The sequence below is a fragment of the Lontra canadensis genome, unplaced genomic scaffold, assembly GCF_010015895.1.
Source record: "Lontra canadensis isolate GAN:19392208 unplaced genomic scaffold, GSC_riverotter_1.0 scaffold22, whole genome shotgun sequence".
Taxonomy (NCBI): Eukaryota; Metazoa; Chordata; class Mammalia; order Carnivora; family Mustelidae; genus Lontra; species Lontra canadensis.
Window position 1 is genome coordinate 21,813,143 of NW_022631016.1, and position 72,089 is coordinate 21,885,231.

Here is a 72,089-nt window from a genome sequence, read left to right on the forward strand (position 1 = left end):
ACAAAGAATCCAATTTTAAAAATGGGCAAAGGAGCTAAACAGATATTTTTCCAGAGAAGACATCCAAAAAACTAACCAACAAATGAAAAGTTGCTCAAGATTCATCATTCAATCTGAAACAGTTCTTCAATGTACAAATCTTTCACTCCTTGGTTAATTTTATTCTTTTTGATGTAACTGTAACTTTTTCTTTGTGGGAGGCCGCAATAAGGCTTGAGACGAGGACCAAACCAGGCCCTGACTTGTGCCTCTTTTAAAGTCTGAATAACCTAACCAAAGGTTTAGGATGGGAAAAGTTGAGTAGCACCGAGAAAGGGTCTGTGCTATGTGTTGTGCGCTCGCCTACGTGACTTCCCACATGCTTGCTAAACGAATGAGAACAATTCGGTTGGGGTCAAAAGTTCGTTGCTGGTCCTTGCTGCCCTAATACTGCTCATAAATTACTTTCAGGTTTGCTGTATCAATATAGAGCAATTGTACTAGCGTCAGATGTTTGGCGTCACGAGGTCTGCTTATAGTTAAATTTTAAACTTATTATGGGAACTTGTGGTTGTTTAACTAGACACAGGTGTATTGCTTCTATTATCACTATATATATGGCCTTAGTGCTTTGAATAAACTTAGCACTGTTGGACATCCTCCTCAGTGCTCCTCCTGCCCCCATCTCTTTGTCTCTTAACTTCTTTTCTTTATCCTCTTACCCTCACGTTCCTGGTTGATTTGTCGCGCCGGCTGCGACATTTCTTAATTTCTCTTTTTATAGTTTTTATTAGTGTATAGAAACACAGCTGATCTTTGAATACTGATTTTGTATCCTGCAATTTTATTGAAATTATATACTACTTCTAACAATTTTTGGTTAAGCCTTACAGATTTTATATATACAATAGCTTGTCATCTGCAAACAAAGACATTTTTTACTTTTTCCTTTCTGATTTGGATCTTTTTATTCATTTTTCTTGCCCAATTTCTGGCTAGGACTTCCAGTAGTGTATTAAATAAAATTGGCAAAAGTGGGCATCCTTGTCTTGTTCCTGATCATGGAGGGATAGCTTTCAGCTTTTCACTATTGAGTGTGATGTTAGCTGTGAGCTTGTCATATATGACCTTTATTATGTTGAGGTATGATCCCTCCATATCCATTTTGTTCAGAGTTTTTATCATAAATGGATATTGAATTTTGTCAAGTGCTTTTTAGCTGCATTTACTGAGATGATCATATGATTGTATCCTCCATTTTATTAATGTGGTGAATCAAATTGGCTGATTTGCAGATGTCAATCTAACCTTGCATCTCAGATACAAACTCCACTTGTTCATGATATATGAACCCTTTAATGTATTAATGAATATGACTTGATAATATTTTATTGAGGATTTCTGCATGTATGTTCATTAGGGATCGAGAACCGTAATGTTCTTTTCTTTTAATGTCTTTGTCTTTGGTATCAGATAACTCTAATCTTCTAAAATGAGTCTGGAAGTATTCTCTCTTCATGTATGTTTTGGAAGTGTTTGGGAAGGATTGGTATTCTTCTTATAATGTTTGATTGAATTCAAAAGTGAAGTCATCTAGTCCTATGAACAAGGTAGGGAATCTGAAAGAAATGAAACACTTATTATGTCCTAAGTAGAAAAAAAAAAAAAAAAAAGCAGAACGTCAAACTGAAGAATCTTATGGTTGGAAGAGGTCTTGGTTTCTGTGGCAGTAAATTACTCTTAGTTTCAGGACAACTCCTCACATGCCACTAGGTTCTAAGTAAGCATGACTTTAGGATGTCAAGTGATTGTGAGACCACAGCTGCCCATCATCAACTGGACATTATCAGATTGCTGAGCCAAAAAGTCAAGTAGGAACAGTATAAGTTGACTGTATAATAAAAATAGTGCATTCAAGATTAGGCCAAACAGCTATGAAAGGTATGTGCAAATTACACATAAAATCACGCAGATTTCCCAGTCACCTACAAGTATGAACTGTTGCTTTTTCACTAAGTGTCTTGCTTTGAGTTATTCAAGAATTGTGGTTGCCTGGCTTCCTCATTTGGAAGAGCATGAGACTCTTGATCTTGGGGTCATGAGTTTGAGCCCCATGTTGGGTGTAGAGATAACTTAAATAAATAAAACTTAAAAAAAAAATGTGGGTGGATACTACCTTTAAGGAGTATCTGTGACAGACAGTACTCATACCTCCAAGAAGTATTGGCAATTTTTCTCCCAACAATGTAGGACTCATTTGTAACGCAAGACCTAGAACTATTGAAAGAAAAAAAAAATAATGTTATAAATGGTAGACTGTTGCTCTCTATTTTATTTTCTCTCATTCCAGGTGCTATTGAAGGGACTTGGTAATATAAAGAATATTGCCTCAGTCCACATCATGTGGCTTTTGTTTTCACCATGTCTCTTCTCTGTTGACACTAAGGCATAGGATAAGATATAACTAAGATGACCAGACCAACTAACTCTAGTATTCACTAACCTTTCCTCTGTTTAGCACTAAAAGTCTCTCAGGAACCCCTCAGTCCCAGGAAAATCAGTGGAGATAACTATCCTAAGTATAACCTGGTTGCCTTATATTTACAAAGTGAAGGGGAATTAATGCATTATGGAGTAAATCTTTAAAAATATATGGAATGGTTGCTGATGGACCGATGGATTATTCTTTGGTCCCCTGGTTGAGACATACTTCAAGCCATTTCCATGGTCCCTGGGATCATGCAATCAATAGTCCATAGTTTTGGAAATAATATCTCTTTAATTTGTCCCTCCCTCTAGTTTTGTTTTTCTCTTACTGTTATTCACCATTGTTCCCTGAGATCACCTGCCCAATGATGTATTCACATGTATTTTTATTTAAGTTGCACTTTCTTAGGAAGTAATTATAAGAAGTATGGTTTATTAATAAAATATATTTTTACCTGGATTTGATGTATAAAAGAAGCTGAAGTAATCCTGAAAGTCACAGTGAATATCAGGCACAAATTTATATTATTCAGATTCAACTATTTTCTTAAACATTCCTCTAAAGTTAAAAGAAAGTAGATTATGAAAGAAAAAAAAAAACTTAGAACTTGGAACATTATCTTTTTTTAATATAAAAAGCTATGTAATTTGAATTAGGATTGAATCCTTCTTTGAAAGATCAGAGAATTAGCTCACCTAAATTTCCTCCCACATTTCCACCCATTATCCTCCAATTTTCATCATTTCTGTTAAATTTTTCTGCTGCAACTTTAATTTCCACAGTTATTTAATATAAATTATATTTTAAAATAGATTTAGAAAGTCCTTTCACCATATAAAGCCAAATAGAGACTGCTTCAGGATCTACATTACTTCATCCATACCTGTTTGAAAATTATTCCCAGGTTTATAAGAAAATGCCAGAATATTTCTGATACTTCCCATTACTTTTTTAGTTTTCCTTAGTAGTGCAGATTTGACCTTTCACAATAATTCAGTACATCTATCAGTCTCTGCTAAAGTTTCTCTTGTCACAAATTTTTTTTTCACATTCATTTCTTAGTTCATTGGATTTAATTGTCTAAATTGTTTGTTGTTTTGTTTTATTTATAATATTTGTGAAGGCATAGGTGTCTGGATGGCTCATTCACTTACCTGTTCAACTCTTGGTTCCAGCTCAAGTCATGACATCAGGGTGGTGAGATCGAGACCGACAATGGGCTCTAAGCTCAGTGGGGAGCCTGCTTGAGATTCTCTCTCTCCTTCTCCCTAACCCCTTCCCTCTCACTCTCTCCCTGAAATAAATAAAAATTTTTAAAAAAAATTGTGAAAGCAGTTTACAGGTGTTTCTGCATGAGTTTTTGCATGTTTGGGAATGCTTGAGTGTTTGTTGCCTTTATTCAGTTAAAAAGAAAAAAAGACTAGGTTGAAAATTTTTATTTCACACTTTGTCTTAGAACTTTTCAGACATGACCCTTTCGTCTTCTATGAAGAAATCTTACTGTCTTTCGCATGCTTCTCTGTAAGTATTTTGTTTGGCTGGATTTTGTCAGCACAAAAAAAACAATGGGTATTAGATTTTGTTTTTCAACTTTCAGGTTTGACAACGTATGTATTCTGTTTTTATAGCTGAACAACACCTTAGTTTAAAATGGGGTCAGATTTTATTTATCTGAGAAATGTGCTGATGGCTCATTTATCTTCTGGCACTGATTGGCACTCACAAGAGATCTGGACCCAGCTTGAATTTCACCCACAAAAGTGATTTTTTTTTTTTTCCTTCTGACTGGTTGCTTAAATTCTTTTTTTATCTGATGTTCTGCAACTTAAAATGGATATGTTTCAGTGTCAATTATCTGTATCACTGCCCAGTGTGCTCTTGCAGGCTTCAAATTCAGTTATTCCTTCTTTTATGAATTTCCTTTCAGAAATATGTTATTTTAAAATCTTTTCTTTCTCACTGTTAAGGTGTCTAGAAATACCAATTATCTTTAAATGGGATGATTTTTTTTATCCTCATTATTTGTTACCCTATTTCTAATTTCTTTAAACTATGTCATTTTGGAAGTTTTTAGTTTTCTTTTTGTTAGTGAGCCCATTTTCATTTTCAGCTGCATCAATTAATTTCCTTGCATGTCTAATCATTTATCAGTTCTGTGTGAGGTCTTCTTTCTTCCTTATGGGCTTTTATAATTTTTCTTTTCAACTCTGAGTTCCTGTTTACTAAGTATTTTATTAATAAATCTCTATAGGGAACTTCTACTGTACCTTGAATTAGGTTTTCTTCATAATTTGGTTCTTTTCTGTCTTTTTCATGTTAGTTTTCTAAAAAAAAAAAAAAAAAGTATTTTTCTATTGTTGTCTGGCAATTTCTTTTCTCCTTGGACACACTTGTGGAGAGATCTGCCCATATGTTCCATTTGTTATCATATTACCATTAATTTTCCCTGACTCCCCTTTCTGCATTAACTGAGATTTGTTTTTTGCTCTGTCATTCCATCTTTTATGATACTGTTAACTCTAGCATTGTGAGTGAATTTAATTCATGGCTTATTAAATCTCCTGTATTGTGGGGTGCCTGGGTGGCTCACTGGGTTAAGCCTCTGCCTTCGGCTCGGGTCATGATCCCAGGGTCCTGGGATCGAGCCCCACATCAAGCTCTCAGCTCTGTGGGGAGCCTGCTTCCTCCTCTCTCTCTGCCTCCCTCTCTGCCTACTTGTGAGCTCTGTCTGTCAAATAAGTAAATAAATCTTAAAAAAAAAATCTCCTGTATTGTGGAGGCATGGGGCCCCCAAGGTTCATGCCTCTATATCAGACATCCTTCTAGTGGCCTAGTCAAACTCTCCTGATCATAATCACCAAGGCCACACCCATTTGCACTCCTCACCCATACAGGTGACTGATGGCAAAGAGATCTACGGGTAAAGCAAACTTTTTAATCAACCACAGAGGAAATGGGGAATTTTGTCATTCTCCTCATGCCTCTATCCACACACAATGTCCTTTCTGCTCAGAGGATCCCTTTAGATAGCAATGATCTCACTGTCTCCCTTCCTTTACTCCAAGCCCAGAAAAAAATCATGATGGTGTACCCTCATCTTTTTATGTGAAGGCTTAATTTGTTAGTATTCTCTAGTTGCTTGTACTTCTCTAAACCTTGAGAAATAATATATGTTAAGCTTAGCTTCTTAAGCTTATTCTTAGAATATTTGAGTAACTGAGTATCAATTAACTAAAAAATTATAAATTAGAAATATTTTAATGTAGCCAGTCTATATGTAAATGAAGTAAAGTTCACCAGACCCAAATATTCTGTGTTGAAAACTCATAAAAAAATGTCTAATTTATTATGATATATAGAGAAACATTGATAATAGCATGAGGCAAAAATGGTCACTTGAGTATCAAAGGGCACTCGTTTTAAACACTGACTGATAACACAGTATGAACAAATAAACATTAGCCAAATAACAAAAGTCTTTATGAATGAGTGGTTTGATGAATTAATAGATTCTATTTTTTGGTCCAGAAAGGACCAGTGCTTACATATGCCATCTCATTTAAGCCTGCATTACCTCTCAGACACATTTTACAGATAAAGAAACTTAGTGGGAGACAAGTAAGCAATTTGGCCAAGGGCATCCAAGTAATTAAGACACCAAGCTTCCAACTAGGCAGATTAACTCCAGAGTCCGCACTCAGCCTTGCACCCTCCCTTCAGTAATGGATGTTTCATCCCCAGCCTGTAGCTCCATGCCTTCCCTCATTATTCTTTTCCTCAGACATTAATGTAATTATACAAAATCATTGCCATATAACCTTGCCTTATATACCTGCAAGTTAATGCTTCATATTTCAAACTTCAGATAATTATTGAGCCAATATCAAAATAGGTTAGTAAATGCTTTATCCGTTGTCTTATTGAGAACTATATAGCTCAGGAGACATTCTTTCAGATTGCTCTGAAGAACTGTTCCAAAGCTGTTAGCTTTGTATGAATATCTCAATAAAGCTATTATTTAAAACAAACAAAAATGACCAGTCTTTTCCCGGGTGCTGGCATTATATATGTATATAACACATATTTACTTCCTGAAATGTGACCACTCTCCTCTCTAATCAAACATAGAAGTATACTTCTCTTTTTGAGTATAATTATAATAAAAATTTAGAAGTATTTCAAAACAATTTATGGCAACACATTAATTTTGCTAATCTGTAACTAATCTTAAAATTAATCCTATAACATTAAATTTTCACATAGGTTTTTTTCATTCTGTTTCCTCATCTATGAAATGGGGGCATTTATGTTGTGATGAATAAATATATCTAAAGCAAAGAGAATGTTTCCTAGTGCCTAAGAGGTGCTTTGGAAGTACTTATTATTTTTATTGGACAGAGCATATTCATTTTTTTCAAAACAATGTTTTTATTCTTAACCAAATAAGTTTCAAATTTCCCATTAAATTTTTTCAATTTTTTTCTTCACAAACTGTCAATTCTTCGAAAAACATAAGATCTTTAAACACCCATTTTCAACTCAATTAGTCTATAATATGTTTGTGTAATCACAAAACTTCAATATATTTTTTTTTCAGAAATCATAGGTCTTTTTAGGAAATAGGAAAATCCATTTTAAAATGAAAACAAATAAATTTATAGTTAAAAGAATACAATTCAGGGGCTCCTGGGTGACTCACTTGGTTGAGCATACAACTCTTGATATCATCTTGGATCATGATCTTGGGATCATGACATCAGGCCCCACATGGGGCTCCACACTGGGCATGAAGCCTGCTTACAATTATCTCTTCTCCCTCTCCCCCACCCCACATGCCCATTCCACACTCTCTCTCTAAAAAAAAAAAAAAAAAAGGAAGAAAGAAAGAAAGGATATAATTCAACTGAATTCTAAGCTCCAATTTACCATGCCCCCATCTACAATCTCACTATTAATCTAATTCCTCATGCTCAATTTACAAATGCATAATTTATTATACATCTTCATATAAAATTTGGTGCTTACTCAATTGTAACTGTGAATGAATGAATGTAGCAACCCCAGCCAGAGAAAGGAGTGATAACAAGGTTACCAAGGTCTCAATGCCTTTAGAAATTTAGGTTTGCACCACAACAGGGCTAGTTTCATGGGAATTTGACCTATGAAGTCCTTAAGGGTCCTGTACATAGAAAGACCTCATGCTTGATTTATTTCTCTGCTGTGAATGTCTTGTAATTCTTAGTAATTTTTGAACAAGGAATACTACATTTCATTTTGTACTATTATGTGGCTGGTTCGATATCATGAAGCCAAATAACCTATCAAGTCTTATGGTAATAGTTAAGGATAGGGAGGAAATCAGTATTGGTAGCTGAAGAGGGAGATGATAAATATAAGAAGTACTCCAAAGCCAATTGCAGCAATGGTGACCATACCTCTGCCCATTAACTTCTTATAAGTTTGCCCTCTAAAAAAGAGACCCACGAGAACAATGGAGGAGACGTTTTTCAAATACAGTTGGAGAAGATCGATGTGAAGCAAAGAGATGGATGGGAAGCATCCTCCTTTTATTTCCATTCAAGGGAAACTTCTGTGGGAAAGATGGCTGGTTGACAGCCTCTAGTTACTCTAAGATTGGCCAATGTGTTCATGCCAGATTATGCTTCCCCACTGAGACTTTGATGTGTTAGAATCAAGATATTCCTTCCTATTGCTAGATTCCCATAATTCCTGTAATGATAGACTTTGCTCAGGAAGTCTTAGGTGGTCAGCTAGCTGACTCACACACATAAACTCTCTCTATCAAATACATACATACATACATACATACATACACATAATTGCTACTGGGATCATGAATAATTTTGGTTTCTTTCACCCTGTTTTGCTTGTGTGTATATTATTTTTTTCTACCAATATGTTATTCAATGATTTAAAATATTACTGGAAATCATTGAAGATAACACATATTGTGATCTTAATGGGAGTAAGTGATTTGAACCACTCACATTTACTAACTACTCTTAAAATGCACAGCTTTTAGTCTTACCTGAACAGTATCATCAGGAAAATGATTCCAGTTTTGGTACAAACATATACTTCCATCACTCTTTCAACAGGAAAATCATAAATGCATTCCATAATAGGTTTTTGCATGAATTACCACTGCTACAAATCACTAGGCAAGGTATGTGGGCAAAACTCCATTATTTCTTTGTTTTCTTTTTCTAGTTAGATTATACTAATTGTATATTTACATTTCATAATGGCTTTTAGAATTAACTACATCTTTTTATTTCTTATTTAATATTACAAAATATTTTGAAATATTCAAACATAAGAAAGGTTTACTAAAGGAAATACACTATAATTAACATTTCCCATGGTACTAACACCATGATTACAGGAAAAGTAAAGTTATGCTATTGAGTGTAGAAGGGAAAATAGAAGTAAGCATAATTTATAGGCAAACTTCATTAGGAAATATTTAGGTGAATTCTGAAAATCTAACTATAAATAACATTTTTTCATCTTAATCCATAGTTATTACAAGTATATATGATGAACGAAGTTTCAGTGGCCAGCAGATTGGTGTGGTTCTTGACTCTTTCTGTTCCTACCCTCCATTTTAAATCAATCAGAAAGTCTTGCCAACTATATGTCTTAAATCTTTTTTGAAGCTCTCTCCTCCACTCAATTTCCACTGGCATTGGGCTAATACTGGTGCTCATTATCTTTTCGTTTACATACTCAAATTCTGGCCTCCCTTTGTGACTGTCCTCTACATTGTAGCCAATGTGATTATTCTGAAATGTTAATATGGTCATTCCTCTGCAATTTACATCTGTCATTGGCTTCCCTCAGTCTAGTTTTAAATAAAATACTTTTTGGCAACGTATCTTATTCCTGCTTGCTTCTCAGACTCATCCCTTGTCACTACTCTGTACAAAATCTCTCTGTTCTGACTCTACTGAACTACAATCTTATTCCTGCTTGCTTCTCAGACTCATCCCTTGTCACTACTATGTACAAAACTTCTCTGTTCTGACTCTACTGAACTGCCTCTCTTTGTTCAAAGACTCCATGAGTTTTCACAGCCCTGAAAATTGCATCTTCAGTTGCTACTGCCTAAAACATATTCCCCCTGTTCAATAACAAAAAATACAATTCACTTCTCTTTTAGCACTTACATCTTTCTAAAGTTCATAATTAACATGGATACATCGTCATTAGAAAGAAAAGTAGGTGGGGGATGGGTTAAATGGGTGGTGGATGTTAAGGAGGGCACTTGTCCTGATGAGCCCTGGGTGTTATGTAAGTGATGAATCACTAAACTCTACTTCTGAAACCAATATTACACTATATGTTAACTAACTAGAATTTAAGTAAGAACTTAAAACAATATTCAATAAATACTAAAATGCCTCAAAATTTTTTTAAAAATTAAAATTAAAAAATCCTCAATTCAAAAACATTTAATTTGCTCAACATAAAAAATTAATATATCTATATTAAATATTTCATTTCCCATATCAGAATAATTAAACAATAATACCACATGACATTTCCCTTAAGCCAATTTCACTGATTTTTCTCCCTGGCAAGCAAGTGAACAAAGTAACAAATAACTTACCTTGATTTAAGCACTTCCTCTTCTACCTTTTGCCGGATGCTGAATAAATTTCCAATAGGCAGCTTCAGGTACTATACCTGCAAAACACTCTAATGTGTCCGGGAAATTCTTAAATTTAAAGACTCTGTCTGCTCATTCCCATATCCTAAAACTCTTGAACAATGCTTGCTGCATGGGAAGGGCTCATGTAATATTTGTTTAGAGAATGGAAGATGTCAAGTAATTAGGAATTAAACATAATTTTGACTTTTCAGTGTTATTTTGAAAATTTCATCAAAATGTCAAAACATAGCTATTCAGATATGCAAATATCCTTGGCCATGTTCTTGCTTAAATTTTATAAATATTACGATACAGTTCATTCCAACAGCATTTTTATTTGCCTATGAATTAGGTACTTTGTTAGTTTCTTGAGGAGCTCAGATGAATAAAGCACTAAATCTTTTTTCAATGTTTTCAGAGTATGAGTAGGTGATGAAATGATGACTGGTACTATTAACTATATTCTGTATTATTACTATTTAATCACCTACTAAGATATTTAGAGGTGAAATTTAATAATCATGCTGTAGTCTTAATTTATGTGTGTGTGTAAAACAATTTGATACGTGCAAAATATGCACTGTGTTATGGCAATATAGGTAAATTTATGCATAAAAATCATAGGGCATAGTGGTTACTTAGTTAATAATTTTGGATTGATTGAACATATCACTACTATAAATATTCATAAAGTATAAGCCTTTCATTTCAATTGCACACTACATTTAAAAAAAAATGAGAACAGCACTTCAACACAACAAAAAAGAGTGAATAGATGGGATTATGTAGACTTGACCAAATTTCCTTTTTTTTTTTTTGAAGTAGCCTCAGCATCCAACGTGGGGGCTTGAACTCATGACCCTGAAATGAAGTCACTTGGTCTACTAAATGAGCCAGCCAGGTGTTCCCCCCAACATGTACTTCTCCATTTTAGGTACTTAAAAATATGTAACTATAAATTCCCTATATGCCCCATTAAACATTACAATTCAAATCTGAGACTTACAACAATATAAAATGTTAGTAAAATCAGTTTTGTCAAAGTGATATTAATTTATGTAAGATTTCTTAAGAAATTGGGACACCTGGGTGGTTCAGTCCGTTAAGTGTCTGCCTTTGGCTCAGGTCATCATCCCAGGGTCCTAGGATCAAGTTCCCTTAGGGCTCCCTGTTCAGCGGGGAGTCTGCTTCTACCTCTCCTTCTGTCCCTCCACCCCCCCATTCATGCACTCTTTCTCTCCCTCCCTCTCTCAAATAAATAAAATCTTCTAAAATAATTCTTAAGAAATTGACTAATGCAAAAACTATAAAGTAATGTAGGTCCATGGCATTTATTTTTCATACTTCAGATGGGGAAACCCACCCAATGGGGACCATCTACAGTGCCACACAGTGCCTACTCTGATTGCATCTCATGACCCTTATTTTCCCTTTCTCCATTAAAACACTTAGTTCCTAGTAGTAATTTTTCAGAGTTCTGATGGCTGACCTCTGCATTATAATTTGATGGAAATAATTTTTGAAAGGCTAGTATTTCAGGATATTTTTGTAAATTCCCTAAACAGGTTCTCTTATATTACCATGATTATTAGTTTCATAATGTTGCCATAAATTAACACAAATTTAGGGGTTTAAAACAATACAGGCATGATTTCACAGTTCTGTAGATCTGATGTTTAGTTGGTCTGGGTCTCAGAAAGCCAACATCAAGTGTTCCCAGGGCTGTGTTCATTTCTGCAGGCTCAAGCAGAAAATCCACTGTCAAGCTTATGCACATTTTTTCTAGGATTCATTTCCTTGTGGTTGCAAGCTAAGATCCCTGTTTCCTTTTTGGCTATTGGCTAGAAATTAGGGATCCTTCTTAGCCTCCAGAGGTCTCCTTGACAGTTGGTCCCATTCCTTTATATTCAAATCAGCAAGAGTGGGTCAGGTTACTTTCATTCCTCAAATATCACCAGCCTCATGTCTTTGACGAACTATTCTGTCTTCTTCTTTGACTTTTAAGGACTCGTGTGATTATATCGGGCCCAATCATATAATCCAGAATTATCTCCCTAATATCAATCAAGGGGTTAGTAATTTTAATTCCATGTGCAAAGTCTCTTTTCAGCATTAGTTATAATAGCGCCTCACCAAATAATCAAGAATAGAAAAGGTTGGGGAGACATTTTTATAATCCTGTCATTGATGACTTTTTTTTTCTCCTTATGGAAAACATATTGAATAAATTAGTTATAAATAATGAATATTTTTGGAACGTATTATTCTATGATGGTGCACTATCTTAAAGAAAGACTGCAAACAAAGAAGGAAAACATTAAAGAAATTCTTCATTACAAGTCTCTCTCATACTTGACCTTTCTCTTAGGCATTTTTTTTTTTTACTATATTGTTATAAATCGCTATTAAAAATATAGCTCCTGACCAATGCCATCAAAGGTCCAATTGCATTCTATTTTCCTGCTCTGCCATGATTATTTAGCATGTGGGTTCTATTCTCCTATTCATAGAATGGCTGATGAGCTTTGGACAATCTGCCTTTATTCCAAGCATAAATAAGGGAAAAGACTAGGAAAAAAAAAGATAAAGTGCCTAAGTCCAAAAGCATAAGTGCATGCCTGTGGAACCTGGTCATTCCTTAAAATATTCCCAACAACTCCACTCAGTCACTTATTTTCATTTCATTATTGGAACCATACTACATTGCTTTCCCTAGATAAAAAATTACTCAGAAAATAGTGGGGTTGAATAGACTGGTAATATGTCACTGGGTCTGACATATTATGATCAGACAGAAAACACATAGTTTACATCTGAGTATTTTTTGTCTCCCACTTAATAGAGAAAATAATGGAAATTGAATTTATTTGACTGAACTGTTCCTTGGTGTCCTGAAATTTTCATTTTGTTTGGATCAAAGGAATCAACAGTCACTAATCTTGAGATGGGGAATTCAGTTTTAATTTGTAAATTCTAAATCATATATCAATAGCTCATGTTTTAAATTGTTAAGCATTCTGAAAAATTATTGAAATTTTTAATGTTAGCTTTTTGTGATTTAGCCAAATGTCTCAAAAGTGTTGAGCTTTTAGGCTTTACATATTATGAAATGTAGAATGGTAAGAATGCACAATCTTTTGTTTTATTTTAAATCATACTTTTGAATATCTCAAATCAATCTTTTAACTTGACTTCCTGTTTCTGTTATGTTCAATATCTTTCCTAAAATTAGGATTAAGTTAAATTTGAACTAAAATATCATAATCTATTTAATATTTACACATTTAACTTTTGTGGCTTGTGACTATTATTCAAAAATAGCAATTCTATAACAGGCACCATCTAAAAACAACATTTAAAAGCACAGTATTTTCTACTTTTGATGCTCTTAGTCCTTGAATTAAAAAAAAAAAAAAAAAAAAAAAACAAGCCCATATCAATGAATGTTAATAAGAAGACTTTGTAATGTGACCAGAAAATCAACAATGTGTTTTTACTTCATTGTTCTCTGTCTGGATGGCATAGTGTAGATGATGGGTAATAAAAAAAAAATGAGATTCAAAGCAATTATTTCCCAAACTGTTTGGTACTGGAATTATTGTAGTCTTTGGTCTGAACCAAATGAACTTACTATTATATAAAATAGGAAAGTCAAAATACATTACAGTAATCCTTGAATCTCAAGGGTAAATCACTTAGCTATAGTAATTTAAAGTCCTTGAGTATTTATTATAAAGTATACTGCACAATATGAATATACAACTAGCTATATATCCCCCAATAACACATTGATATCCAGCTATTTCAGTAATGAAATAGATCTCAGCATAGGACTGTACTATGATAGAAGCAATCATTCTTAGTGAGGTATGTATTTAAGTTGGCATACCAACTTGTGAGAAACTTACTAAGTACTTCGGTTTTAAAACTTCGCTGTTTAATACGTTAAAACATTGTTTGCAGTATACCAAGGGCATTTTATTCTAAAGGCTTTTCATCATAAAATATTTTCAGTGAAACATTTGCTATCATGCAAAAGTACTAGCAGTTAATACACTTAAGAATTTAAAAATTTGTCAGAGTCAGATGTGAAATTGTCTTAGAAAGGGACATCTAAGAGTAGACTAATGTTCCAAATAATGCAATAATACTTTTATATACAGATATAACACCGTTTTTAAAACAACTTAAAACAAAACAACAGGACATTGGTAAGAAGAATTTAGCTAGTATAGATTTCAAATTTAAGAAGGATGATTATAGGCTGACAGCACCAAGTGAAACATTTGTACACTAAAGAAATTGGAGGAGTTTTCCTGCTCTGGAAATTTCCTTCTTCAGAAACCCCAATGGCCTCTCACAACAACAGGTTTAGAAGGTCACCAGGACATACCCATTCTAATGCAGACTAGGGGAAGGAAACAATAGCCATGTAGGAAGTATCTCCACTCAGATTGTTAGTTAGTAAACTCCTGGATGCTCCTGGGCTGTAATCTGAAACGGGCCCCTTAAAGCAGTGGCCAGGGAGAGACTGAAGAAAGTTGGAGGCCACTCCAGGTCAGTAGGTGGCAGTTTTAAGAAGCACAGAGAGCTTACACATGAGACTTGTCTTGGGTGGCAAGATTCACAGATCCCAGGCCCTCCTCCCTTCCACTAAACCTTAAAAGTTTATATAGAGGTCATAACTGAGTTCAGTAACATATACCATGAAGGTGTTCTCAACACCATATCTATCTCAAAGCTTTATTCTTGGAGCAGCCTCTGGGTACAGAAAAAGCAAGGAGAACCCCCATTCCAAGGACCAGAAAAGGGGTAGGGAGCTTGACTGCCCCACATCCAGCTCATAGTTCAGCAGGCAGCCATATCTCAATGATGTCCTTCAACATAGATCCTCCTCCTTTATCTCCACCACAAAACAGAAGCCTAAATATGAATGAATAATAACACTGCTGGACTTAAGACATTTGAAGGCCAGTTTTAAGGTCCTCATATAATAGGTGAAGCTCTATGTCATTTGAAGGTAGAACCTCACTGATTAAATATATAAAACTGTATATTTTAAATCCTAAGGAAATTACTAAAAATACATGAAAGATGTATAAGTAATAAGTCAATGGAGGAGGTAAAATGATATAATAGGTAATGTTCATTTAAGACCAAAAAAGGAAGAGCAAGAGTATGCAAAGATTAGATAAAATGATTAGAAAGCAGCTAGCAATTTGGTATATTTTTAATCCAACTACATTCTTAGGCACATTAACTATGAATATCTTAAATACAACTTTCTTAGGACTGCAATTATCAGATTGGATCAAATAAAATCCAGTTCTATATTGTCTATAAGAAATACAGTTTATATATGATAAAGTTAAGTTAAAAGTAAAAAAGGATAGAGAAAACATACTGTGCAAACGCTAACCCAGAAGAAGTTGGAGTAGCTATATTAATATCAGAAAAAGCAAGCTTCACAGTCAAATATATATATAATCAGGATTAAAAGATGCAACATTACATCATGATTAAATGTCAGTTCCTGAAGAAGACATCATAACCCTAAATGTCTATGTGCTTAATAACAGAGCATCAAAATAAAGAAGCAAGAATGGATGTTAGAATAATGAACAGGACAATATAAATTTAAAATTGGAGACTCCAACAATCTTTTCTCAGCTATTGATAGAACAAATAGAAAAACCAATAAGAGTTTAGAAAATTTGAATATTACCAACCAAATAGACCTAGCTGACATTTATACAATAGCCCACCCAACAAGAACAGAACATTCTTTTCAAAGACATATTGAACATCCATCAGGATATACCACATAATAGGCCATTAAAACAAACACTCACCCACGTTAAAAGAATAGAAATCATGGAAACTATATTCTAATAGCATTATGAAACTCTAATAACATTATGGAATTTAATAATAAATCAAAAATATATCTGAAAAGTCCTCAAATAATTGGAAATTAAATATCTCAATTTTTAAATTTTTGAATTCAATACAAGTAAAAATACAACATATAATAATATGTGGGATATAGATACAGTAGAGCTTTCAGGATAATTTATCATTAAATATTTATAGTAGAAAAGAAAAAGGGGCATCTGGGTGGCTTGGTCTATTAAGCTTCCAACACAGGTCATGAGCTCAGCATTGTGAGATTCAGCCCTGCTTTGAGCTCCGTGCTGGGCGTGGAGTCAGAAAGTTCCAGATCAATAATCTAATGTTCTATTTTAAGAAATTTGAAGAAAAATAAGCAAATTAAATCCAAAGCAAGTAGAAACAAAGAAAGAATAAAGGCTAGAGAAGAAATTAAAGAAATTGAAAGCAGAAAAAAAATAGACAATATCAATGCAAGTAAAAGGTTACTTTTTGAAAAGTTCAATAAAATCGATAAACTTAAAATTACAGTATTTATAATTACAATTACAGTACAACAACAACAACAACAAAAGAATTTCCAGTAAAAAGAATGAAATGTTGCCAATATCAAGAATGGGAAATAAAAGGACAACAGTACCAACAACATTGGCTCTAAGCTGAATCCATCATCTTCCAGGAATCTGCCCTACGGACAGCCTGTGATCTCAGTGCCATCACAGAGATGGATTTCAGAGTGATGGATTTGAAGCCTTCAAACAAGCCCATTCCTGGGAGTTGGAGGTAAGTGAAGAAAATCCTCCTGGCCACATCTTCAAAAGTCTCCATGTTAGATAAGCAAAAGGAGGATGGGCCTGTTCTAGAGTAGAGGAGATAAGAAAAACATAACTACCAAATCCAATCTGTGGTGTTTTATCAGATCTGGGATCAAATACTAGCAAGTGCAAATATTTATGAAAGATACCCAGTTGGATATTTGGGGCAAATTGGTATACTGACTACATGACATACATAATAAAGAACATCTTTGTATATCAAAGTTAAATTTCCTGAGTGTAATCATTTTACTGCAGTGGGATTGAATGTCTTTTATAAAAAGAAAATGCCTGCTAAAATATTTAAGCATGAAGTATCAGAAACTTAGTCCCAAATAATAAGTATATAATTCAAAATGTGTATTGTTGTATGTGGATATGTTTAGGTAGATAGAGATAAAGGATATATATAGCAAATAATGAAACTTGGACACTCTAGGTAAAAGATAGAAGAGTGTAAACTTTCAATTTCTGAAAGTCCTATATTTTTATACTAAAATTTGACTTAAAAATAAAGTTGTATACAATAATTTCTTATAGGCCACAGTTTAAGAAAAAAAAATTCAACCTACTTCAGAATCCTTTTAATTATTTTTGGTTGTTGTAGTGCTTGAGTGCTTTAGCCACTCTGTATCTCAAATCTTCACCTTCCGTCTGCATCTCATCCAAATTACAGGTGAAAGTCTTAGTAATTTTGATACTACCTGATGGACTTATTGCATTTAGTTGGGGGTAAAATCCAGTTCCAAAATTCTACCCTGAATATTAGTATTCCTAATATCAACTGGTAGCATAGTCTTTCTAGAAAGCTGAGCCTGAGCCTCAGAAAGTAGCATTCAATTCTAGGAAGAAGTGAGGGGCAAAGTGGGGGAAGGCAGAGAAGAAGGGAAAGCCAATACAAATGTGGATTATTGAAAATCAGCAGAATACAATGATTATTCTCAAAAATCCATACTGACTTGGTTTCTGTTCCTTCTATTAGAAGGGAGAAATAAGAATGAATTTACCACAATTTACTGAATCCTATTGTTAAGGTTTACTTCATGGAGACTTACCACACACTTCCAGGTTGTATAAGCTCCCTTATACCAGCTTGAATAGAGAAATCTCATGAGGGAGGGGGAGCACAACACGGGTATTTTACAAAGCACTGACAGACTGAGCACACATCAAGATTCTTGTGGTCAATCAGAGTTGATGGTCACCCTAGAAACAGAAAGGAGAGATACCAAGGTGGAGAAGATCTGAATGACTGAGGGTGCACATGTGTATGGGGAATCTGGAGGTGGTGGGGAGTGGAATTACAGAGCCCTTTTTAGCAGGCAGAATATAGCGGAAGGGGTGGGATGTTTCCAAGATTAGGCTGTAAAAAGACTGGTTTCCATTTTGGATGCTCTTTTTCACACTCTCTTGTATTTGCTCGCCATATTGTGACATGTTATGGGGCAGCCCTGTAGGAAGTGACTGAAGGGAGGGGAAAGGACTGAAACCTGTCAACAACCATCTGAATGGGCTAACAAGTGGATTCACCCCAGCTTTTCCCCCTGAGTCTTTAACCATGACCATAGCCCCAGCTGGCCAATGGCTTGACTTGAGATAGAGGTATTCAACGAAGTCACACTCTGATTTCTGACTCTTAAAAACTGTTAGAAAACACATAGTTCTCATGTGAGGCCATTAAGTTTGAGGATAATTTCTTCCATAGCAACAGATAGTACACTCTTCTATCTCATCCTTCTTTGTGGGCTGTGCCATGTTTTCCCTCATGTCTGGAGCTTGCAGATAGTACTGCCTGTATGAAGTTCTCTTCTTTTATGCTTATTCTAGCAACTGTAGCTCCACCCTACAATATAAACTGTGAATCATATCACCCTTACAATACGTTGTCAAAACTTCCTATGTATTTTCTTAACTTAGCACAGTTTGGAATTATATTTTTCTATGATTTTTTGACAAATGTCTGAGAATTCCTTTAAATAATAAGCTTCATGAGGCTGAGTTTTGTTTTGCTCTGTTTTTCACTCCAGCCTTGGTCATAGTGCCAGACACAGTTTTTGATTAGCGTGTATCCAAATAATATATGATTATATGAGAAACATCACTACTAGACAAATATGCAAATGTTTCAAAGTTTACAGGTGCTTCACCTTGAAAATTCTAGTAATAGATAACAGAAATAAAAATAAGAAGAAATTTCATAGATCATCTGGAGATTTAATTTCATACCAAAAAATACTTTTCCTAATGAGAACTAGTAGTAAGATAAGAAATATAATAATGAAAAAAAAAAAAGAATCTCTGTTTTAGTAGAACAAAAAGAAAATATTTAGAGATATCAGAAATTTTTAGATATTCAACAGATAAAGCATTATTGAAAGTCTTAAAAGGAAACTAAAATAAATGAAAGTAAATACCTTGTTCTTTCATAGGAAAAATCAAGGTATCTATTAGTCAGGTGATACACTAACATGATACGGAGTAATTATATGAAATGTACATATGTTTTTAATTTTCACTATTAAAATTAATTATGATTTTAGATATAACTATCTAGTAGGAAGGAGTAGGAGAGAAATCTGGTGTCAGAGAGCATTACCACTTGCTACCTACAGGACATCAAACAATAGGTTCCTCTTTCTTAGACTAAAAGTCTATCAGGAATGTGAATTTAATTAGTAGAAACTTTGATTTTTTTTAAAGTAAAGATTAGGAGAAGTCATTAAAGTTTGTATGTACCAGATCCCCTGATAACTATAAAACAATTAATTTGCACTTCCTTTTGTTATTGTTATTATTACTATTACTGTTAGTATAGTTAGTAATTCTACATCATTATCAAATCTGATTATTTCTGCTGAGTCTTTGAGTGGTAAAATGAGTACATACTGTCTTTGAATAGAGTCTCTTATCAGAATACACTTGGGGATCTTTTTTTTTTTTTTAAGATTTTATTTATTTATTTAACAGAGAGAGATCACAAGTAGGCAGAGAGGCAAGCAGAGAAAGAGAGAAGAGGAAGCAGGCTCCCTGCTGAGCAGACAGCCCGATGTGGGACTTGATCCCAGGACCCTGAGATCATGACCTGAGCCAAAGGCAGAAGCTTAACCCACTGAGCCACCCAGGCACCCCCCCACCTGGGGATTCTTGTTAGAAACTTCGTTTTTGGGGCACCACTTCAGCACGTTGTGGTACAGGGACCTGGAATACATATTTTAAAAAGAAACCCAAATAATTTTTCATTCACTCTCAAGTTATAAATTGTAAAAACTGGCATGTTAGCTTATGAATTAAAGTTACATTTTCTACAGGATTTGTATTCTACATTCAATTTAAATTCTAGGAAATACCTAGTTGCAATTTATTGGAAACCAATTGACTTTGTTTACTAGTAAAGTCCACATTTAATTTATTACTGTTTTTTTTTTTTTGCTTAATTTTTTAAAAGCACTTTTAATGTGAATACATTAATCATATCTTTGATTCAGTTACTGGAAAGCTGGATTTCAGAAAACTGGTATGTAATTTTATTAAAATTAATCATAATAAAGTTTAAAATAATCACATTTAAAATGTGCAACCCATAGGGATTGAATTTCAATGGCTATTTACATAAATGCAAATATAATTCAGAGAACTGTAGTCATACTGTAAACCCTGACTGCTATTAACTGTTTCTTTTGACCCTCATTGTGATATTATATAAAAGGGACGTAAGATTTTGGGGGCTTAGAGTGGCTAATGAAGTGTTAATTTCTTCTTTCTGAAATCACATTTAACTTACAGAATGACCACAAAATAAAGTAAGTAACCAAGAGGATTCCTTTGGAAGAATAAACTATTGAGATATTTCTGGAGGCTATAAAACCGACAAGATCAAACTGACTTTACAGGATAAACCTAATCTGAACCTTCTACAACTCAATATAGAAAAAATGAAGAAACTTCAAAACAGTGAGATTTCAAATCTTTCCAATTGTCTCAATCAAAAAACATGTTCTAGGACACTAGAGGAGGGTGTTTTATAGTCAAGTATGAATATAATTAATATCATGTCAGTTACCTTTTATCGTTTTCTGTAACTACAGTGTTTATCTCACAATAAATTAGCAAAGGTAACTCTCCTTGCTAGGAAGATGGAGGACAGTAGTTTCTCAGAGAAGGTTTTGCATCTGGAGAGAGAAGCTGAGAGGTGCCCAGGATGAATTCTGACCATTACTGGAGGAAGATCTCTTCCTTCCCATTCAGCAGGAAAGCTGCACCTGAATCAAATGCATAAATATAACTACAGCTAGAAATCAGCAAACTAAAAGTGCATTCATTATTTGACAAAGAAAGACTTTTAATGTTGCAGTGAGGGATTAAAAAAAAAAGCCAGTTAAACTATTCATATTGATCTATCTTAACTACTATTAAGAATTTATACAGAAAATCCATAATGACCTAATATTTGAGGGGGAAATAAGGAACACCAGCTGAAATAAATGAAAGAATCCACTAAGAAAGAAAATTAATGCAAAGAAGAAATACAATTAGCTTAATAAATATCTTCATTAAAGCTTGGGAAGATAGCATTCCCGCAAAATATAAATATGAAACTTATTAACGAACTTGAGAATACAAAATAAATGCAAACACAGGCTTAACAAAATAGACCCTAGAGAAGAATATAGAGAAAATATAAAAGAAAAATAATTCTGATAAATAAATAGAATATTTTACTGAATTAAAAAAAAAACTCTTTAGATTGATGGTGCCTTCATTAGAAACATTTGGAAGAAATTAGCAACCAAAATAATAATAAAATCCTACAAACTTCTAGATAGAAGGAATATTTATAGTTTAAAAAGATCACATTTACCTTATTATATGATGAGGTGATAAAAAAATACTGATGGATAGTTCTACTCTCCAAAAACCATAGCAACTTGGTAACTGTTATAAAAAAATATTGTAAAACCAATTCTATACATACTTATAATTATAAAAACCAAAATGATAACATTGAAGAAAATTTTAAAAAAGACTACATACATTTTTTTTAAAGAATTTATTTATTTATTTGACAGACAGATCTCAAGTATGCGAAGAGGCAGGCAGAGGGAGAGAGAGAGAGAGAGAAGAGGAAGCAGGCTTCCCACCAAGCCAAGAGCCCAATGTGGGGCTCGATCCCAGGACCCTGGGACCATGACCTGAGCCAAAGGCAGAGGCCCCAACCCACTGAGCCACCCAGGTGTCCCAGACTACATTTTTTTTGGTAGTTTCATGCTTTTATTGAAAATCCAGGTAGTTTCATGCTTTTATTGAAAATCCAGTTAGTTAATATATACTGTAATACTAGTTTTAAGAGTAGAACGTAGTGATTCATCTCTTATATAACCCAGTGCTCATCACAAGTACCCTTTTTAATACCCGTTTTTTAAAAAAAAGACAATTGATCATATAGATACTCCCAGTAAAACTGAAAATGAATTCACATAGGGCAACAAAAACAGACACACAGAATAAGTTTTTTTAAAAATAGCAAGACACACTTCATGTTACATTGTGACAGTTAATTTTATGTGTCAGTTTGACTGGGTAAGAGATGCCTGGATAGCTGGTAAAACATTATTTCTGTGTCTGTGAGGGTGTTTCAGGAAGAGACTAGCATTTGAATCAGTAGACAAGTAAAGAAGACTGCCTTCACTACTGTGGATGGGCATTATCTAATGCACCGAGGGCATGAATGGAATAAAAATGTGGAGGAAGACTAAATTTACTCTCTGCTTGACTTGGGAAATAACTTAATTCAACCAGAGAAAATAAAATGTTTTCTAGTTTCTTCAAGCAACAAACATTAATTGTCCATTTTGTAATTTACTATGGCTTTCCTTATGAATTTAAAAAGATAACCATGCACCCATACAAAAATATACACTTTTACACCTATGTAGATGGGTCTGTTGTTTCTATGAAAGCTGGCATCAAAGGATGCCCAGGACTCTCAGACTTGCTTTTCTCACTTAAACAACCATGGATATCATGCTAGGAAGAACATACAAATCACATCTAAAACTTGTGTAATATTTCTTTATTATTTCTTTATGTATATGTATTATATTTAGCATTTTTACCACTTAATAGCTTTCAGGTTGCCTGAAATATTTGTTTGTATATGTATGAGTTCACAGACAAGAAGAGATATTTTATTATATTTTATTCATTTGAAATAGAAGCTTTTTTTTTTGTTCCTTTTGGTTTTTTTAATATAAAATTTTATAGGAGAAGAGGGAGGAACAGATTCCTGGCTGAACTGAGCAGGGAGCCTGAGCCCAAGATGGGAGAGGGGTGATCCCAGGACCCCGAGATCATGACCAGAGCTGAAGCAGCTGCTTTACCGACTGAACCCCAGGTGCCCCAAGAAGAGATATTTTAGATGATATGACAGATCCTTGGGTTTAGAGCTATGGTGGAGTGCCCGGGGGGAGGAGTAGTGGAAAGGGAGGGCTCAATCTTATTACCCTGATATCATGAACTGAGCCAAAATCAAGGGTTGGTTGCTCAACCGACTGAGACACCCAGGTACCCCTAAAGTTGTTTTAGACTTAGATATGGTTACTTAAATTAGATCCATAATTTGGAAAAAAAGACATTTTTAAGAACTAGGGAAACAGGAATCATAAATATGAAACATACTTCTAAAAAAAGTTTTTATAAGATGGGAAAGAGGAAAATGCAGAGGCAGGAAAAAGACAAACAAGAATTTAAATGAAAATCAGACATAAGACCAATATTATTGATTATAATAATTGTGATTTGATTTAATATTTGTATTAAATGACAAATTTTCTTTGATGATTTATAAGTATACTATTATAATACTTATAATAGACACACCAAAAACATTTTAATAAACATTTAAAAAATAATGTGATCTCCAGATACAGATCCAGAAACTTGAAGGGAGATTAAAGCAGTATCTTCAATGTGAACTTTAGTCAAAATATGATTTATGGTAAAAATAAAACATCAAGGGTGTGGTCTATCTCCCAATCAGATGGGGCCCCTGAATGTGGGGAGATGGTGGTAGCGCTAGTGTGGGGGGCAAAAAAATTCACCTGAGGCTAAACAAAGGCAATAGAAGTTTACTGAATCCAACTCAAGGGATAGCAAGACATAAGAGGAGAGGTTGTCTTTAAGGAGGCAGTGCATGGGGCCTATTTTGTTTTGTTTTTTGAGGATTTTATTTATTTGCAAGAGAGAGCACGAATGAGGGGAAGGGCAGAAGGACAGGAAAGGGGAGAACAGACTCTTTGCTGAGCAGGGAACATGACCCAGGGCTTGATCCCAGGACTCCATCATGACCTGAGCAGATGCCTAACTGCCTGAGCCAAGGTGCCCCATGGTGGGACTGTTTTTGAAAGGGGAAGATGAGAAAGTATGGCAATATATGGAATCTTCCTTTTTTTGGTAACTGTGCCTGGTTGTAAGTAGCCCATTGGTCAGTTAAGGCCTATGGATATTTTGAGGTGGGTGGCCTGATGGGCCTGTGTCCAGCCAGGGGGTGGGGGTAACTTTGGGCCCTTTTGCCTTGAACAGGTTTCCACTGGTCAAGCCTGTACATCAGAAATGTATATACAAAATAATATAACACACAAATGCGTAAGGAAAGTATTTTAAAAAGTGGAAGAAGAAATAGAAAATAAACAATTTCAAACTTGGAAACAATTTTGTCCAAACAGCAAAACAAACAAACAACTAATATGAAAAAAACAAGGAGATATTGTTTCAAAATAAAACTTGATTTTACTTGATGTTAAAAATTACCAGGGTGGCTCAGTCAGTTTAGTGTCAGACTCTTGATTTCAGCTCAGGTCTCAGGGTTGTGGGACTGAGTCCCTCATCTGGCTTTGGGCTGAGTGTGAAACCTGTTTGGGATTCTCTCTTTCTTTCTCCCAATGCCCCTCCTTTCTCTCCCTTCTTCTCTCTCTGTCTCTCTCTCTCAAAAGGAAAAATAAATACCAATATCTCTTCTGTATTTTAATCTATAATATATGTGCCCAATATGAATAACAATCTATTTAAACATCCATAATATCTTACACACAGAGTAAGAGCACTAAGAAAAATCTCAGTGAACTCAGATAAATGGAAATCATACAGACTATGATCCAATGAATATATAATATGATAAAAACAGTTCCCAGGCACCCATGTCTAAAGAAGTAACTACAACTAAGAAATAAATGAGCTATGCATTCAAACAAGAAGATAATACAAGAATAATTCTTTTCCGAGTTTTGGATGGTAATCATTCATTCTTTGTTATTATTATCACACATTGTCTACCAAGATTTAAATGCACATATAGTTTCTTAAATACAAATCTCTGTAGAACTACGCCAAAATAATATGCACAAATAATAAACACAATAATAAATTGTTTACTACAGCATGATATATGGCAAGAAGAAACTTACAGGACATTGATATCTAAAATAGGAACTGTGTAGCTAAGTCATTTTAAAAACAAATAATAAGCCACAACTTGTAAAGGATGTTTTATAAATATATTTTATAAAATGATATTTTGTTATAGAAATATGAAATAATGTGGTGTAGAAGTTATTATTTCAAAGTAAATAAAATTCTATAATATGTTCATTAATAGGTATGGATAGATAGCAAGGAGTTTTCTAAGTATAAGTTTCAAATTAGGAGATTGCTAAGTGGTGGTTCTTAGCTATTATTTCATTTCTCCCTATGTTATTTATTGGTTGACTTAAACACATTGTATTTTGTATAAAAACAGTACATATCAGAAGAATAAAGAGAAAGTAATTAAAACAATAAAATGAGTTGGGGGTCATAAAAGGAAGAATCAACCAGTTACCAAAAGGCATATGTATAAAAAATTATACAAGTTATTGGCAAATTCTATCAACTGAAAAGATGTAACATAAATACATGATATTACTAAAAAAGAGAGGCTATAATATCAACCCAAAAGAAATTATAATGTTAACCTGGGAAAATTATTAAAATTTATACCAAATTATTTCAAAAATTAAAGTTAAGATTATTTTAAATAGAAATATAATTTCTCAAGATTGTTTCTAGAAAAAGAAACCTTAAGTATACTAATATTCATTAAAAATGAATACATAATCAATAATATGCATTCACAGAGAGCAGGTACACATGGTTCTTCCTACCGGTTAATTATAATAAATCTTCAAAAATTGTTAAGTTTCAAGTATTTCAGAACCTAAAAATAGAACAGACCATTGCTTTGTTCTTTGACTTGCTGTAGAGCATAGAAGTAGCTAAAAATGGCAGTATTCATTCTTTGAGTCTATAATAAGCCTTATAACAAAACCAAAAGATGATTACAGAAAAAAAAGGAATATTATAGATAAAACTCACTTATGCATTAGTAAGTTGAAGGAGGAAGTATATTTTATTTTATTTTTTTAATTTTTAAAATTTTTTGAAAAATTTTATTTATTTGACAGAGAGAGACACAGCGAGGGAGGGAACACAAGCAGCAGGAGTGGGAGAGGTAGAAGTAGGCTTCCCACTGAGCAGGGAGATCCACGGGCCTGGATCCCAAGATCCTTGAATCATAACCTGAGCCAAAGTCAACCACTTTACAACAGAGCCACCCAGTTGCCTCAGCAGAAGTATATTTTTAAAAACACCACTACTGCATATGTTTTAAATCAGAATACTTCATGGGAAAAGAAAGCATTATTACAGCATTCACATGTTGAAGTACTAACCCCAGTAACTTAGGATGTGACTGTATTTGAAGATACAACCTGTAAGTATGTAATTAAGTTAAAACGAAGTCCTGAGTCTGGATCCTGTCTGACCAGCGTCCTTATAAGAATAAGGCTGGGACATAGAAAACAAAACAAAACAAAACAAAACAAAAACAACAACACTAAGGACATACTCACAGAGAAAAGAAGGGCACATCAAGTATCTGGCCATTTACAAGGCAATGAACAAGGCCACAGGAGAAATCAAATGTGGGCCACCTTGATCTTGACTTCTACCTTCCATAACTATAAGAAAATAAATTTCTATTGTTTAAACCACCCAATCTGTAGTATTTTGTTATGGCAGCCCTAACAAACTAATAGGCATTATTATTTATTTATTTATATTTATTTTTATTTTTTATAGATATTATTTACTTATTTGAGAGAGAGAGCATGAGCGGAGTGAGGGGCAGAGGAGAAGCCGACTCTCCACTGAGCAGGGAGCTCAATCTAGGGCCCCATCCTGGGACTCCGGGATCATGACCTGAGTCTAAGGCACATGCTTAACCAACTGAACCACCCAGATACCCCTGCATTATTTTTTTAACATATGTGATAGTTTGATGCATTAACTTGGCTAGGCTATACACATCAGTTGTTCAAACACTACTCTGTGAAGTATTTTGTAGATGTGATTTTTTTTAAAGTTTATTTATTATTATTTTTTTTAGGAATCTCTACACTCAGTGTGGGGCTCAAACTCCGAGCCCCCAGATCAAGAATCACATGCTCTGCTGACTGAGCCAGCCAGGCACCCCGATGACTCTTAATTAAGAATAATATTCTTTAATCAGTTGACTTTAAGGGTATTATCCTAGACAATCTGTGTGGGTCAGATTCAATTAACAGAAAAGCCTTAAGAGCCTTGAGGTTTCTTGGAAGGAAGAAGACATGCATAGTGTAGACTGCGGCTATAGCTTGTGCCCCAGAGCTCCAGCTTGCCCTTCCAGACAGCCTACCCTAGGGACTTTAGACTTGTCTAGCTGGCCCCCAACTGCTGAATAAGCCTAATAAGCCTATAGCTTGCAATAAAGGTACTTTTCTGCATTTTCCCGTCTCTCTCATTCTCTCTCTCTCTGTATAGCTATTCCTCTCTTTCTCTTTCCATCTCTATCCTCATCTTTATATACATATACTTAAGAGTGAAATATCTGGATACTTGAATAGGTGTATATATATTATATATTAATAGACCATGCCAGTTTTCCAAAGCGTGTTTATACCAGTATGTGTGTGTGTGTGTGTGTGTGTGTGTGTGTGTGTGTGTGTGTATGTGTGTACATATCTTCTACTGGTTCTGTTTCTGTGGTAGGAATAACTGGATTTTTTGGGGAGGGGGGTGGAAGGAAGAATAGTTTTTAAATAAGTATTAGTTCCCTTAGTTTCCTGGGGCTGCTGCAACAATTTACCAGAAACTTGGCTTAAAACAACCAAAATATACTCTCTCATAGTTCTGGAGGCCAGAAGTTCAAAATATTGCCTCACTTAAGCAGAATCACAGCAGGAGTAGGGCCACACTTCCTCCAGAGTTCTAGACAAGAATCTGTTCCTTGAATTTTCCTGTTTCTTTTCTTTTTTTTTTTTTTTTAAGATTTTATTTATTTATTTGACAGACAGAGATCACAAGTAGGCAGAGAGGCAGGCAGAGAGAGAGGGGGAAGCAGGCTCCCCGCTGAGCAGAGAGATCGATGCAGGGCTCGATCCCAGGACCCCGAGATCATGACCCCAGCCGAAGGCAGAGGCCTAACACACTAAGCCACCCAGGTGCCCCGGATTTTCCTGTTTCTGAGGCTACAGGCATCCCTTGCATCTAGTGCCATCACTCCAGTCTTCAAGGGTAGCATCTTTAAGTCTCTCCGCCCTGTCTTCACAGAGCTTTCCCATGAGGTGTGTAAAATCTGTGCCTTGGTGCCTCTCTTACAGATATAATGTGATAGCATTCAGGGCACTCCAGTATAATGCAGGAAAGCCTCCCCTCTTAAGATACTTAATTTAATCCACATCTAAAATGCTTGTGTTTTTTTGTTTTTGTTTTTTTGTAATTGTTAGGTCATATTCACAGGTTACAGTGATTAGGATGTGGATATCTTTTAGGAAGTCATTTTTCATCCTACTACAAAACAATTTTAATTTAATAGATAGGCAGAGAAATAATGCTTTTACTTTAACTGGTATTGGAAAATAATTAATATAAATAATATTTACATTCAAAACATTTCTAATCAAGATCCGAAATGATTAGAGAGAAGTTTCCTCCAGTTGAGAATGTGTATTTATAGGAACTATAGCCATCACTCTTAATGAATATACTGTGAAAAATAGATAATGCAAATGAAGTCTTTATAAATCAATGTATAAATAATAATTGTTAAAAATTTACTGATTCTGTGGAGCTTCAAGAATGTCAGTGTCTCATTATTATGAAATTGTCATAACAAATTGACAGACTAGGAAGGCCATTATTGAGTATAGCAGTAAATAAAGAATAATCTTTTATTTTTCAGAATTAGCTATGAAAATGAACAAAACTCAGTGTTATTAGTAACTAAAGAAAACTAGAAAAATATCATTTTGCTGGTCATATTTTAAAGTCTATAAGTTACTCTCAATCAGGCCTGGGGAACTGGAGTTCACCGGTTATAGAACAGATTCCCATAGGATAGTGGTAAGTAAATAGATAGATAGATAGATTATTATCATTTTTTCAAATAGGAAACTAAGCTTTCACGCTATTCATTAATCTTATTGAACTAGCACCTGATCCTCAGAGAAATGGTCTCACTCTCATTAAGTCGAGGCATCTACCATTCCAGAGAAAATAAGCAGAGAGGAAAAAAATATTCTATTTATAGGAGTGTTTTAAAAAGAATGTCCATCAGAAACTCTGTGGCTCGAACATGTACAAAAATACATCTATTACATTTAACTGCAACGGGGCAGAGTGAATCAGTTTCCCTGTTCTGAAATGTTAAAGGGCAGACATTTCATTTTATTTCTTCCTGGCTTCTCTACATTAAAAAATGATTCCGTTTTTGACAGACTGCGGCTGTAGATGGCCTTGTTACGGTGCACGGCCATCCTGGTGAATGACTCTGATTACTCTAGATCCTGATGCTGTGAAAATCATGTAAAAAATATAAGAATGGTTTCTTTTCCTTAAAAAAGGAAAATGCCAGGAAGTTCTCTCTTAAAAGAATAAAAAACGTCCTTCTATGGAAAGTATCCTTATTTTATTAGTAAAGGCTTTAATAAGGAGCCGATAATTGTGTTATTTCTCTCTCTCTCTTTTGCTAAAATTTACCTGAAATTGTATGTAAAGTACATAATTTATTTTTAATTCTTCAGAATCTTTAAGAAGTTGACTTAGAAACTTTGAAGTAGGAGACCAAAAATCAGTAAGATATATGATGTTGATTCTTTTTTTTTTTTTCGATTTGTGTCTTTTAAAAAAAAAAATTTATTAACATATAATGTATTACTTGTTTCAGGGATACAGGTCTGTAAATCTCAGTCTTACACAACTCACAGCACTTTCTTTTTTGAATGGGCAGGTGGATAGGGTCAACTCACTTTAAACTCCAAGCTGTGTTAGAATGTGTTAATCCAAGCAAATTCAGGGGGTTACCAACTAGTAAAGAGTCAAATAATATCAGTGAACTAATCTAATGTGATATTGATTAACTTCTTTACTCCTTATAAAGATGACAAATTATAATTTAGGCCAATTCTCACCTAAGCAAAATTATACACACACACACACACACATATGCACACACACATATGTATGTATAATATATACTTTAATATTGTGGTTGAATGCTAGTGAGAAAAATAAATTTTGAAATATTTCAGAACTATTTGTAAATACATAGGAAAAGTACTATCTTTTCTTTTTTAATATTTTATTTATTTATTTGACAGAGAGAGAGAGCACAAGTAGGGGGAGTGGCAGGCAGAGGGAGAGGGAAAGGGTGAAGCAGGCTTCCCACATCATCAGGGAGCCCCCTACTTGGGGCTAGATCCTGGGACCTTAGGATCATGACCTGAGATGAAGGCAGAGGCTTAACAGACCGAGTCACCCAGGTATACCCAGAATACTATGGTTTCTTAAAGCTATAATTAGAAAAGAGCAAGGACATATGATTATTTAAATATCCACAAATGAAAATATTAAGAAAATTCCTGAATTTGAATGTCTAAAATATATTATGTAATTGTATCTGCTTATGTAAGGTATTATTAAGATATGCTGAATATGCTAAAACCATTGGTTTTATAATTTAAAAATTATCTGTGAAGCTATATAGAAAAAGCTCCCACCATACATGTGATGAGGAATGATTCAATCCAAAGTAGAAAGACAGGCTACTTAAGGTCTAGACGAGCAGAATGAAATATTGGCTACAATGGATGAGATAATGACTATGGGACTTAAGACAAAAGATATTAATTAGTATCAGAAGATTTAGTAAGGCTCTTGTGTGAGAAAGGAAGCATCTGAAATGGAATTTGAGGGGGACAACATCAGCAGACAGGTATTTGGGTAAAGTAGGACAATCACTTGTAGAATACAGATTAGTCAAAAAAAGAATTACATATATGCAGAAAGCATGTTGGAAAAGTTAAAATAACTGTGAAGAGAACTTTTTTTTTTTTCTTGTGGATTCTACTTGTTATAAAATGTCCCTGGGAAATTACATGTTAAATTAAAATTTTTATCACTGGATAGGAATGCAGACTAATAATGACCACCAACATACCCTGCTTTAATGTCAGCTACACCACATTCTAAGTGTTGCTTATGCATTAATTTATTTAATCCTGACAGCAAATATAGAGGTATTACCTCCATTTTATAGTTGAAGAATAAAGACCTACCAGGGTAAATAACTTCTCAAGGAAATACAGCCAGTAACAGGCAGAGCTATTAATTTAACCCAAATAGCCTGGTCCCTAATTTGTGTTATTAATAATTACACTACCAACTGCTTCTCCAGTTTTTAAGTGTGATGTCCTAGAACAAAATGACATCACTCTAAATTCTCATTTTTCACAGAAGAGTAAGATTCAAGCTACATAATTTAAATATAAAAAAAAAATTTCCAAACATATCAAGGTTACCAGAAATCTTATAAATATGCTTAAATACTTATTCTTGATACTTTTCCTCTGTTATTTTCTTAACCCTGGATATGTAATATAAGTGGAAAACAGCAAACTCCTTTTTTGAAGAGTAGGAAACACGTATACAAGTAAGCTCTTTAAAAAAAATATTCATCATTCCTTCTCCAATTATATAGAAGATGTTTATTGATAAAGAGCAGAGTGGTTGCTGCTCAAACCTGTGAAAGAACACAAAACAAAGTCTATGAATAAGAATAAGCAACCTGAGATATATATATGATGCATGCCATATACTAAGGAATATATGGATTTGATTCAAATCACACCATTCTTTCTTTTCTGATCATGGATTGGAATACTTTTGTTCATTTATATTTAAATCTACTTTACAAAAATATATTATTCCATGAAAAAGCACTTGAATCTACTCAGCAGTCAAATTCAGAAAACTCTGCAAAATGTGCATACAGTGATTTAAAAAAAAAAAAAAATTACCCAAGACTTCTTTGAACGCAGTCACAACAAATGTTTGGGTTCTGAGTACATCTTTGGTAATTGTTTACTCTGGTCATCCTGAGATCACCGACTTTTAACTATCTTCTGAAATCTGGTGATTATTTGTCAACTGCCCAACTTGTTCTGAAAATGTTAGCTCTCAGGGGAAATCGTTGTTCAGACCTCTCTCTTTCTCACATTAGACTCTAGCTGTCAATGCCACAGTATGTGTATTCCTGAGAGATGACACAAGGATTCTAAGACTTCTCCTAATTAGATAGAAAGGAATATCAGAGGGGGAGAGAGAGTGAGAGTGAGTATTTTTTTGACAGTTAAAAGGGCTTATCCTCTTAACCGGTACAAAATTGTTCAATGCTTGAGATAATTTCTGGGTTTTAGGCAATCATTTTTCAAGTATGACTTTACTTTTATTATTTAATTATTTATTTCTGGTTTGTTTTTTATCGTTATTATTCCCTTGGAAAATATAAGTTAACATTTGCTTGCTGCGCTTGCCCTCGTGTTCATTTTCTTCATTTCACCCGATTTACTTTGTCTCCTATGTAAAAATATCCAAATGCATACTCGTAATCTTTTGTGAATCTTCACCTTAATTATTGCAACATGTAAAGAATCTAAGTGACAATATTTAATAAATGGAAGCAGGAGTCTCTTCGACAAAGGTCCATTTTTTGTTGCTTTAATCATGTAACACATAATTTATTGTGAAGATTCCCAATGGTCTACTATTTCCCAGGAACCATATGAAGTTAATTTTCAATGTAATGCTCTTTCACAGTGATAGAAGAAATGGCAGACCTTCAAATACAATTGTTTTCTGGGATGAAGTCATGTCTGTCAAGAACACTAGTAATTTAGAATTGTTATTGGATAAGAAAGGAAAGCAGTAATACAGTAATACACATCGCCATTGATTAATTAACTCATTCCTGTCATATCCAAGATTATTTGAGGTCCTAATCAACCTTCCCCCTCACATCTGTCTTAGAAATCCATCCATATGATTTACATGACTTTGCTTTTCATTTGTGTTTATAAATTTTTTAAAAATGTAATTCATAATATGCTATTTTTTTTATTTAACTATTGGAATCATGAAAGAGAAATGTAGAGGGCTTTTCCCCCAAAGTGTTATATTAAATAATAATAATATCAAAACCAAAATAAATTAGCAACTTAAAAAGCTTGTCTTCACCACTTTTATCAGATCAACTTTTCAGAAATCAGTATAATCAATATACCTGGGTACAGTTAATATGGACTCTCAAAAAGCAGAGACTTCACATATTACTCTACCCTGCCTAATGTATACACAATATCATTTAAACATTTGACTTGTATATCTCTAATACTTTCACAAGCTTGGAAGAGATACTGTAGTGGTTCAAGTCCAAGCTCCTGGTGCCACTCCTGACTGTCACTTCCTAATTTTGCGGCCTTAAACAATTCACTTCAACTCTCTGTGCCTTGATTATCTCATCATGGTATGGAAATAATGATAAGACTGAACACACTAATTCACATGAAACAGTCTGTCAGTATAGATATTATGAAGTAAAAAAAGTAGCTCCATCTTACTCATATTTTTTTAGCATGTTTGCTTATTTGGCACTGCCTGTCATCTTACACTTACCTGTCATTGATAAATGGAAAGAAAGCATTTTCCATTTGTCAGAAAACACACATTCTCATTAAAGTTAGAAATAACATATAGGTAAGGTTCAAGTTGTGTTCTGAGGGTAAGTTTCAAACTTTATTTTTGTTTTCTTTTGTTTCATAATTGTAATTAAACTTAACACATTAAGGGAATGTTTTCAACTTGACTGTACCTACTGTTTTCATTTTTCTTTGCCGTTCATTTGATATATATTTTTTTTTCCCCTAGAAAACACAGTAAGCATTTACATTTAAATAGCCAAATACACCATTCATCTTGTCAGGCATGTCTGGGAACTAAAGATGATTGTGCCTATTGGCTCCTCTTCTGTTAGCAGCTGGTAAAAGACTCCTGTTGGTATAAGACTCCTGGTATAAGATTCAAGCTTGAAGTTACAGCTTGAAACAGGGAACTGCATGGGATCAAAAGAAATAGGAACCAACAAAGAGGGTTAAGTGTCTTTAATGGCATATTCTGTTCAAGTGAGAGTTGGCCTAAATTACATTTTGCCATCTTTATAAGGAGTAAAGATGTTAACATCACGTTGAATTCATCAACTAATGTTATCTGATTCCTTACTGGTTGGTAACCCCCCAAAGTTGCTTGGTTCCCCTATATCCTTAACACATTCTAACACTGCCTAGAGTTCAAAGTGAGTTGCCCCTACCCACCTGTCCCTTCGGAAAATAATCAACACCATGCATCTCACTGACTTTAGGTCTCCTACTTCAAAGTTTCTGAGTCAACTTCTTAAAAATTCTCTGACTCACCAGTTAAAAGATCTATGAATAGACTCCTATAGGCTTTAAGGTATCCTTGTGGGTTAGAACACAGCTTTTATTTGAAGTTTCACTCTAACAGACTGAGAGCAGAAGGATATAAGTACCCACCACCTCACCACCCATTTGCTCTACTTTCCAGAGATACCTGGCTACTTGATGAAGAACTCAGAGTCTTAGACATGGAGCTGTATAAAAGAGGGAAAGTGGCTCAAATACGTGGCTTTGGAGCCTCTGTCCTTGTCAAAGAAGTTGAGGGAAACAGGTCTGGAGACTTGTTGCAGGAACAGAGGCATCCATTTGGGGTATTATACATAATAGAGGCCTTCCCTTAAAGGAGAAATCACCTCAGTGATCCCTTGTTAAAACATTAACAGGAGTCTCTAATACACATCTCTTCTTTAAACATAAAAGGGAATCTGTTGTGCCCCTTTTCCATTAGTATTGGTACATAAACTTCAATGTAATATAGAATTGTCTTTAAATACACACTTTTCACATATTCATGTATTTCTCATTATGCTAGTCTCTTCAAACTCATTCTAACATTGGGATAAAATTAGTTCAATGTTGCTGAATATGGTGCAAAAAAAAAAAAAAAACAAACTAGTTATGCAGCCTAGGGCAGCAAGATTCTCATACACGTTTCTTTTCTGGATATGAAAAATAATTAATTGTTCCATAAAACTCTTATATTCCTGGAATATGACTGCCCTGAACAACCCTGTATTTTTCTGCTTCTTATTTTATCCAATCTTGTGGGGGACTTTTGAAATACAATTTATGTGCAGCCACACTTTATTGCATTTTCACCATTATGAGATTAAAAGGCCAATATCATTTTAAAGGTCGTAACTGACAGGTTGTTTGCAATACTTTTATAGCTCTGCAAGGAAAAAAATTAATTTGTTGCATCTGTTCACACTAGAAAAAAATTGTCTTTGGAAAACATACTTGTTAAAGTCTTTCTTGTAATAAGGACTCCTAGTTTTATTTTTTGTTTTGTTTTTTTTTTTTGTTTTCAGCATTGCCTACAGTCCCAATAATACTATGAGGGTTAAAATGTGTTTAATTAATGTAAGACAAAAATTCTATGCCTCATATAATCATAAGGTTGTGAAATGTTTAAGTTATTTTCTACTCTACCCTCAACCTTATCTCATCTAACTGTCTCAGAAACATGTTTTAGACTTAGCTTCCTAAAAAAGAGGGTATGAGGTGAGTGTTAACATGCTCAATGTTTATTGCAGGAATTCAAATGCAAGCATGTGTGGAAAAAGTGGAATAGGAGATAAAATGTGTTTTATCAAACTGAACATAATTTCAAAGAAAGCAAAGATAATTGCTCAGTTATGGGACATCTCCATGAGATTACTCAGAACCGCTGCTCTCAGATCAGTTCTTTGATGGAAGAAGTGAGACATTTCTCTGCTATTGTTTGCCATCTTCTGTCTCTTATGAATGAAAATATTTGTAAGGCATTAGGTCGGCTGGGGCACCTGGGTGGCTTAGTGGGTTAAGCCTCTGCCTTTGGCTCAGGTCATGATCCCAGGGTCCTGGGATCCAGCCAGCATCAGGCTCTCTACTCAACAGGGAGCCTGCTTCCTCCTCTCTCTCTGCCTGCTTCTCTGCTGACTTGTGATCTCCATCTGTCAAATAAATAAATAAAATCTTAAAAAAAAAAAAAAAGACATTAGGTCACTTGAACTGGGCTGCTAGGAAGGCAGAAATTTCCAGGTGAACCCAAGTGCAGTTCAGTTGAACTGGATGCTAAAGTTGCTGCAGTTCATGCTTTGGAGGGTACAATAGCAGCCATACCTAGTAACCATCCCTGGTCCCATGGCTACCCTGAGACTACTTGTGGTGCTCAGAGATGAGACACAGTCACTTTAGCCAGGGCTTTGCAATCATTCCCTCCACTCTGGAACCCAGAGGAATGAATGAGACCCAAGTAACTATGAGTGGTGCATTAACTCAATTTGTAACAATTTACCCTTCATGCCAATTAAATAGCATGTATACTAATCTGTTACTACGAAAAGAGGCCCTTACTTCTTTTTCAAGAAAAGAACAAATACAATCCTTCAAAGTAGAGATGAATTTGAGCATCTTTGATATAGTCCTTGATGCTACAGGAAATCCCAAAATCAAAATCAATATTTATCTTCTATTTCCTTCACCACTCATCTCAGATTTCGCTCACCTTTGTCTAGCACTCTGGTTCTCACTTGTCTGTCTGATGGAGTGACAACTCCATCCTTTTGAGAAGTACCACTCTTTTCATTTTGTTTGTTTTGTTTTGTTTTTTTGTTGTTGTTGTTTTTTGAGGAGTACTGCTGTTGGTAAGGGCTTCCCCTACTCGTTCTCAAATCTTTAACTGTCTTGTCACAGTAGTATGCTAACTTTGTTGCTCTCTGTTTTAACATAGTTCACAAAGACCTTGACCATCTTGATATTCCACAAAACAACATTTTGATCCACTGTATTAATGATGTCATGCTAATCAAAGCAAGGAAGCAGTAAATAGGATGTACTCTTATATAATAAGGCATAGGCAAACCAGAGAGTGAGAGAGAGAATTTTCAAAAACTCACTTATCTGACATATTCGTGATGTTTATGTGGGTCTAGTGGTCTGTGACATTCCAGAAAATTCTCCTAATAAAACATTTTGTTATACCTTGAGCTCCCAACCACTATAAACATGAAGTGAATTATAAAGGATTCCCTATAACCAGAGGTTGTACAGAGATAGATGAAAAAGATTCATGACTGTTTAAAAGTTTTATATAGTGTGTTGTCAGTATGGAAAATGGACTGCTATCTCATGACGGCGTCTACCTCTCCCCCTGGGCTGACCCTGAAGGGTAGTGGTGGTGAGAAATAATACTATGAGGCAGAGAGAACAAGCAATACACTTGGTCATTCAATATGTATGAAAAGAAAGGTGACCTGAAGTGTGGAAATACTCTTGTCTTCTGTATTGTGGTGGAACACTTGACAGAAGGTCAAGAGCCTGAAAAGAATAATGGTAGAACTTTGAGGTTGAGTAGTTCAAGGAAACTACCAATAGCTTCTTTAGAACTCCTTAGTAAGGTCTAGATTAGAGGCTATGGTAAGAGTAAGTCATGTTTTGTCTATCTACTATGGGAGAAAAAAGCCATGAGGATAGGTGGCTATTCTTACTAGTTCAAGCACCCAGTATCAATAGAGAAAGAAAGAACCTTTCATTCTGAGCAATTCTGAATACCCCCCAACATTGAGTAAGCTATATCCACAACCTAAATATCATTTCTATATTGAAGACACCCAAATTGAGGATTTAGAATCATTGGAGAGGAGGTGATACTTGCTTAGAAGATAGAGTTGGAGCAGCCATGGATGTAGGACTTTGAGACAAGAGTACAAATGTGAAGACACTCAAGAGATGTAAGTATGTTAAAAGGGAAAGAGAGTTCATTCAGTTATATTATCTGTTGTTGCTAGATCAAATAAAAACAGGTATCAGATTTTCACAAAGCAATGATACTGGAGTGTAAAGAGCAAAACACAGATGGAGATGGCTTGAAGAATGAGTAAATGTGCAGTAAGGCATCCTGAATTTACTAACAATCTTCACAAACAACTTCCCATTTCCTAGTACCTTTTTAGTATATTTTATACCTTGACATCAGGTATAATTGCTACATATTCTAAATTGTGAATGCTAATCAACTTAATTTTTGTTTTGCTAAAATCGTTTATTCTGTCAGCTCCTTCACATCACTTCACTTACTATGTTTGATCTAAAAAAGTAAAAATCATGTCATGTGTCTTGACCCTTAATATTTTCCTACTCTATCAACCTCTCTACTTTTTTATCATGTCATTAGAGATCCACTAACTCATCACAAAAAAATGAGTAACTAATATTTATTGAGATAGCATATCTATTATTTTACTGATAGGATTTCATTATATCTCCATAGCAATCTTACAGGTGTATAAATTATTTTTACTCTCATTTTACAGATGAATAATCTGAAACTCAGTCACAAAATATATAAGTGGTTGAAGTGGGTTTGAAACCCATTCATTCTGATTCCACCCTTGTTTTTTAATCACGGCTCTCTATTAAATTCTCATCAATCATCTCAACAACCTGCCATTCAAATTCCTCACACTTTAAAGCTTCCCATGATTTAGCTATTGCAAAATGTCATCACTGTGAAGTAACCACTATGTCGCTGTTATCCTCCTTTCTCAGCTGTTACCCTTGCCTTATACTTCATTAGAACTATCGAGGTCAGAAGACACAACATTCCCAGACATTCTCTTTGTCAACCACATTGTACTATTTATTTAAAAACTCAACTACATGTATCTTTTTCCTCATTTCCAAAGAATGGGTGCTCATTTCTTGTGTAAAGCTATATCAACTGTCTCTGCATTGGATTCCATCCCCTCCTGCATGTTTCAGTATTGACATGCTGCCTTATGGTTAGGACTTTCCCCCTCCTACAATTTTAGTTCTCCTAATAGTCAATTTTGTCTCTGTATATATAAAAATGGGCATTTCCCATAGTAAGTGAAAAATAAGTTAGCAACAACAAAGCCATTCTCAAATCTATGTATTCTTGTGATGACTGCAAGACATTTTAATTATTAATGTTTGTCATAAACCAACAATCTCATGATCCCCATGTAGCTCAGTCAGTTAAGACTCTGCCTTCTGCTCAGAATTGAGCCCTGCATCAGGCTCCCTGCTCTGTGGGGAGTCTGCTTTTCCTTCTCCCTCTGCCCCTCCCCCTGCTTGTGCTCTCTCTCAAATAAATAAATAAATAAACAAAAACTTTTTTAAAAAGTCTCTATATTCTGCCTCCTTTTATTCAAACACCACTCATTCAGGCTTCAATCCTGTGCATTTTTCTTTATTGAGCACCTTTAAACAAGGTTGCTAATAATTGCCAAATGTACTGGAAACTTTGCAATTTTTGTTTTATCTGATGTTCATTTAACCTGGTATTTAAATAATTTTCACATTCTCCATACCCTTTCCTCTAGTGAATTTTTATCACGGTGCACCATGTGTCACTAAGAAATGTCCCTTTCTATATCTTTATGCATTCAAAAATTCTGTTAAACCTTAAAAATAGAGCTGTCTTCATCCTGCAATGCTAGATTTGATTAGTTATAGGCTAGTTACACAATGAAATATTATATGCAATGTGAATGAACTACCTAAAATTATTTATACTATGGATAAATTTCTCAAACAGTGTTGACTGAATGAACTTAGACTCAATAGAATACATAGTGCATGATTTTCTTTCTTGATCTGGGTGTTAAGTAAATGGGCATGTTTATTTGTGAATAAGTTCTCTGCATGTGTCCATCTATCTATCTTTCTATCTATCTCACTTTGAGCTATCTCAAATATCTCAATATCTCACTTTGAGCAATCCCTTACACAACTCTGGCTTTTGCTATTAGCTGAGAATTCTCTCCAGATTCCCATATCTGTTATGGTACTGATACCCATATCCATATGCTTTACTTACTACCCACTCCATGTTACCACCAGTTAATATATCACATGTCTTCAAACAAATCATTTGCAAAATTAAACTAGCTAGTTTCCTTCCCAACTAGATTTACTCCCAAATATTCACTGACAAGCCAAATGTGTCTTCCTTATCACTACACTTCAAAAGTTAATAAAACTTGTTTCCATTAACCATCACAGCTATTAGTGCTTTAGTTCAGAACCTCAGCCCTCACAGTGAAAATGTCATGGAACCCATAGGTAGTATACTTTCTTCTTTTTTTCCATTCAATCTTTTATATGGAAATCAAGTGATTGTCTAAAACCAAAATGTTCATCTCATACCATTATTAAAACATTTTTCAAGTATCTTTAGTGTAAAGGCCAAATCCCTTACCAAACCAAAAATACCTCAGTTTTGTTTCTCAATATAACCTTCACCCACATTGTCTTCTTTGCTCTGACCCCTCACAGCCTATGCCTCCATATGTTTGTTTATATTATGGCATTCCTGTCGCAAATACACACCTGCTCATCATTCAAGCTCACAAATGTTGTCTCTTATATAAAGTTTTCTAGTTATATGCCTCAAGGATAAATGATACTTTCTTCTGTATCCACATAATAAATAGAGAATACACATTGAATTAAATAGAAAGCTCTTAGCTGTTAGGAATTATGTCTGTGGATATTTACATAGTAGGTTTTTCTAGGTCATCATTATCTCTTTATTTTACATATTGTGTCTATTTTCATTCTCAATTATAGATGTCTCATTATATGTCCTCTCATTTATTTTTTCTGGGTCACTTCTCACTCTATGCTAGGATATATGAGGGCTATTTTCTGTTTTGTTCCTTGCCATGTACTTAGCTTTTAGCCTGATACACAGTAACTACATTAACCATGTGACTTTGGCTACCATCAAAAAAACTAATATCCTCCACAGGAAACTTCAGGTCACTTTATCCATTCCAGAACCTTTTTTTTTTTTTTTCCTTTATAAATGGTATTTTGGGTCCTGACATATTCATATATCCATTTGTTAGTCACTTTACATGTTTTCATTTATATCTCACAAGTGCCAACATACCAAACTGAATAGTCTCTTTTCTACTAGAAATTCCTTTGCTTTGACTCAAGTCAGATCTTCTTAAAATGCAAATTTTGTGTTATTCTCTTACATCAAGCTTTTAGTAAATGACCTCTAGTCTGAAATAAGGTTCACTGGATTAGTGAAAATAAGGCTTTTTAATTTGTCTCAACACACCTAATTGTATCATTAATCATTACTGCTCTCCAAATATATAAGCAACTGAAAAAAATAAAAACATTACCAATAAACAAACAAGGAAACAAACAAATGAAAATGAAAACAAGGCACTTTAAGACATACCAGTTTAGTGAAAAGCATAGAAGTTAAAAAAAAAAAAAAAAAAAAAAAAGGTGGAGTAGCAGTATACTTCCAGTGCTGAGGTGGTGGGAAAGTACTGTGTGAAAATATCCCTTAAATCCAAAAGGTCTGTTTCCCAACCTGACTTTTTTTAAGTTTTTATTTAAATTCCAGTTAGTTAACACAGAGTGTAATACTAGCTTCAGATGTACAATATGGTGATTCAACACTTCATATAACACTTGTTACTCATCACAAGTGCATCCTTAATCCCCATCACCTATTTCATCCATCCCTTCCACCCACCTCCCCTCTGATAGCCATCAGTTTCTTCTCTATAGTTAAGAATCTGTTTTGTGCCAACCTTCCTTCTTAAACATTTTACATAAAAATTATTAGCAAATAGCTATTCTAGAAAAAAGAGCACTCTGACAATTATTAGAAGGCATGGTCATAGGTATTTATAAAATATAATTAAAAAAACCCAAAATAATAAAAAGAATAGATCTCCCCCAAATACAGAAACAAATGCACACTAGTAATATTGAATCAGAAATTAGAATAATCTAATACTTATTCATTTTTAATGCTATAAAAGAGATTAAAGAAAACAGTTTTCTTTGAAAGACCTAACCTAATAAGAGATATGATATATTTAAGAAGTGATTAGACAATAGAGCCTATAAAAATGTTCTTACTACAGTCAGGAATGAAAAAAAAAAAAAAGGAAAGGAAAAAATAGTCAGTAAACTGTAATTTGGAAGCTGCAAAAAAATGGACTGCAGACAGAGGAATAACTTGAGGAAAACACTAACAAAGGGAGGAGGGAAATAAAGATTACATATTATTAGGAAACAAATGATTGCTATAGCAAAAAAAGAGAGCTAACATGCATAACATCTATTGCTGAGAAAAGAGAATAACAAATGAAAAATAGAAACACTTCAAAGAAAAATATAAGAACTACTGAAATAAGGAAATATCCAAAGCTGCAGAGTTAATGTAAAAATAATCAGCACCAAGATATATCCAATGTGAAACTACTGAGCTTCTTGAATAAAGAGTCTTAGAGTCCTCAAGGCAAAATAATAGTAATAATAATACTAATGATAAATTTATCAAAAAGAAGGGAAAAATCATTTTTAGACTTTGAACAATTGTGTGTAGACCTAGTTCATTCCTTATCGTTCTATTGTTTGACTCTAAATCAATTTGTGTATCTCTTTATTGTTGATGGGCATTTGAGTTCTTTTTTTTGTTGTTGTTATTATATGCAATGTTGATACCCATATTTTTGTGCATGTTTTCAGGTAGGTATAAATATAGGTATTTCTATATATAGGCCTACTTGTCCAAGAGTGGAATTGGGTTAATTGGGTTAATTAACACTATGCTCAGTTGGTCCATATAGTTGCCAAAAATGCTATTGTTTGTCTTCTCATTTTAGTAATTCTAGTGAGTGTGAAAGATTTCTTAAATTCAGAAACCATTAACCATAGATCAAAAAAGAAATACAAGTGTACATAAAAGAAAGACTTTCTACTTATCAAAAGATACCACTGAGAACCTTAAAAGAAAAGCCTCAACATGGAAAATATATTTCCAATACATATATTTATAAGATACGTATGAAAATGTATTAAGAAATTCAAGAAATTAGTAAAATCAGATAATCTGGAGAAAATGAATAAAAGTCTTGAATAAGCCTTTTAAAGACAAAGATATCCACGTAAAAAATACATATATGAGAAAGTTCTTAACCTCATTAGATGTCAGGGCAAAGGCAAATTCACACTATTTTCTACCCATCAGAAAGACTAGCTTGAGAGATTTTGTTTTGTTTCTGCTGAGATTCTGAAGTAATACCAATTAACATTTCTGAACATGTATGAAACTGTCAACTTCTGCTAAGTGATTTACATATAATATCTCATTGAATTTCTACAATAATCTTCTGTGCCAAGAAGTGCCATTATATTCCCTCTTTTATAGGTAAAGAAACAAATAAAACCATTTGATTAGGAAACCTACTTGTAAATGGTCAAGGAAAACTTCAAACTCCATCTGTCTGATAACTAATCTCTCTCTCTATAATAAAATCCAAAATTAAGAATGCTTTGTTTTTCTCGATATGATTTTTCTACCCTTTAAGCTCATTCCATAGCATTCTCTTCCTCTCCCATTATATTCTATTCATGTTGAATTTTCATTTTTAGGTACCCTCTAAACTCTTCAAGCTTAACTAGCTCTAGAACTTAGTTTGGAACTTGGAACATCTTCTTTCTTCCTAATGTACCTCACCCTACATTGTGTTACACTTCCCTGTGGTATATAGTCATGGCACATTTTGGCTCTGCCTAGAACGAAGAAACTCACCAGATGTTCAAGACGTAAATTTGTTTCAGTCAGATTCTGGAAAATGTGGGAAGTTTGAGCGTGTTCCCATGCGTACGTGAGGTAGGGGGGAAATACATAGCTTTGCCTAGGTAAATCTGACCAAATAAGAAAGTAGATTTCCAGAAAGGAAAAAAAAAAATTCCTTTAAGATAGAGATGTTTTCATTCCCTTCAAACCTGTCCTATGGCTATTGAAGGGGAAGCATTCTCGCTTCTACAAACACTATTTCTACGCCATCTTTTCAGTCGAAAGTCTATTAGAGGTTGAGGAAAGTAAGTTTACTGAAGAGATATATGCAAATCTACCTCTTTTTCTCCACCACACTCACCTCCAAGTACATTAAAGAAAATGTCAGTAAAATTAGAAGCTTTTTGGCAAAGAGTAAGCAAAAAACCTCTTCTTTTAGCATTAAACTTGATATATTGATCTACATTTGAAAAGACAGTTTGAGTGATTCAAAATTTGCATATTTTCATACATGATACCTACCCTCAACCCACCTTTGGCATTCAAAGTGACAGCTAAGAGTAGTAGCAGGGAATAAGTGCTTGGAATGCAGTTAAATGCAACATAAATGGATCCTTTTAAAGACTAACAGTTTTAATGGTTACTTAACCTACATATGACTCCATTTCTTCTTGCAGAAAAATAGGGATAATATTTATCACTCAAACTTTTTAATATGTCACCTCATTAATCTCCTACCCCTTTGTGTGACCCTGAGAGAGAAAAGCTCTAGATAAAACACAAGAGCTATAAGGCTGGCCCTCAATTTTAGATACAGAAACTGATAGACCCAAAGGTTTGAGCTATTGGTATTTGAAGCTGTTACCCCAGTTTCATTGTTTCACAACAAGCTGGAACTAAATAACCTGAACTTTTGTCTCACCAAATTACTTAAAAATATAAGTTAGTATATAAGGACACACAAAAGCAATCAATATTTTGTGAAACTGCCAGACTGTAATATGTTTTTTTTTTTAATGGCATTAGTGTTAAGTGCATTAACTTTAATGAAGATCCTAGAAATGGTCTCTTAATAACCTTATTGGGATATGACTACTTTTAAATGGTTTTTGCTTTGTCCTTGGAATTCATATGATGCATGTGACAGAGGCTTGTTCAGTGTTAACAGAGGATTAGATGAAGGAAATTAATTAAAGCTTCCTTGCCACGTTTTCCCCTTGAGCTATTCAGTATGCCAAAGTGGTATGACAGGGTACCGTCCTTCCTCTAAATCTACTCATTAAATAACTCAATTGGGTTTAAACACACATCCTTTTTTTTTTTTTTAAATTAGACCATAATTTTTCTCCTTGTCTTTCTAACCTGACCCCTTCGAGCCACTGCCACCTCTGTGATTTGTAATTACCTTTTAGCTTCCAAGAATAGGACAGCCACAAAGTGCATCCCCGTGTTTCAGGGTCCACCAATTCACTTTCTTGAGACCTGTCGTCAATTGAGATGACAAATTTAAATCAGTTAGGGACATTTGTTTAACTAATCCCCTGGGCAAATAAGGATCTAAAATGATTTCTTAGAACAGAAACCATAGCTATCAGTTACATCCTGTAATACTAGATGGAACACAGATCTGTGACTCTTTTCAAATACTGTTCATACCACACTTTAATAATTATAAGAAATATTACTTTTAATTTTATATTTAAAAATGAATAGAATCACTTGTCTTTAAGTTTCCACAAATTGTGATCTTCTGTTTTTAAAACATTCTTATAAATGTATTAATTAGTTGCTACTGAAAACAATTACTTATAAAATAAAATAAACATAATTTCACAAAAGAAAGGTTACTTTCTTTTCTTGAAAAAAAAAAGGAAGCCCAATAGCAATGACATGTGAAAGTAAATCAGGATAATAATACTTTCTGAAAAATTGTATCAAGTTTGATGTTTTCAGGTAAGCAAATATAAAGTTCTTGATGCCCTTACTTACTACTTTTAGTCAAATAAAAAGCCCAAGTTTTAAAATGCTTGCTTTAAAATGTCTGCCCTTTTGAGGTCAAGGATGAAGATATAAAGACATCCCTCTAAATTTAAAATTAGACTGTTGAGTCTTTCCCTTTTTCTTCATCAAGATGTTGTTTGACATGTGATGCTGATGAGGAAAACCAACGTGGAAAAAGGGAAATATAATTTCTGTTTAAAATAATTATTTAGGAAATCAGATGTAGATGATCAGTGGCATAGTGGAATTAATAATGCTCACTGACCAAAACAGAAATCAAAAATTGTTCAAACTAAATTCTATTTAAAACATTGAAACTATAATTAAAACTATATATGTACATGTGCATGTATGCATACATGTATATTCACACACACGAAGCACTGTTCATCCAAATTGTTAATATACTTTGTTGATTGCATTATAGTAATAATTCTATGAAAAAGCCAGTGTTATTATTCTTCAATACATTGAATTATATTTTCTGAAATTAAAAAACATGAAATTGATCACATTGACACATTTTACCTAATTTATAATACTAATATACAAATAAAGAAATCCATAGTTTATGTGGTTAATATATTTATTTGTTCATTATTTTAAACACTGTAAAACTGACAGGTTCATTCTTCTGCAAATCAGATATGTTCAAATTTTGATCAACCTTGATATCTGAGATTAAACACTTAAAATACATCAAAATGCAAATCTGACCAGCTAAAATGTATTCATGCTAAAATGTCAGGATCATGACTACTAAGATAGATGGTTCCAAAATAGTATCCTGCAAATATTTAATGAGATTGAGAAATATTATAACACATTCATGCAAAATTTTACTTGAATCATTAGTGAAAAGCATAGTATTTCAACTGTCTTAAAACATGTACCTAACATTGCAAAAAAACGATCAGAGACATTTAAATTCTCAAATAAACTTAAAATCCCTATCTTGTTTTACGTAATAATAGAAGTTGTATTTTACCTGCTAAAAGTGTGAATTCCAAAACTCCAGGATTTCCTGGATGCAATCCAGGACTGGATGCAATCCCAGTCTCTTTGTGGAGTTTCTGATACATAGGTAAAGAGTATAACTGCAGCTGCAGACTTTATCTTTTTAGCTTGAACATTAAAAAAAAAAGCTCGCCTAAGTCGCAAAAATTACAAATTTTATTTTAATTAATCACCTACCTGTTCTTTCCTAGAGCTTTTTTTTAAGTAGACTAAATCTCAAAATAATTCCAACTAATAAAGGTAGTGCCTTGTGACACTCAAGTACATCATTTATAGTAAATTCAGGTAGTAATTTGGCCACTGATAGAAAACCCCAATTCAGAGAAAATTCTATAATGTTTGCCTACCTTCAGGTGGGAATTCTAGTATGATTCAGTTCCCAGAACTTACCATGATTTTATAAGTTGCCTGCAGTGGGATTTCTCAATATGCCATCCTTACAACACTTAAATCAGAATCTGCAGGAGTGCTTACTTCAAATGTGAATTCCCAGGTCCCACCAGAGATGAAATGAATCAGAATGCATATGGCAGAGCATGAATGTGGATTTTAATCATTTGCCCAAGTGGTTGTTATGCACATTAAGTTTGAGAATGCATGTGCGTTCCTAAATCCAAGTAAAGAATATATGGCATACATACCAAATATTTCACAAAGCTGTCAGTCAGGAATAGAGCAGGTGATCAAGTGCTGATAAAATAGTTTAAGTAATGGAACAACTGTAACCAGCTTTACAAACTAGGAATAAATGAGGAAGATTTTAAGACTCAGAGTACACCAAGGTCATGGGCCTTCTAGCTTTGGTGATTTTCAAGCTTGCCTGATAAGTCTCATGGGGTGCTTAGTAAACTGCAGATAATTATGTCTCAACAGAACCTACTGAATGAGGGCCTCTTGGAGCAGATGCCTGATAATCAATATATTTAACTATCTAGTCTGGTGACATTTATCCTCAAGGAAGTGGGGATATACTGCTTAGTGTATTCCCAGGCTGGCACTACAAAATAATCATAGTAACTTTGACCTTAATTGTTAAAATTTCTGAATTGCTAGTGTGGCATTATATCTTTAATTAGTACAATAGCTTTAATCTGTCAAATTATGTCCTTGATATCTATTAGGTACCCCCCTTATGCTCTTACCTTTTCCTTATTAAAGGCTGATTTAAAACTGACTTCCTATTACTATTCTTGTTTTGCATAGGATTGTTTTTCATGAATAATCATGAATGCCCTCAATATTTGTACAACCTAATCTGTGAGGTGTTTGATATGCTTTTTTTCTACATGAATTTTTAAGTGTCTTCACATATACAAATGCATTAACAGCAGTTAATAAAAGTACATGTATTTTCCATAAATTCAGTATCTCAAAATATTTGTATACATTATGGTATATGATAGATCTAGGAATGATTACACTTATTAACACACACACATACAAGTATGATTGATTTCAGGCTTATAATTTAGGAAACATTGTAAGTAACATGAATAAGAACAGAAAAACTAAAATTAGGCATTCCTCAGTTAAGGAAATCATTATGCAATTGTTTAAAAATAACTGTAGAATTCAGTTGTCTACATTGAGTTCATTACTAACCACTTAAAACAAAACAAAAAAAGCAGTTCTTTTAAAAGATTCTTCTTTAAGAATAAACTGTAGTTTAGAATGGATTAAAAGCAAAGCCACCTTCTCAGGTTTCAAGATATACTATAAAGCTATAGTAAACAAAATAGTATGGTACTGGCACCAAAAATAAATACATAAATCAACAGAACAGGATAGACAATCCAGAAATAAACCCACACCTACATGGTCAATTAATCGATGACAAAGAATGAGATACAGTCTTTTCAATATATGGTGTTGAAACAACTGGATGGACACCTACAGAAGAATGAAACTGGCCACTTTTTTGCATCACAACAAAAGTAAACTCAAAAGGATTAAAGACCTAAATGTGAGGCCTAAAACCATAAAACTCCTCAAAGAAAACATAGGCAGTACTCTCTTATGCTTGGACCTTAGCAACATATTTATGGATATGTCTCCTCGGGAAAGGGAAACAAAAGCAAACATAAACTATTGGGATTACATCAAAATAGAAAGCTTCTGTACAGCAAAGGAAACCATTAAAAAAACAAATAGGCAAACCACTGAATAAGAGAAGATATCTGTAAAATATATAGCTGATAAGGGGTTAATATTCAGAATACATAAAGAGCTTACACAACTGAACACCAAAAAATAAACAATCCAATTAAAAATAATCAGAGAACCTGAGTAGACATTTTTCCAAAGATATACACATGACCTACAGACACAAGAAAAGATGTTCAATATCACTCATCATCAGAGAAATGCAAAACAGAACCACAACAAGATATCACTTTACACTTATCAGAATGACTAGTATTTTTTAAATTAACATATAATATATTATTTGTTTCAGGGGTACAGGTCTGTGAATCATGTCTTATACAATTCACAGCACTCACCATAGCTCATATCCTCCCCAATGTCCATAACTCAACCATCCTATCCCATCACCCCCCACCCCCCAGCAACACACAGTTTGTTTCCTGAGATTAAGAGTCCCTGGTCCCATCTTGTTTCATTTTTCCCCTCCCTTGCCCCCACAACCACCCACCTTGCCTCTCACCTTCTTCATATCAGAGAGATCATATGATAATTGCCTTTCTCTGATTGACTTATTTCACTTAGCATAATACTATCTAGTTCCATCCATGTCATTGCAAATGGCAAGATTTGGGGGTTTTTTTGATGGCTGCATAGTATTTCAGTGTGTGTGTGTGTGTGTGTGTGTGTGTGTGTGTGTGTGTGTGACATCTTCTGTATCCGCTCATCTGCTGGTGGACATCTAGGTTCTTTTCATAGTTTGGCTATTGTGAACATCGCTGCTATAAACGTTCAGGTGCACATGCCCCTTCGGATCACTACATTTGTATCTTTAGGGTAAATACCCAGTAATGCATTTGCTGGGTCGTAGGGTAGCTCTATTTTCAACTTTTTAAGGAACCTCCATGCTTTCCAGAGTGGTTGCACCAGCTTGCATTCCCACCAACAGTGTAGGAGGATTTCTCTTTCTCTGCATCCTCTCCAATTATCTACCATTTCCTGACTTGTTAATTTTACCCATTCTGACTGGTGTGAGGTGGTATCTCATTGTGGTTTTGGTTTGTATTTCCCTGATGCTGAGTGATGTGGAGCACTTTTTCATGTGACTAATATTACAGAGACAAGAGATAACAAGTGTTGGTGGAGATGTTGCACTTGTGCATTGCTGGTAAAAGCGCAAATTGGTGCAACAACTGTGAAAAACAGTACAGAGGTCCCTCAAAAAATTAAAAATTAGAATTCTACTCCACTACTGGGTATATAACCCTAAGAAAATGAACACACCAGTTTGAAAAGATAAATGAACCGTTATGTTTACTATAGCATTATTGACAATAGCTAACAGATAGAAGCAACCCACTGTCCATTGATAGATGAACGGATAAAAGAAATGTGAGATACACATGCACACACACACATACATACACACCACATTGGAATGTTACACGGCCATTTAGAAAAATGAGATTTTGCCATTTGCAACAGAATGGATAAATCTAGAGGGTATTATGCTAAGTGAAACAAATCAGACAAAGACAAACACCATAGGACTTCACTTATCTGTGGAATCAAAAAAACAAAACAAACAAATAAGCAAGCAAAAAACAGACTCTTAAATACAGAGAACAAATTGGTGGTTGCCAGAGAGGAGATTGGTGGGGGGATGGATGAAAGAGTTGAAGGGGATTAAGAAGTACAAACTTACCAGTTATACATAAGTCATGGAGATAAAAAGTAAGGCATAGGACATATATTTAGTAATAATGTAAAAATGTATGGTGACAGATGATGACTGCCCTTAATGTGGTATGCACTGAGTAATGTATAGGATTGTTGAATGATTATGTTGTACACCTGAAACTAACATAGTATTATATATCAATTAGAGTTAAAAAATAAATTAAAAAGTAAGATGATTAAAAGTATAGCCATCTTGCCTGTACTTGCAGATGTTTTCTATGCTGAGAAGCAGAGACCACAAAAGGCAATACAACATTCTGGTCTTGTGAGAGATAGAATGCCAAGATTTGGGAGGTACATTCTGGACTAATCATATCATGAAGACCAACTCTGTCATGACGTACACAATAAATTTTAAAACTATATTCATTGGATACATTCACTTGGAGAAGTTTGAATGGCAGTAATTTTTTCCCAGTTACTATTATTTTACATCAGTAGACTCTATTTAATATCTTTGATAATTCTATAATTTTGAAGGTCTCCAGGAAAAAAACATTATATTTGTTCATTTTATTGCAAATATTTTGTTAAAAGTGTGTCAGCTCTAATATTGAAACTATAATGCAAATTTTTAATTATTAGCACTATTCTATAAAGCGCAATGAAGAACATCTTTAAATAAAAGAGAGTAAGGGAAACTGTAAGTTGCTTAAGCCTCTGACTCTCGATTTCAGCTCACATCATGATCTCTGGGTCATGAGATCGAGCCCTATGTCAGGCTCTGTGCTGGATGTGGAGCCTGCTTAAGATTCTCCCTCTCCATCTCCCCCTCCCTGCAGGCAATCTCTCACTCTCTCTGTCCCTCTCTTAAAAAAATAAAATAAAATAAAAAATAAAAAAGAGGGTAGTATTTCACTAGGGAATAAACCAAAAGACTTTCTATCTTTCCACATCTTCATCCAGTGATGCTGTTTTAGAGACTAGTTTCTAAACAGATGCAATTTTTTAAAAAAATGATGAAAGCCATGTTTTGCTCAGGAATACTATTGTAACCATACCATGTAGGTTGCTTGATAGCAGATAGTAGTGTGCCAAGCTTCAAAAGGCAAAACACCGAGTTTTGAGCTTGTTTTTGTCTGGCTTGCTTCTGCTCACCCTGGAGAATCTGGAGGATTGTATTGCTGACACACCACTAGGTCACCACAATTTCATTTTCACAGATGAATTCCCCATGACAGAACATTCATGTCCTTAAGATGCAACCCTAGCCAACAACCTCCCACAATTTCACTGGATATCACAATGTTCTGCTTGATAAAAATCTGTTGCTTCTTTGATTTTATTGTTGATTTCAGGTGCTTTTTTATTTGCTCATTTCTTAATCATGTCTTCTTGTTTTGTTAATGTTTTTCAACTCTATCCCAGTTGATCTGCACACCACCACTGTGACTGGAGAATCTGAAGAAGAAAACCACCGCCTATTACACTTGCTTTAAGTTTTCCAACTTTCTAGATCAAAACCCCTGTATAACAGCCAGTCACTCCACCTATTAAATCTGGGTGGCTACAAGGCATTTTTATACCACAGATACTGAACTATGGCCAAAGACTCAGCTCCATCAGCGCTGTCCTCTTGTATACTCAGTTAAATCCACCACTTTATAAGAATAATCATCACTTTCTTTCTTTTTTTTTTCTTTTTTACGACTTTATTTACTTATTTGAGAAAGAGAGAGAAAAGACGAGAGAGCATGTGTGCACACACACATGAGCAGGAGAGAAGCAGAGTGAGAGGCAGAACCAAACTCCCCGCTGAGTGGGGAGTCCAATGTGGGACTTGATCCCAGGACCCTGGGATCATGACCTGGGCTGACATCCAAATGCCCCTCATCCTCACTTTCATATTCAGGTGAGAAAAACCCCATCTAGATTGCCTTGGCCTTGGAATCTAGACCCAAGTGGAGAGGACTCAGGTGTTAATGAAGAGTGGAATTGGAAGGGAGGGTCACAGTCCCAGAAACAAGAGGTTTTACACCTATGAGAGCCACTAAAGCTAAACAAATGGCACTTCTTGGTGAAGAAGTCTTCCAGTACTGTAATAAATTAAAAGAACTTCACATCACTCTCTCCCAAATCATTCTCAACCTCTGCAATTAAAGGAATTTGCTGTTTCCCCCATTTTAAAAAAATTAAGTGCTTTATAAAATGAATAGTACTTTATTTATCAAAAAAAATCTTGTCTCAGCAGTATAATATGAGGACAGTTCCATTAGTTATCTCCTCATAGGTGTTGGTATGGGGTCTTTAGAGTCTATCCTACATGAAGTACCTGATAGTGGTTATCAGTGCAGCAGGTTAAATTTAATGCAATATGGCAAAAGAAAAGTAATACTGACAGCAACTATGTTGGGGCAAACACAGCATATTCCCATAATCACTCACAGACTTTTACTTGGTCTTTGATTTAAGAGACAGATTCTCTGTGTCTGATCAATGGCAGTCTCTTGGGATGCACTAAAATGAAATTCAAAAAAAGCTAATTCAAATCATTCTGGAATTATAGACAACTATACTAGAAAGCCTCTAAAACACTGAGAAAGAGAGAGAGAGAGAGACAAAGGAAAGGGCATAAATGCACCTAGATCATGTTTTCTAGGTGCTGAGAATAAGAGTTGGGGCAGGTGTCTCATGTGATAGATCTAGCAGATACAATAAATGAGAAAAGATGTTAAATATATTGTCTTTTTTTAAAATTATAAACAGAATTCCTTTACTATCTCTGAGAGCCCACTGTCAAGATTTAATTTAATATTTCATTAGTTTCCTCTCTTGATACTGTTTCCTTTTCTGTACAGGTCAATAACTATAAATTATTTGTTTTCAGTGATGGTGGGTATAATGGTAATGACAACCAGAACAATGATAGTGCCGGTCATTTCTATATACCATGAATTTTATTGGAAAAACCTATAAATACAAGCTCCATTAACTGGCTTAATAAGATCTGTGTTGGTTATTGCAAACAAAATAAGTAAAAATACACTACTCAATATAAGATATTAGTTACTATATTTCTTTTTTAAAAATATCCTCTTCTGGGACGCCTGGGTGGCTCAGTTGGTTGGACGACTGCCTTCGGCTCAGGTCATGATTCTGGGTCCCGGGATCGAGTCCCACATCAGGCTCCCAGCTCCATTGGGAGTCTGCTTCTCCCTCTGACCTTCTCCTCGCTCATGCTCTCTCTCACTGTCTCTCTCTCAAATAAATAAATAAAATCTTTTAAAAAAATATCCTCTTCTTTGCTAGTTCTAAATGTTTTATTTCTTACAGGTCTGATACTGATTTGAGTATTCTTGTATGTACTGGCGTTAACCAGCTGTGACCGAAGGATGCTCATGTACTCTAGTGTTCAGACATGTTTTGACACATCTGAGTTAGGGTGAGGAAGGTTCTTTCAGGACATGGAATTCCTTCTTTAGCAAGAATAGTGGGATGGAGACTTACTCTGAATAAAGAAGAAGTAGAAACTGGGAAGGTTAAAGAGATTAGTCTAAAAATAAAAACTGCCATTCCCATTATTGTCGAGATCAGACTGCAAGAACACGAGAATGCTTGGCACCAAGTAAACAGATCTGAAGAGACACTCTAATTCCTAATCCGTAATCTACAAGGGAAAAATAAGGTACCACCATGCATAATGATGGGAGTGTAGTTTGTGAGGAGGACTGATGTATAGGTTATGATAGTATCTTTGGTAACAAAATATATCAGTTTTGTGGTGGTAATGGAGGTTTAAAGCTTATTACATGGGAAATCAAGATTTTCTGCATATATGAACATATAGGAAAACCTATTATTTTTTTTAAAAACACCTGCATTATACCACTTTAGAGGCAAAGGGTGGTTTCTTCCTTTATTAGATCTTCTATTGATAATATATATTTTCATTACAACATCTTTCAAATGGTCCCTCTAAGTGTAAAGACTCCAATAACAGGGAATCTTGAAGTATAGGTCCTTAGGGAAATATTTTAGTTAAAAGAAGGAGCTACTTAGAATCATTTCTTACATGAGAGGAAGGATTTGGAATCATATCAAATCACCGGTTAATTTGTAAAAGAATAAATGCCATAGAAATAGAAAAAATAGGAATTTATGAGTCAGAAAGGCAAGTTTCATCAAGATTTTATTCTTGGAATATGTATACTCCAGAGTCTGTACAACACTTTTCATTTTATTTTAATTGATAATGCAATTCTTCTCTATTTGCAAGATTGCATAGCTCATATTAAACACACTTATTTGAGGGGCACCTGGGTGGCTCAGTGGGTTAAGCCTCTGCCTTCAGTTCCGGTCATGATCTCGGGGTCCTGGGATTGAGCCCTGCATCGGACTCTCTGCTCAGCAGGGAGCCTGCTTCCCCCTTTCTCTCTGCCTGACTCTCTGCCTACTTGTGATCTTTCTCTCTTTCTCTGTCAAATAAATAAATAAAATCTTAAAAAAAATAAACACACTTATTTGAAATATCTTACATCTTATACATCCTGAAAAAGCATAGGTTTTCATTAGCTGCTGTATTCCCTCTCTAACCTCCAACAATAAAACACACAAAAATACCTCATTAAACCCTTACTACTTTTAAATTTTTAGAAAACTAAAATAACTACTTAAGTGATTATTTAATCCATAAAAATAAATTTATTATTTTGTGAAACTCATTATAAGAGGTATTAACTTGTAATTCTACATTTTCTCTCCTTTTTTCTTTCATTTTATTTCCTCTTGTCTTTTAACATATCTTTGTAATTCTGTCACCCTTTTGCTCACAAGAAAAAAAAAGTGGCATTTTTAAATGTCAAGTAATATGTGTTAGAGCTTTGCTAACCATCTCATCACCAGTTTGTTGCAAGAGATTTATAAATCAGATTTTCATTAAAAAAGAAAAAGAATCAACACCATATGTTCTGCTGAATCCCATGCAGCTGTTGCTACAGCAGCTTAATAGTGTAAACAGGAAAGTATTCGGTACTTTGTACAATATACAAGACTGTAACTCCTTTCAAATATGCTTTTTTTAAAATATTAAGATTAAAATCTAAGAAAGCATGGTAAAATGAAATAACTTAGAATTGTTAACATTTATTTTATAGAAAAGGAGTTCTCTTTGAATCAGAAGCTAAATGAGTATCTATAACTGAAATTAAAACACCAAGGTACACTTGAAATTGAAATAGAAAAGCAGACTCAAAGAAGAATGTTGTGTATTAATGCATCTCCTCCAGTAATCTTAACTTTATTGCATGTACTGTTTGCCTAAATATCAATCTAGTTGGCACTTTTATTACAATCCTGAAAATGGAAAGAGAGCAAATGAACCATTTACTGCTTTTATTTTCTAAGTATAATCATGTTTCTGCTTTCCATTCAATGATAGTCAACTTTTTTTCCTCCAACATAAAACATTCCTGAGTGTTAATGATCAGTTATGGTAAGAGTTTGATATTGTGATGCTTGTATATATTACAATGTACAAAATACCAGAATCAATTATTTATATATTTTAGTTGAGAGGTTAGGAAGTAATGCCCTATTGTAAAAACTTGTATAATTTAAATAATGTTTATGGGCCAAGTGTATATGAGATATAAACATTACCCTAGATATACATTTTAAATTTATTGAATTTAAAATAACAAGGCTAAAAGAGAAAAATCTTTTTAAAAAGCCCCATAAAAAAGATAATAATTTTTCTAAACATTCATTTTCATATAGAAATTGCATGCTTATCTTCCATTCCCAAGAAACACCTCAGAATGATAATTAATTTTCCTGCATTAATATAAATTTACATTGCTTCTGCTTGTATTATGATCAAAACAGATGTACTCATGAATTAGTGTGAAAAATATGTTCTCGTCATAGGTATAAGACAGGTGACTATTTCCTTCTAGTATGAAGATATTATAAGAATAATCTGCAGACCAATATTCTTATTAAATATATACAAAGAGCCTTCAAAAATTACTAACAAAATTACTAACAACATATAAAAATATTGTAAGACCAAGCAGGCTTCATCCAAAGAATGAGTTGTCAATTTTATATATGAAAATTATCAATGTAACATAATAGATTAATGAGTTAAATGATACGCAGAGCACAAGATCATCTCAGCAGGTACAGAAAAACCATGTGCCAAAATCCAACACTCTTTAATGATAAAGGTACTCCAAAAGCTAGGAATAAAAGCAAAATTCCTCAACTCGTTAAAGAAAACCTACGAAAAATTCACAGCTTATATCGAAGTTCATGGGGAAAGACTGAACGCTCTATGCCCTAGATTAGGAACAAACCCATTTACAATAGAATGAAAAAGAATTAAATTGTTCAGAAAAAATATGAAAAAAGTAAGATAAAAACTAAATTTTGTTTAAATAAATTTTATTTTCATGAACATCCCATGTCTATTGTTACATGACAATACTCAAATAAATTTTTGACTTTTTTTATTATTATTTTTTTATTTTCAGCATAACAGTATTCATTGTTTTTGTACCACACCCAGTGCTCCATGCAGTCCGAGCCCTCTCTAATACCCACCACCTGGTTCCCCCAACCTCCCACCCCCCCGCCTCTTCAAACCCTTCAGATTGTTTTTCAGAGTCCATAGTCTCTCATTTTTAAGACTTTTGATATACATTGTCAAATTACTCTCCAGAACATTTTTTTTAATTTAAATCCAATTTAGTTAACATATTAGAATGCTTTTATTTACAGTGCTATCAGCAGTATATAGGAAGGTCAACTTATTCTCACCTATGACAATTCAAAGTGTTATCATTTTAAGAAAATCTCTGCTAGTTTAGTATTTTATATTTTTTATTTCTTTGATGACAAAGGAGATTAAACATTTCTTCTGACACATATTCATTATTTTTTTACTATAATTGTCTTTCTCTTTTTTTAATTTATATTCAATTGGTAATATATATTACATTATTAGTTTCTGATGTACTGTTCAATGATATTTTTAGTTGTGCATAACACCTAGTACTCAGATAAATTTATATATTCAATGCAATCCTTACCTACCAATCTCCAAGCTGTTTTTTTGTGTGTTGTTGTTGTTTTTTTTTAATCAGAAATAGATAAGGTGGGGTACTTGGGTGACTCAGTCATTAAGCATCTGCCTTTGGCCCAGGTCATGATCCTGGGTCCTGGGATCGAGCCCTGCATTGGCCTCTCAGCTGGGCAGGAAGCCTGCTTCTCCCTCTCCTGCTTCCTCTGCTTGTGTTCCATCTCTCTCTGTGTCTCTCTCCATCAAATAAATAAAATCTTAAAAAAAAAAAAAAGAAATTGATAAGGCAATTCTAAAATTCATATGAAATGCAAGAGCCACTGAATAGACAAACAATCTTTAGAAAAGAGTATCAATGCTCGAGAATTCACACTTTTTGATTTCAAAACTTAAACTGAAGCTACAAAAATCTAGGTTGTGTGGTACTGGCATAAATATATACATATAGATCAATGGAATAGAATTGGTAATCCAGAAATAAACTGTTACATTCATGGTTAATTCATATTTGACACATCTCCCTAAATAATTCAATAGGGAAAGAACAGTCTTTTCAATTAAATTACCAAAACAACAGGATACTCATAAGCAATAGATGTGGTTGGACCACTTTCTCATACCAGACATCAAAATTAACTCAAAACTAATCACTGACCTAAATGTAGGGGCTAAAATATAAGACTTTGACAAAAAAACAGAGGAATACATCTTCCTGGCCTTAAATTAGGTAATGGTTTCTTAGACATGTCACCATAAGCACCAACAACCACAGAAATAATAGACAAATTTGACTTCAAAGTAGTTAAAAAAATTGGGGGCGCCTGGGTGGCTTCAGGTTCAGGTGGTTCAGGTCATGATCCCAGGGTCCTGGGATGGAGCCCCACATCGGGCTCTCTGCTCAGCAGGGAGCCTGCTTCCCCTTCTCTCTCTGCCTGTCTCTCTGCCTACTTGTGATCTCTCTCTCTCTCTCTGTCAAATAAATAAACAAAATCTTAAAAAAAAAAAGAAATTAAAAAATGTTGCTGTAAAGGACGCCAGCAAGAAAGTGAAACTATGATGTACAATACTTAAAAATCATATATCTGATAAGAGATATATAGTAGACTACCTAAAGTCATATCGCAATTCAATAACAAAAGATCGTCAAATGGGCAGAGGATCTTTTTTTTTTTTTAAGATTTTATTTATTTATTTGACAGAGAGACCACATGTAGGCAGAGAGGCAGGCTGAGAGGGGGAAGCAGGCTCCCCGCAGAGCAGAGAGCCGGGTGTAGGGCTCGATTCCAGGAACCTGGGATTATGACCTGAGCCAAAGGCAGAGGCTTCAACCCACTGAGCCACTCAGGCGACCCTGGGCAGAAGATCTTAATCAACACTATTCCAAAGTAAATATACGGTAGACAGTTAACATGCATAGATGCTCTCTGTCATTAGTCATTGTGGAAATGCAAATAAAAATCAAAAGATACTAATGAATAATCACTGGAATGATTAAAATCAAAAGGGCAGATCATAACACTTATTGGCAAAGGTGTTGAGAAACTGGTAGGAATGTAAATGGTACAGACTCCATGGAACATAGTTTGGCTTTTTCTCAAAATGTTGAACAGAATTACCACATAATCCAAAAATTGCCTTTCTAAGTATTTTAATAAGTATATGCCTATGAATAATAAAAACATATATCCACTAAAACTTACATTCACATTTTCATAGCAGTGTGGTTTATAATAACTAAAAAGTGGAAACATTCCAATGTCCATCAACTGATGAATGGGCAAGGTAATGTAGTTATACCCAAATAATAGAATATTATTTATCTGTGAGAAGGAATTAAGTACTCATACATGCTACAGTATAAAAGAATCTTGAAAAAATTATGTTAGCTTAAAAAAAGGCATTTAGAGGGGCACCTGGGTGGCTAAGTTGATTAAGCACTTGCCTTCAGTTCAAGTCATGATCCTAGGATCCTGGTATCAAGCCCCATATCTGGAGCCTGCTTCTCCCTCTCCCTTCGCCTGCTGCTTCCTCTGCTGTGGTCTCTTTTCCTCTCTCAAATAAAGAAGTAAAATCTTTAATAATATTTAAAAATAAAAAGGACATTTAGAAATACCATATATTGTAGGATTCCATTTACACAACATAATTAAATTAATACACAAAAAAGAACATATAAGAATATTCAAATGTATAGAAACTAAACAATTTACCTGTAAATGATACTTGAGAAAAAATTCATAAGGACAAGGGAAAATATTTTAATAAAAATAGAGTAGATCAAAATTTTTCAGAACTGCTAAAGCAGGCTTGTGAAGTGTGACTTTAAGTACTTTATTGAGGGGGAAAAAGGGATGAAAGCAATGACTTAAACTTTTCCATTAAGTACTAGGAAAAAAAAATAAAAGTAAAAATAAAATGCTAGAAAAAGAAAACTAAATTAAATCCAAAGACAATAGAAAAAAATAATAAAGATAAGAGCATAAATTAACAAAATTAGATGCTTCATCTTTAATAATAAGAAGAAAAATTAAAAAAGAAAATTCAAGGTGGAAAAACCTGGGAAGTCAAATAGATTTCATTAAATTTATTTCTATAATAGACTATTCATGGAATTTACAGCTTTTCTGTTCTCCAATCTCTGAGGCTTCACCTTCCTTTACGGCTTAGCTAATTAGGTCAGTCCCACCAGGGGACTGGTTTTTTCAATTTTTTTTTAAATTTTTAATTTAATCAATTTAATTTTTTAATTTAATCAATTTAATCAATTTAATTTTTAATTTGATCAATTTTTTAATTTTTTTAAATTTTTTAATTTAATCAAAAATCTCCCTTTTGATTAACACAGTGGGCATAATAGTAAACTAATCACAGCAGCAGTGCGCTGCCAAATTCACAGACTGCACTCATACTCCAGGGAAGGAGACGATATAAGTCAATTACACCAGGGGACAAGAATTTTGGGTGGATATCTTAGGATCTTTTCTACTACAGGATCCAAATATAGATGTTAAATATCCTGATTAATTTTTGTAGTTATTTTATGTGCTATTTCCATAGTTTACTGTAATCATTTAAAAATATTTTAAGTATGCCTGGAACATTAAAAAAAAAAAGATGCTACTGTTTTAGAAGTGTACCGATTTTATTAAACATTTTAGTCTAGAAGTTCCTTCATCCTCACTCCCAAAGGAAATCATTATCTTGATTACTGACAGTATGGATTTCCCTCAGGTAATTTTGAAAATTAGTTCTGGAATTAGCCTTTCTCAACTTTTTTTTTTTTACATTTTTCCTTCTTTTCATTTGCTTCAAAATTGATATCTCATCCTCCTCCTACAAAACATAGTACCAGGGGCGCCTGGGTGGCTCAGTGGGTTGGGCCTCTGCCTTTGGCTCGGGTCGTGGTCTCAGGGTCCTGGCATCCAGTCCTGCATTGGGATCTCTGCTGGGCAGGGAGCCTGCTTCCTCCTCTCTCTCTCTCTCTGCCTGCCTTTCTGCCTGCTTGTGATCTCTCCCTGTCAAATAGATAAAATCTTTAAAAAAAACAAAACAAAACATAGTAACAAAAAAAATATGTATTTCCTTAGAGAAACTGAGTGATTCTTAGAATTGAGAATTAAGCACAGCAATTTCATTTATCCGCAGTGTTGTTAACTATCTGCTCCAACACCATTCCTTACCCCAGCTTTCATCTCACTCAGTGTTTGCTGCATCAGATAAATTCACAAATATTGAGAGTTCAGATAGATGTGTTATGTCATTGATGTTACTTGTTCATTTTCCTACATTAATTAACAACCACATTTCTCATGACATAGAAAAATTGATGGTTAAATCTAGTCTCTAATACTATTTACATATTTACAAATTTGATGAAAAGCTTATCTTGTGATAAATATTATTTGTTCTTGAGTTTCCATCTTTGTACCACTCAACAAGATTCGGCCTTTATTTCATATTTCCAGAGGAGTTACTATTGTTGAATTTAGTGGTTTTTTAACATGTTCATTTGACTCCCATAAATCTAACTTCAATAATAAACATGAGAAAGAGAAAGATGAAGGAACTATGAGATAAATAGGAAAATTGAAGAGGAGTGAGAAATTGAGAAATAGGGAAAAGGAGAATACAGAAAAGTTTATATTGCCTGAAAAATTCAGTTGTGATTTAGAGAGTTATTAATGGCATAAATATTTTATGTATTGGTTAATTTAATTCATGACTACCATGATTGTTTTTTAAATATCCTGGTGATACATTGGGTTTATCACAACCCAACTTTATTTTACTATTCCTAAATTAAGTTTTCAAAAATTCTAAGCTAATTCTGTTAAAAATATCTACTTTGTTATCTAGAAGACTTACAACATAAACTTGTAAGTCAGTAGGACTTCTTTATTTTGCGAAGGTTTTTATTACAGGAAGATACCAAAACTTATCACAGTGCACAAAGTTAAATCAGGGATTTCTTGTTATACTCTACCAAGATTTACATTTTATGATTTTTAGTTTAGTTTTTCATAATATTTATAATTTTTCATTTTTATTTTTCTTGTTAATTAGTTTTATAGTCTTTTACTATTCTCTTCTCAATCTTTTTTTTTTTTTTTTTCAATACTATCTGACAATGTCATTATTACAAATTTTCGTTTAGGTCTTACAGTCTGCTTGGTGATCCAAACTCTAGAGCTTCTCATATGAGTTTGAATGAAGCCTCTCTTAACTAACATCAAGGTTCAAACTCTCACTGTTTCTGCCACTTCTTTATGGAAGTTTCTACTAAGAGCACTATTCAATACAGCTCATGCAAATAGATCTGTCTTAGACAACATTTCTAGAGAATTTCGATCTAAGAAAACTTCTATCCGTCAGCTCCTTTCCTTTCTCATCAGCCTGTATTCCAAAGACAGGTGGTATTCTTGACAGCCAACTTTGCAGTCTCTACTTTTCACTTCACCAATCCTTACTGACAATTACTAAGAAATCTACAATGGGTACAAGTAGATACTGTCTTTGTGGCAAGAATTCACCTACCTCCAACAGGTGATCCCATTTGGAGCAGACAGGTTAGATGAGTCATTATGAGACTACCCTCCTTCTTTTTTTATACTTAAATATGTCATGGCTTTCAGTCATCCCATTGTTAAATCTAACGGCATAAAGACAAAATTGCTCAAGAAGTAATCTCTGCATCCTGCCCATGTCTTAAAAAATGATTAATTAAATAAAAACTAGGATGAGCAATGCATTCACAAATTTAAAATGACAAAAATTTAAAGAGCTTTACTTTAAGCCATGCTTGGGTCATTTTGAAACAGAGTAAAAACTTACTAAATGTTATATTTAAACTCAGAGAATTTCTACAAAAGTTCCTTCACATTTCCACTCCTGAATTACATTTTCCTCTTTTGAATTTTGCATCTGGTCCCCACATAAATCCTGAAATGTTTATCATTACATCACAATTGTTTTTTATAACCTACACTGATTTACAAATAGGGAAACAGATTTTTTTTTTTAAATGTCATTGTGTTAATATAATGCCAACTTATTTAATTAAGACTGGAGTGAAAGAGAACATCCACCCTCCCATGAAACTTCTTTCTAAAAATTTAGAGATTTTTAAGGGGCACCTGGATGACTCAGGTGGTTTAGCATTCAACCTCTGGTTTCATCTCAGGTCATGATCTCAGGGTCCTGGGATTGAGCCTCTAGTCAGGCTCCGTGCTCAGCAGGGACTCTGCTTGAGGATTCACTCTCTCCTTCTCCCTCTGGCCCTCCCCTTGTGTGCTCTCTCCTTCTGTCTCTCTAAAATAAATAAACAAATTTTTTAAAATTTCCCTGAAATTCCAGGTCACCACACATAACACAGTGGTCAAGGTTGTAAAAAGAGAGTATCAAAGTGCTGGAATATTTAAGCATAAGAAATTTGGAATTTGTAAAGAAGTTCTAAGGTAGCCTTTAGAGTAAAATACATGATTTAAATTAGCGGAGTATCTCAGAGTTTCCCATGTAAAACGTAAAATGAGGAAAGGCACAGTTGCCAAAATGAGTAAAGTGTGTGTGTGTGTGTGTGTGTGTGTGTGTACAGGGTGGTACAAGGGGAGAAGCAATAAAGATGACTTCACTAGAGGTATTGATTTGAATAGTCAAGAAATAAACATAACTGGAAGGACCACATTCTGTCAGTTATGGAGGTCTTAGATGCCTAAGGGATTATTTAGCCAGATTACAGAGACACAATGAAATAACAGTATTTTGTAAAACAAATTGAAGCTGGCACACAAACTCAGAGTAGACCATTTGGAGGTACTAGGATTGGGCATTGCCAGAAGGAACTGAAGACTTCAAGTCTGGGAAGAGGGCATACTGGACGTGATACACAGACACAAGAGAAAAGTCTAGGGAAAGAAGAGGCATAAGAGCAATCGGAAGATAACTTTCCTTTTATGAGTATTAAGTTTGTCTGGTTGGGAGAAAATTAAAGTGCACATATTTTGAAAGTTGTCTTGAATACATAACTAAAGAAACAAGTTAGAGCACTCATAAATAGGAGGGGTTTTTATCATGAAGAGGATAGTTGAAGGCATAAAAGTAGATGAACAATTAGGGAGAAGTATTCAGTGAGAACAACGGAGTCATGAGCTTAGACTCTTTTGTGGTGATACTCTCTCGGAAAAAAAGTCACACACTACTCAAGAGAAACTTGCTTACTAGTGAGAAACCTGTGCCATAGAAAACTGCCCCAAGAGTCTGCACTAAAGAAAATAAATGGTTTGAACACTTTTACTACTTGCCTGCCATCTGTTATTAATTGCAGTGACTGAGTGAGTGACTATTTGTGCAGCTGCTGTAAAGTGAACTAAATTTCAGGAATAAAAAATATATGGCATTCATTGAGTCAAAAGTAAAGTTGACGATTAAATGAAATACATAAAAAGGCATTCCTTTTAAACTGCATTTTAACTTCTGGGGTTGAAAATATTTTTCATACTTGCAGCAAAATTCATCCAACTATATTTATACTACAAGAGAACAAAACTAGAGTTTCATAATTCAAAAACTGCAGAATCTGGAAACGTTCCATTTGAATAATTTCTAGAATTTGTTTATTAAGGATATCTGTCAACATAAAAAATCGTATTTTATTTTAGTTTTGTTGTTATTTAATAAATAGCTTTGGTTCCCTTTTAAGTGAAAAACTTAGAAGACTTACTAATTATTAAAAATACTTAATGTCCACCAACTATTAACACTATAGTCATGACTAATTCAGGTTATATAATAAATCTATTAACAGACAGCTTTGCAAGCTAAATCATATACAAGATAAGTAAGGAAAATAGCAACAAATTTGACTGATTTGTTATTTCTAAAAGAAACACACCACTTATCTTAATATTAATGAAAAATTACTATTATTACATCATTGCATAAAGACTTTGGAAACATTCTCATAAGTGCACATGGAAATTCACCCTGCCACTTCAAATAGGCAAATAGGAAAATGGTGAAGAATCATTTACATAATGGACAAATGTAAATTCATTCTAGTTGTAGAGAGAAGCTCCCTGCTGTCTTGATTATATTATGCTTTCCTGCTGCTACATGAGCTCACACAAAACTGAAAAAAAAAAAAAATTAACATTGTGCAGTTAGGAGTTTGAAGCAAAGAAACAGGAGTGCAATGTTCCACTGATTTCTTCACCTCTAAAATCTCAGCTCATGAATTATCCTTGCTACAGATCTTTGACACATAAAATCATCTGCTTGAAAGATAAACTATATGCAATGGCACATATGAGAATCCAGCTTTAACTGCTAACTTTAAAGAATTCAAGATAAAGGAAATTACATTTTATTGTGGTTGCTCATGATTGTTTGTTCAATGAGTTGTCACAGAATCCAATTTCCACATTACCCATTTTCTGTGTAACAAATTGATTCTTTTGTTTCATTTATGGTGAAGTGATATTTCTACAGTCTTCTTAACTTATTATCAAAAGTATTTCCTAAATCACCAATCTTACAGAGGATGAAACTTATCTGTTTACATAATAGTACTTGTTCAGTTATAATCAGTCATAAGTACATGACTTTGCAATGAATTGACAGTATGAGAAATGTATTTCAAGTGATTTTTATTTTATGACACAATTATGTCTCACATAAATAAAATGGAAAATAATCTTAGTTAATAAAAGTTAGGAAATAAATTCAAAATAAATTCCAATCCAACACACATAACCAAAAGAGACAACGTTCTAGAATTACTGTCAATTAACACGTAACTCAAATGCTAAATCTTCCCCTCCCACTATTCTGTGAATGGAGAGTATATGGTGAAGCAGTTATGAGCCAAGTCTACACAGACTGACATCCTGTGACTTTCATTCATAAGAAGTTTAGTCTTTGGCAAGTTTCTTGATCTTTTGGAGACTCAAATTCATCCCTGAAAACAGAGGGAATACTAATTCTTACCTCATATATTATAGTGATAATTAAATGATAATCCTGGTAAAGCATTTCAACAACAGCTGGATCAGATAAAGAGTTCATCAATAATTATTATCATCATTTACATTATTGCTGCTATGACCATTGCTGTTGGTGTTATTACTATAAACATGTATTTTTGAACTTCCAAGGAAGTTATATTCTTGTTCAGAAATTGTGTCTCCAGCTCAGTCTGAAATCACCAAAACTGAAGTTTATTGTTTACAGCTGCTGACATTCTACAACTATGTCAAGAAGTATCTTTTGCATCACTCTCCAAATAGTCAACAACAACTCTGGTTGTATACAGTAAGCAATTACTTAAGATTACAGCATAAGGAGGGAAATCATTAACCAAACACAAAGAGCAAATTACTCTGGCATCATTATATTCCTCAGTATATTCCTAGAACCAATTATACCTTGTAGCCTATCACATTTGTTTACACATTTTTTCTTTTCTCAAGTTACCCCAAATTCCAGGTATTCCAAACACTAGAGGATAAATAAAAATCCCTTCAGATCAAAGTCAATTTACACTTACTACTTCAACTCAATTTGTCACTTGTCAGTTTACTTAAACAAAAACAAAACAAAACAAATGATTTTTTTTTTTTTTTTGGAAGGGTTTGGGGGCAGCAAGCGTTATTAGGAAAGCACACAGTTCAGAGCTGGGGGCTCAGGGGACACAGACTGCTACCACTAAGATACCTTTTACTTCCTGCTTCCTTTGTCTTTGTTTCTCCTCCTTCATGTGCTTGTCCTGCTCCAAAAACGTTTTACTCCCATGGTAAATTCTCTAAGTTGCCTAAGACTTATTCACAAACATTTTAATTTAAAAATTATTTTTCTTTAATTAAATAAAATTGTTATTTGCATAATTCAGCCTCCATCTTGAATAGAACTTTGCAAATCTGTCTTTGTATTCATGTACTTGAGGAATAGCAATTGGTTTCCTGGAGATAAAACCAGTCCATGATGGGCATCTCAGGCTTCATGTTAACCAGCTGCACTGTTTTACTATGGCACAGTAGCAAAAAGAACTGATTTCTCATAAGAAAAAATTATATGTAGAATCTGTCATACTTTTGGTCCAAAATTCCAAAGCTCTGCTCTGTGAATCATTTATACCAGCCTACAAAATGTTCCAAGCAACATTGCTGTCTGCCACAGACACTTAAAACAAATTGGATCTGCTGGGTCATATGGTCCAAGTATCATAGCAGCTTTCTTGGCAGATGGACTTTTTTGCAGAGACTTATTCTTGGATACTTTCAGCTTTTCAGGATACTCAGTAAATGGGTATGAGTTGTACAACCAAATCATGTATGTACCAGCCCAAGTTTAAAGAGGCCTATAGAGGGCTATAATTTTTCTTAATAGTAGGAGGGGCTAGTGGAAGCAATTTGACATTCAACTTGAAAGGGATATTTCAACATGGCTTCTGAGGTAGGCAATCTAGAAATTTCACCAAGGTGTCAGGCTCCTGAATTTTATGGGATGCATTTGCCAAACTTTAGCATGCAGGTGCCTTACCAAAGTCTCTAAACTTACACATGTGATGGATAAACATGACATCCTTTTGAATTGCTAAGTGTTTTAGGTCACTACAGATTACACTATGACAGAAAGCCTAACAGTGGATATAACCCTGTGCTAGAACAGTAGATATATTTCTAGCCCTGTTTGCTGAAAGCAAATTCACTTCTTATATTTTTTGCTAACAAGCATAAAGAAATCATTTTCCACATTTACTGCTGCCTGTAAGTTGCCAGGTGATATAATGATTTGCTCCAGCAATGAAATTACATCTGGATCAGCAGGTGCCATTGGAGTCTTTGCATGACTGTATTTTTGATAATCCAATTTTCATAATTATCATTCTAATCTGTCCTCTGCACAGTCAGAATACATAAGTTGAATTAGCTGTGGTAGGCAACCACTCCAGATTTTTTTTTTGTCATTCAGCAAACTTTTATGTTTTTTTGAGCACCTAATATGTTCAATAGATGGGCTAACCCTAAAATCAAACTTTATTCATAATATCTCTTGGTGAGATATTCTGATGACAGCACTTCAATATATTTTTTGGTTTTGATATGTTGGTTTCAATATATTTTTGGTTTTGATTTATTTTTTTACTGAGATATAACTGATATAAAACATTTGTCAGTTTTAGGTATGCAATGTAATAATTTGATTTTGTATATACTGCAAAAAGATCACCACAAAATCCATGACCAGACATAGTTACAATTGTTTTTTCTCATGATGAGAGCTTTAAAGATAGTCTCTTAGCAACTTTTAAATAAATACAGTATTATTGACTATAGTCACCATGTTGTATGTTATGATAAGATTTTCAGAAATATAAGCAGTATAGAGAAAACAAAGTTATCTTTTATTGCAATAATAGAAGCTTTCAGTTTCCTTATAAGAAACTGAAATAGGTACATTAATGTCTTGAGCTCATTACTTTCTTGCTCCAAGTATTCCAGCCCCTTTAGATGCTATAAAAATAAACAAAATGAACAACAACAAAAAATCTTCCAAGAGTAAAAATATGTCTGCATAATTCTGCCTTCCAAATTTCTTGCAAAGTGCATCATTTGGCCCATTCTGATCTGTAATTATGTAGAAAAGAGAATTCTGGGAAAAGAAGTGCCAACTTAAGAAGGAGATCTAGAGCTCTCATCCAACTCTATCAGAGGTAGACATCTACCACAAAGAACATGTTCAAATCACTGTGCAAGAGAAAGGAAGGTGGGACTTGGAAAAAACATGCTGAAGTGTGCTTATAATATGAGATAAAGGAGTATAAATTTTTAAAATAAAAAACAAATGAAGACAAAAGAGTATAACTGTACAAATAAATTTAGCCTATTTACTTAATTTAGCTTATTTGCAAAACTAAATGACCTGGGTCATTTGTAGTTTATAACTCTGAAAATTATAAGCAAAGCTTAAACTGTTCCCAGTATAGATATGAGAAGAAGAATCACTGCATTCTCACTGTATAAGCTGCTTTACAGCAATATATCCCCAAGCCTTATTTCTTTCTTTTTTTTTTTTTTTGTTTAAGTACTCCCAGTTTGCAAGCTGTCTTTTTTGATGTGTGCATGTTAAACTTTTACTAATTACTACAATAATAATAATCCATTGGTTTTATTCTGTTATTTCTGAACTTCTGACAAAATGTATTTTAAGAAAAAAAGATGTATTAATATGTATTTACTACAAAATCAGTGGAATTAAATGATGCCTATAGACTAAGAGATTTGGAAATAGTTCACAGGGGAGATGAATTTTAAACTGGGCCTTAAAAATTATTTCCTGGTGTCAGACAGCCAGGAAGAATGGGCTAGAGTGATGGAGCAATAATTACAAAAGCATCAAAGGACCCTCTTTATTGTCAACATCACAGATCTAAGCCTCCAAGCATTTTTTTAAAATTTTTGTTAATAAAGACTTAAATTTCATTTAAAGCACACGTAATTTAACAACAAAACTATTCTGATAATGATATAAATATTTATGTTTTAATCTATGAATTTGCATCTTAATTTTAGTTAAAGCCTAGTGAGTATTTTGATGATTGTTTCTTTAAATTCTCCACCAGGCTTGTTATTTATACCTGTTTCACTTAGATCTCTGGTTATAGCCTTATCTTGTTCTCTCATTTTGGAGGAATTCCTCCATCTTGGCATCTTGTCTAAGTCTGTGCCTTCTTCTTTGTGTTAGAAAAGCCAGTTATGTTTCCTACTCCTGAGAGTAATGGTTTTATGAAGAAGAGGTCATGTAGGTCCAGGTCCTGGAGCCTCAGGGACTGTCTTTGGTGTGTGCACTCTGCTGCTGTGTTTTGGGTGCTCTAGCCTTCAGGCCTGTTATCTGTAGAGGCTCTTTTTCAAGTTTTTATTTAAATTCTAGGAATATACATACACACACACACACACACACATATATACACACACGTATATATACACACACACATACACACACACATACATACATATAATTCTAGGAGTATACACACACACACATACACACACATATGTATATATACAGGGTGATATTGGTTTCATGAGAATTTAGTGATTCATTGTTTACATTTAACACCCAGTGCACATCACAAGTGCCCTCCTTAATACTCATCACACATCTAGCCCATACTTCTACCCATCTCCCTCCAACAACTATCAGTTTGTCCTCATAGTTAAGAGTCTCTTATGGTTTGCCTTCCTCTCTCTTTCTTTTTTTTCTTCCTTCCCCTACATCCATCTGTTTTGTTTCTTAAATTTCACATGTGAGTGAAATCATGTATTTCTTTCTCTAACTGACTTATTTCACTTAGTATAATACTCTCTAGCTTCATCCAAATCATTGCAAATGGCAAGGTTTCATTCTTTTTGATGGCTGAGTTATATTCTACTCCTTCTTTATGCATTCATCTGTCAATGGACATCTAGGCTCTTTCTGTATTTTCACTATTGTTAATAATACTGCTGTAAACATTGGGGTGTGTGTGTCTCTAATCCTGATGAAACCCACTCATATGCACTATCATTTTTTTTAAAGATTTTATTTATTTGTCAGAGAGAAAGAGAGAACACACAAGCAGGGGGGAATGGCAGGCAGAGGGAGAAGCAGTCTCCCCACTGAGTAAGGAGCCCAATGTGGGGCTTGATCCTAGGACCATAGGATCCATGACCTGAGCTGAAGGCAGATGCCTCACTAAATGAGCCACCCAGACACCTCTCACTATCATTTTTAAAAATAAGTATCAATTAGTCTTAGTATTGGTGTGAAAATACAATTGCAGTAAAACATTTCAAGGACCTATTGGAAAGTAAAATTTTCAAAATTTAGGCTTTTGAATAATTGTACATTCTTATTTTAGGATATATATTATAAAGGATTATAGGCTTAAATATGTGCTTTAATTTAAAAAAAGGCTAACAAATGAAGAAAAATGTATTTCTCATTTTCTTTCTTTCTTCCCTACTATAAACAGAAAATAGAAAACATGGCATAAAGAATGTAGCTCCTATTTTGGGAGCCATTTTCAAATATCCTTTAGTTCAGAGCTGAGATTACTTTCCGTCATTGCTGATCTCCAACTCTGAAGTTAGCTCCCTTCGTGTTTTCTGCTCTTTGTCCTTGCTTTTCAACTGAGGTGGTTTCTCAAATCCTTTCTTCTGCTCTCCTAGTTACGTTTATGTCATTTGGTACCATGTACTAATCTTATTTATCCCAAAGGATCCTAGGAAAAAACATATTGATACTTCCTGGTGACCTTCTAGTTCTCTGGAAAGCAGCCACTGAACTTAGACTTTTTGTTTTATCCAGAAACTTTACTGGAGTTAGGATGGGGAATTCTCCACAATCAACATAACTAGAATTATTAAATGTCCTTAAATGGAATGACAGCCTTTACTTAGAAATTCAATTTCATCATCCAAGAACACTACCCAAGATGATATATTTTCTAAGTTTTTATGGCATGTATAATCCATAATGACCCATGAAATAATCAACAATATGATCATACGCAAGTTTTTCTCCCCTAGAATTTTTTTCTACTTTTTATTTTTTACTGTGGACATTTTTTTATATTTTTAATATACTTATGAAGTCATATGCTCCTGTTAAAACTGCAATGAATTT

General features: G+C 34.1%; 1 long non-coding RNA gene across 1 annotated transcript; it reads left to right on the forward strand.

Moving 5' to 3' along the window:
• The first annotated feature begins 14,611 nt into the window (after positions 1-14,611).
• LOC116870303 lies at positions 14,612-54,247 on the forward strand. Its single transcript, XR_004383198.1, has 3 exons — positions 14,612-14,699; positions 16,711-16,814; positions 54,182-54,247. It is a non-coding gene; the product is annotated as an uncharacterized LOC116870303 (long non-coding RNA).
• Positions 54,248-72,089: the final 17,842 nt, after the last annotated feature.